This window comes from Cornus florida, unplaced genomic scaffold, assembly GCF_030987335.1.
Source record: "Cornus florida cultivar Cherokee Brave unplaced genomic scaffold, ASM3098733v1 CherokeeBrave_3.0.0_Hap2_Chr03, whole genome shotgun sequence".
Classification (NCBI taxonomy): domain Eukaryota; kingdom Viridiplantae; phylum Streptophyta; class Magnoliopsida; order Cornales; family Cornaceae; genus Cornus; species Cornus florida.
In genome coordinates, this window is record NW_026775573.1 from 34,319,140 (window position 1) to 34,391,228 (window position 72,089).

General features: G+C 36.2%; 2 protein-coding genes, 1 long non-coding RNA gene and 1 pseudogene across 5 annotated transcripts; 2 read left to right on the forward strand and 2 right to left on the reverse strand.

Moving 5' to 3' along the window:
- Positions 1–10,716: 10,716 nt before the first annotated feature.
- Positions 10,717–18,568, reverse strand: LOC132300224 (disease resistance protein RPV1-like; annotated as a pseudogene).
- A 2,644-nt stretch (positions 18,569–21,212) lies between these two features.
- On the forward strand, positions 21,213–22,369 carry LOC132300226 (uncharacterized). Its single transcript, XR_009480351.1, has 2 exons — positions 21,213–21,768; positions 22,094–22,369. It is a non-coding gene; the product is annotated as an uncharacterized LOC132300226 (long non-coding RNA).
- Positions 22,370–24,152: 1,783 nt separating this feature from the next.
- Positions 24,153–30,860, reverse strand: LOC132300225 (disease resistance protein RPV1-like). Of its 3 annotated transcripts, none has more exons than XM_059797230.1 (6): positions 30,671–30,860; positions 29,129–29,528; positions 26,909–28,010; positions 26,376–26,831; positions 25,299–26,219; positions 24,153–25,214 (listed from the first exon to the last, which is right to left on the reverse strand). In XM_059797230.1, the coding sequence occupies exons 1-6, from the start codon at positions 30,843–30,845 to the stop codon at positions 24,564–24,566; spliced, it is 3,705 nt and encodes a 1,234-aa protein (XP_059653213.1). In that variant the 5' UTR covers positions 30,846–30,860; the 3' UTR covers positions 24,153–24,563. The 3 variants fall into 3 exon arrangements, with proteins under 3 accessions (XP_059653213.1, XP_059653215.1, XP_059653214.1); XM_059797232.1 differs by having other exon boundaries at positions 29,129–29,684; positions 30,671–30,734; XM_059797231.1 differs by lacking the exon at positions 30,671–30,860 and having other exon boundaries at positions 29,129–30,399.
- Positions 30,861–35,272: 4,412 nt separating this feature from the next.
- On the forward strand, positions 35,273–36,771 carry LOC132301417 (uncharacterized). The gene is made up of 2 exons (XM_059798669.1): positions 35,273–35,877; positions 35,985–36,771. The coding sequence occupies exons 1-2, from the start codon at positions 35,273–35,275 to the stop codon at positions 36,769–36,771; spliced, it is 1,392 nt and encodes a 463-aa protein (XP_059654652.1).
- Positions 36,772–72,089: the final 35,318 nt, after the last annotated feature.

Here is a 72,089-nt window from a genome sequence, read left to right on the forward strand (position 1 = left end):
CCCTTATATTTTCAAAAAATAATAAAAAATAAATTTTAATAAACAAAAATACCCTTCTTTTCTTCCCTTTCCCTATCCCTTTCTCTCTTCACCAATCTCTCACTGCCACCATTTCATGAATTTGTTGAGGTGACCGATAAAAAGAGAGAGAAAATAAAAAAGGTGGAGCGAGAGAGAAGGGAAAGTGTGAGGGAAAAGGAACGAAAGAAGCATCGGTGGGATCCACAAACTTTGATTTTACGTTGAAGATCAATCCGTTAATTCTAAATGGCATTATCTAATAAACTCGCGAAACTTGCAGGCAATTTCTTCCTCTCACATGCAGTAGAAAAAGTGACCATTTCGCAAAACCTGACTTGACTGGAACAGTGTTGAACAACTTGACTTGACTGGAATAGTGTAAAGACTATCGTCAACTTTTGATGCCTCTGTGTTTTTTTTTTCTCTTTTTTTCATTTTTAACAATTCTTTTCACATTTTCTTTTCCAACACTAATGATTAATGCCACTTTTGTACCCATGTTTTTTGTTCATATAGATCATTTATATATAATAGTGTACAATTGCTACAACACGTTTAACTATAGTTTTAGGATCTAATTTACAGTTAATAAAAAATTATTATTTTAAAAATTATTAATTTTTTAATTACATATGAGGGAAATTTTTTATAATAAAAAAATTAATATTCTTTAATTTGATGTAAAGTGTCAAGATCTTCATCTACTAACACCATCACCTCTACTATCATCATATAAGATTTGATTAATCTTTTTTTTTTTAGTTGATGTTCACATACATGTCTTTACTGAAACTTAAACGTCTGACCTCGCTTTAAGAAGTAGGAATTTAATACAATTAGACACTAACTCATTGGTGATTAACATTTTTTCTTCTGTGTGCATGAATTAAAAAAATCCAAAGAAAATCATCAATGTAAAACTTGCATAGACACCTGCAGAATGTGAAAAGTTGATACTAAGAATATAAAAAGAAAGGGACCACCTACACCGTCACTGCCACAGCTGCCTCGATCCGGTACCACCATTACCATAACACCACCACCACCCAAGAGGTCACTGCCACCTATTTAAAAAGAAGAAGGTAGAGTTAGAAATATAAATTTAAGGTATAAATAGTAGTGAATCATTCTTTCTTTATTAAAAGATTTTCTTTTTGTTAATAAATTAGAAGATTTTCTTTATGTTAATAAATTAAAAGATATTTATGCTCCAATTAATGAGATATTATCTATCTAAATCTATATCTATTTTCATTTATTTTAATTTAATAATGCATTTTAAATTTTCTAAAATATATATATTTTTTCAATAAACATATAGAAATACAATTTTTTTTTTTTTCACATCCCTAACCAAATCAAGACTTGATAGGAAATGTGAACCGAGTTAATGAGGTTGATTACGTCAAGTGTTCTATGGATAGCTATTAAATACTATATTTTTAGGGCTTCTCTTTGAAAATTCATGATCATCCATATATGGGTGTAATATATGTTTATAAATGAAAAAGATATTAAAGATTTTTAGCAAAGTGAATCTATGGTAATTCGTTTTTTAGGTTATTCAAGAATTAAATATATTTTTAGGTACGCGTGTGTTGTAGAACTATTGTAGAAGTGTCACTTTTATCTCTATATGTAAGTATAATTATCCCAAATATATTGCAACTATTACCCTCTTTATTATCTTCTTTTGTTTATTATTATTATTATTATTATTTTTAACATAGGGTATTTCCATTTTTTCTTGCTCAAGGTTGTCCTTATTTTGAGCGATATTGAATCGTTAGGGTATTTTTCAACTTCGAGTAATTTCTTCTCAATTTTATATAGCAAAGTGTTGTATTTAAAAAAATTAATTTACTTTTTACATTATACAGTATAAAGAAACAGTCATTGGGGATTATACCTTTTCACGAAATCTAGAAGCACTATGTTAAGGGTCAGTTTACCGATCACTTATGTTTTATTATTATTATTATTATTATTATTTTTTTTTTTTTGGCTGCGGGTAGTGTATTGTGAAGAAGAAAAAAAAAAGGGAAAAACTCTAAATTGCCTTTTTATTTTTTTCTAGCCATTTGGTTTTTTAATTTTGTACCACTTTTTAGTTAAATATATTTTCATACTTTTGCTTCCGAATTTCATACAACTTATTTTATGTTAATGTTCTGATTATTATTGAACACACTCAACAACCCGTGAAACTTAAAGGTTTCCAATGCACCTATCTGGAAACTTTATTGGTTTATATGAGTAGTCTTGCACCTATCTGGAAGCTACATGAGTGAATAAAATTTTTGGTTAGAATATATGGATTTATTCTCTTGAACGAGGCTCACCCGGTGGATAGAACATCGCCGGCCTTCCGGTCAGTTAGGAGATCTTGAGACAACATGCGGGCATGTGGCTCTTTAGAACCTAACTCTGATATCAATTGTTGAATTATGGGTATCCAACCCAAAAGATTAACTTATTAAATGGAGTGACTCTTACCCCTTATAAGTTCCAAATTTTCTTTTTTTCTAACCGATGTGGACTAATTCAACTACCACTCCACATACGTACCTGCAATAAGATGGCTGAAACACAATTTTGATGCTACATTTAAAACTATTTTATGTTATCTAAATCATCTATTCTTTCTAAAAAGTTTATTTTTCTTCTTCCTAGCAGGCTAGCTCCTCTTTTGAAGTATGTGTTTTACTTTTAACAATCAACAAATCAAATTAAAATCATAAGTTACTTTTAAATTATATCTTTGTAACGGAAGAAAGCACAAACTGCCATTTTAAGATTAATTTAAAAAAAAAAAAAAAAAAAAAAGAACACAAAAAAGAACAAATTAAAGTAAACATGTATACAAAACATCCCAAATAGAATAAGATTCCATTTATACATAAATACAGAAAAGCACAACTACGTACAGTGAATAAATTTAAAACACCAAGTACTATTTTCTGATTACATTTATTCTTTTTTTTTTTTCACATCCCTAACCAAATCAAGACTTGATAGGAAATGTGAACCGTGTTAATGAGGTTGATCACCTCAAGTGTTCTATGGATAGCTATTAAATACTATATTTTTTTTTTCTATGATAAATCACATAGCTCAGTGGCTTCTCTTTGAAATATCATGATCATCCATATATGGGTGTAATATATGTTTATAAACGAAAAAGATATTAAAGATTTTTAGCAAAGTGAATCTATCGTAATTCGTTTTTTTAGGTCATTCAAGAATTAAATACATTTTTAGGTACGCGTGTATTATAGAACCATGGTAAAAGTGTCACTTTTATCTCTATATTTATTTCAAATTCTTACAAGAAATTAAGATTATATATTCTCTTTATTTAAATAAAATTCTTAGATGACCCATATTTAGACACCACGTTATGATTTGTCACTTATATTTTAATTAATAATAATAAAACAACACAATCCAGCTTATGAAAATAATGTTTGTATATGCTGACCCTAATTTTTTATACTAGGATTTCTTCATTTAATACACATGTTTGTAATTGTATGTTATTTGAATTATTTTTTTAGTGGTGATCATGATCTGATGAAGTTTAGTTACCTTGGTAGAGTTGGAAGAGATGAGGTTGAAATTAAATGTTGGAATTTATAAAATCAAATATACAAATCGCGATTGTGTTTTAATAGCCTGCGACAAGCACTTGCAAGATTGTATGAGTCCATCCAATTCATTGGGCATGAATACAATCAAAATTTTCATTGAGCCCAATTGCTAATTATGCGTGTATGTTCCTAACTGTGTGTTGATATCAATTTATGATCTAGTTGTTTGGGCTTGACTTCTCATTGGAATTGAACCTCAAATGATTCATTTATTTCTTGTATCTGGAGTGGCATGTCAATTAAGTATATAGAAATGAAATGTATCTCCAAATGAAATGGAGATACAAAATAGAAACATAATTTTTTTTTCATGTAATAAACTTGGAATATTGAGCAAAGGGTGTTCAATTGTAAAAGGGTTACCTGTAATAAGCAGAATCCCCCAAGGGCAAAGGGTGTTCAATTGAATTTGTTATGCTCTATGATGAAGAGAGAGAGGAGAGAAGCAAAAAGTAGTGAGAGACACGATGATAAAGGGAAAGGAGTAGCGAGAAAGAGAGAAGGGAAAGTGGTCAAATGATAAAAGGAGTGGAAAGAACCATTGGTGGGATCCACAGAGGAAGATTCCCGGCAAGTAAATGTGAAACCAAACATTCATAATATGATATTATTCCTGTGGGACACTTCTTGACCGAAAAATAAGTTGGCCTTATCGCATGATGAGCTGCGGTTGAAAATTGTATAATCTAAATTTTGTATTAAATTTTTCGTTATTTATGACACATCAAATGTTGTATGGATAAACTATTTAATTTTACCAATTTATTTATTTTTTAATCTAGACTAGTGAGAGTTATTTGCTTATTCATGGTAAATCACAAATTCATTTATTGGCTTCTTATTTCTTTTCTTTTTATTTTGTTTAAATTAAAGTGTCAGTTTTATGTTGAATTTTTTTTTCATGATTTTTTATTTTTTTATTTATTTTTATATATATGGACCATTAAGTGTTTTTCTTTCCCCTGGTAAGACCATTAAGGATTTTTTTTTTTTTTCGAAGTAAGACCATTAAGATAAGAAGGGTAATGTGATGTAATATCGGCTAGGATTTTTTTATACGCATTAAGGGCTCGTTTACTAAGGCTTTCATTTTCTTACTTTTACTTTCTTCAAAAATAAAATCATACTTTTCATTCCTAAAGTTGAAATATAAAGTAAAATTATGTTTATTAATTTGTTATGCTTTCAATATTTTTAAAGTAAGAAATTAAAAAGCAAGTTTAACAACTATAATTTTGATTTTGCTTTCTATTTGACAATCAATGTTATATATATATATATATAATCATCATCATCATTGCTGCAATCCTAGGGTTTCTTGATAGGTCAAATATCATGTCGTATCTCTCTGTTCTGGAAACTTGAAAGTTCATGAAGAATTGCCTTCCAATCCTAGGGTTCCACAAATTAAGCGTCTTCATTCTAGACTGAACCAGCAACAACCCTTCCTCGCAGCCGCAAATCACCCTTGCAGCGAATCCTCTCTACACCTCCCACGGCGTTTCCAACATTATTGAGTTGGTGGTTTCGGTATCCACCACCACAAAGTGGTCGTTCTCGGAAATTACGATCTTCTGTGAATGGAGCTTTCTGTTCACCTCCGATCTGAGAAGCCTCTGGGCAAATTCTCCACTGCAGATCAACGCACGCCATCACTCTCCTAATCTTCTTCTTCCTTTTCCTCAAGAGTGTGGTTCAATTAAGACTAAATCCAAGGAAATATGTGAACAAAGGGAGGAGGTGGGTGGAGGTGATGGCGGCGGCGATAGGCCGGTGGCCATGGTCGGGGGAGGCAGTGTGGAGATTGGTGATAATAAGTTTTTTTTTTTTTTTTCTTCTTCTGTGACTGGTTGATGGATTTGGGTATATTGTTGATGGTGTGTATGAGAGAGGAGAGATTGGTGCTTCAATCCAATTTTGAATACAGAGAAAGAGTGATTGGGGCTTGATCTGATATTGAATATAGAGAATCTGAAGCTACATCATCGTCTTCTTCGGCATCGTCGTCTTCGTCCAGATAGATAGAGAGCGATGCTGATAGAGAGAGAGTGTGGTGGCCGGGTGGTGTTTTCCATCGTCGTCGGTGGTTAGTGTCTTCCATTGTTGCCGGTTGGTGGGATGAGATGATGATGATAGAGAGGGAGAGGATGATGGGTGATGCTCAAAATGAGTGATGCTCGGCTGATGAGTCAGTGAATGCTACAGTAACAGAAAGTATTTTCTGTGTACAGTGGAGAAAATAGAGAAGTAACAAATCTTCACTTTCTCTTTCCTTCCTTAAATGTGAAAGTACTTTTTAAAAGCTGAAAAGTAAAATCATCTTAATAAACATAATTTGTACTTTTACTTTATATTTTTAGAAATTGAAAGTAAAAAACAAGAATGATTCCTGTTAGTAAACAGGCCCTAAGTGGGGGTGTGGATTTTAGGTATAGATGGCAACCGCGGGGCGCGGGGGGAACTGTTTAAAAACTCCACTCCCGTTCTCGTCCAAAACCGTAAAAATGGAGAGACTTTTCATCTCATTTCCGCAACCGTTTAACATTTTTACCTCGCAGGTACCAACCCGTCCCGTTTATGACCATAATTTATTTATTGTTAAAATAGATTTGCTTTTTTTTTTTTTTTTTTTTTTTTTTTTTCACCATTGCAACTTTTCTTTTAATCAAATTCATTTGTTACTTTAATATTGTTATATAGAATACGTAATATCTATACTGGGAAATATATATACTAATGAAATAAGGGTACGGAGTCAAGGAATTTAGGCCAAAATACCAAATGAAAGTAGATCGATTTTTTTTCATTCCCGAGGAAGTGCATATCTTACCCGGATCTTCTTCCATAATGGTACGAAACAATAGTCTCATTGGGGTAGATACACAAATCGCAAGTTTAGTAATGAGCATAACGGCCCTATTGTTCCGATGGAGAGAAGAACCTATGATTAGCTTTTCGGGAAATTTCCAAACGAACAATTTCAACGAAATCTTTCAATTTCTTATTTTACTATGTTCAACTCTATGTATTCCTCTATCCGTAGAGTACATTGAATGTACAGAAATGGCTATAACAGAGTTTCTCTTATTCGTATTAACAGCTACTCTAGGAGGATTAGGCTCGGAATTATTGGAAAAATTCCTTATGGAGGAGGAACAAGTTCTTTCTTTGACCTTCCCAAGAGCTTAGCCATTTGCAGCAAGCTCAAACTTCCTTCTTGCATGCGTGCCCCTCCCGAAACACATACTATAATAAGAGGTAGAAATTTATTGGTAGCATACTCGACCAAACGGGTAATTTTCTCCCCAACTACGGATCCCAAAGTAATATGCCTATCTAAATGGGGTAGGGCGACCTCCCCCACTCCACCCCATACCCACGCAGATTTTTATTACATCGTACCATTTATACCCAAATAAGTTAAACGTCAAAAACAGGATGGGGTGGGACGGGTAGCCGCGGGGCTGGTCAAATTGTCATCCCTAATTTTAGGTAACCAAGATGTCAATCAATTAAAGTGTAAGGACCCTATTACCTTTATATTTTCAAAAAATAATAAAAAATAAATTTTAATAAACAAAAATACCCTTCTTTTCTTCCCTTTCCCTATCCCTTTCTCTCTTCACCAACCTCTCACTGCCACCATTTCATGTACCCAAGGAAATAACTTATATAATAGGAAAAAGAGCTGTGATAGAGAAACCGAACGTTTTTACCGAAATAAACACCGAATCTTACGTGACTTTGTCTACGTCAAATAATTTCATAACCTAACCCCTTATCATCGATCTTTTTTCTCCTAGTTTTTCCTTTCTCTCTCTCTTCCTTTCCATTTCTCTCTCCTCTCTATGTCTGGTTCTTTACCAATTCTTCTTATACATCACCTCTTTTTTTTCATATCCAAAGTAGTCTAGAGACAAGATCTAAAATTTTTTATCTTCACTCTTTTTTCAAGATTGCCTACTTTTCTCTATTCTTAAATCTTCCAAAAATAAATCTTTCCAATCCCAAATGAAAAATATGCATAAGAATTTTTTTTTTGGGTAAGTAAATATCAACACAAGAGTTGCCATTACAAAACACATTAATCTCTTATGGAATAAAAAATTAAAAAAAAAAAAACTAACCCAGAGAAGAGAAACAAATGAATCTTCTCAAAGTTTCTATTTAATTTTTATGGATACAAAATCTGAAGGAGAGAAACAACAGCCAAACTTAACGTGGCTTCTCAAAGTTGTGCTTCTGTATTTGCAAAACATGAAGAAATTAAATTTTTTTTTTTAATTTTATCTTCAAGTTTACGAAATAAAAAAGAGAGACAAAACCAAAATCAAAGATAAGATTGAATATAGAAGAAAAATCGAGAATTAGAGGAAGAGAGGAAAGAGAAGGGAAGAGGTAGGAGTTATGTTTTTATAAAATAATCTGACGTGGCTTAGCCACGTTAAGTTTGACTTTTTATTCGATTGTTTGGTTCGGTTCTCTTATCATTTTTCTAGGAAAAAACAAAAGTGAGAGAATTACTCCTCGAGAATTTCTCCCGTAAAAAGAGTTTGGAGTAAACAATTAAAGAATTACAAATGTATCTTACCACAACAAATCCCTGTACAAGAACATTTTGCACAAACAAAGAATTGTCTTTGTTCTTATCCTTTTAAATGTGCTTGTCAGTTTCTTCTTTGATTTATTATTTCTCTAATAATAAGTCAGTAAAAGGTTTGTTGTCAAAATATATAGAGATAAATCGAATGCAAATTTATGCAAATGAAACAAATTCATAAAGAATTTTACAACTTATTGTTTCATTAACGTTAAAGAGACACTTTAATCTGATAATTGAACTAGCATGTGAACAGAATGAAGAATATATACCGAATATACCACATTCTTACGTTTTCTGTGATATATAAATCATATGTATGACTATGACTAGTAAAGCCATTCCATATAAGCTTTGATTATAATACTTTTTCCTTTTTTTCTTTTCTCTCTTTTTTTTTTTAATCAATTATATATATTTCTTTCGGGGCAATCAACCCAAACTTAAAATGTGAAACCAATACATTTGGGTCCTCTCAAATTTTTTATTTGGAAAATCTTGGTTGTAGACGAGCAATTAATATTTAGTCGCCAGATGCCCACAATCTTTTAGTTATGTATGTGAAAACTATAGTAAACTTTTCAGTGCTCTTTTTCTTTCTCATTTTTCAATTTTCTTTTGACATTTTTTTTTCCTTCCAAAACTAATGATTAATGCCAATTTTGTGGCCGATTGGCATTTAGTTTAATTTATTTATTTTTTCTATCTATCTAAATCTATATTTATATTCATTTATTTTATCTTAATAATGCAATCTTAAACACCACGTACTATTTTATGGCTCCTTCAATTGCTCTTTATCCTTAAGGAAGTCTAAGGATCTTGGATGGATCTAGTAAATCGAAGGAAAAAAAAAAAAAAAAAAAGTTCAAACACCATTTCAATGAGAGAGAGTACGATCTTTCATTAATATGGGACCAAAGCCGTAATACATGGGCAAGATGGGTCAATCGTAACGTTGACCCTTCCAAGGTCAAAGTCTTCTTTAAGGGATTTCCCCCACCCATTATTACTTGTAAGCTTCAGAGTCACAAAATAACTAGTGGTCCCACCAAATTTTGGTATCTCACTCCCGAGTATAAAATCAATACTCAAATTATCAACTTGATTTGATCAGGTTTCTTTTTCAGCCAAGTTCTTCTAAATTTTTATTGGTAATTCAAAACTTTTAATTTATAAATATCCCTATCAAGTTCTCCAAGTTTTCAATTCTCCAACAAAATTTCAAAATCTAAATATATTATAGAAAATATTGTTACCATGTATTGTTAGTATATATATTATAAGATATATTATTAGCCATGTATAGATCTACCATATAAGATTTAGATCTACCATATAAGATTTAAGTTTACTTACTCTCATCTCGTCACCTATATAAACCCTTAGGTTCCGTTCGCTATGACGAAAGAAAATTAAATGGAAGGAAGAGAAGAAAAGAAGGATGAGACATATCTCTTCTAAGGAAGATATTATGAACTTCCCTCCTTAGAAGAGAAGAAAAGAAAATAACATACCAAATTCCTTCCTTCCTTCCTTCCTTCCTTTCTTACTAGAGAAGGAAAGAGAGAATTTAAAATTTAAAATTATTTTTATCATTATACCCTTTAATATTTTTTTTCTTCTCATAAATAACCATCATCTTTTCTACTTATTTGAAAAGTACCATTAATTTCACTCTAATTTGTTGTTTGCTTTATATTGATATATATAATCATATTTCATCCTGAATAATAATAATATAAAAAAAAAAAAAAAAAGCAACCCACTATCTACATACTTCTTTCATAAATATTAAACAAAAAACAAAATCTTACATTCCAAAGACCATTATCACGTAGATGGATGCCAAAACAATGATGGTAGAGGAAGCATGCATGCATGCATGCGCCTGGCCTCCCCTCCCCTTATAAATTGCATAAAAATGGCAATGCCCGGTGCACAAGGCTAATAGTCTAGGGTTAATTAGATATACATCATCTTACCTCTGCATGCCAAGAGATTGTTCATTTCGAATCCGTGACCTTCAAATCCCATTGCGCCAAGTAATAATCTAAAATATAAGTAAAATAATATTTGTATCCATCAATTTTTAATTAGTAAGTTTTAAATTTTTTTATTTAATAAAAGTCTTGCTGATTTGCTAAAATAATTCAAATAACCTCTCTAATTAGTTATTGGCTAATCCAGTAATAATCAAAGACAATCAAAATACAAATTAATTAACCTGATTCACCTCTTTTTTTGTATCGTTACTGAAATCTCTCTCAAGAAAGGTGGAAGGCTTAATGATTTTTATTTTATTTAAAAAAAAAAATTTTGAGGTCCAAGAAAAAGAACATATATGGGTCCTATTGAACTTTAGCTTGGTAAACGAGTCTTTTTGAGAATTTTATAAGAGTGGGGGCAGTTAATTTCTCCATAGCAGTAGCGCTTTGGAGTATGTTGTGTTAATATACGTGGTCATCAATAGAAACACAAATGCAGTAACAGTAGATGTACAGGAGCCAGTAGCCACCCCTTCAGAGTCACCAAGTAATAAAGGTATTCCGATCACCGTCAACCGTATGGCGTAAATGGATGCCAAAACGATGATGGCAGAGGAAGTACGCGCCTGTCGTCAACTGATACAAATTACTCTTATTAACATTTTGACAAAAAAGATAGGTGTGGTATGGGGTACCCTTCTCTTCATCCTCAAACACAACATGAATTCCAAAGTCCTTTAGCTTATGAGACACCTGCAAAGAGACTGAACATTCACTTCATCGCCAGCTTCCAATTGATTCCCAAAATTCCAATGGCTTAACCATACCATCTCCTTCCCGTCATCTGGAATGCACATGAATGTTGGGCTGTATGCCCACTTCAGATCCTTTGTCCAATTACTCACTTTAATCATGAAAAACTCATACCAATTTGTAACCTTCGGATTACTAGTTTGTGCATAGACAACACATACATTGAAGCCTTGGATCTTGAAATTAGGAAATGAAGGTACCTTAAAACATATTGAAGATCCCATGCTCTTCATGCTGAACCAGCCTGGAACTTCACTACCAGGGAGAAAAGTGCTGAATATACTGAATTCATACAATCCCTACAGCATCGAAATCATAGTTTTTAACTCTTACGAATGTGTGCGAGCGCGCGCGTGTGTGTGTGTGTGAGAGAGAGAGAGAGAGCTCACCTGAAGGGGAACTTTTCTTCGGTCGACGTTAGGTTATTGACCAACAACACTTCAATATTTCTCAGGAATTCCAAGTTGGGCAAGCCCAAACTGCTGATCAGTACTTCATAAAAGTTTCCAATGGGTTGAACAACCCTTGAACCTCAGTTAGTTTGTCACAGTCAGTTATATACAAATACAGTGAATCCAACAGGTTTGGTAGATTTGTTATCATTTCCAATGACCTGCATTCGAATAAATCCAAACTCCTTAAACTCATTGGAAGCTCCGAAAGTAACTGAAGTGTTGTGCAGTTGTTTAGAGAGAGTGACCGGAGCATAGTGAGAAACTTGACACTCTCTGGTAGTATACAGATCGGATTGTTCCTTAGATCCAACCTCTGCAACAGGGATAGGCTGCCAATATCCTTTGGAATAGCATCATCTGATAGGTTGCAGCCAGCAAGACTCAAGACTGATAATGAGCGTGGTAAAGAACACAATGAAAAGCTGATCGATTCTGGACTTCTTCTTGGTCCCAATAGCCAATCCCGGAAGTATGAAGGCCATGATCTTACCCCAGTAGTCATGGAGGGTGATTGATTTATGCCAATCCCGTCTGCAAGAAGCATTTTCAAAGACTCCATCTGGCCCAGCTCTGTAGGAAACTTCTCGAGCTTTAAACAACGAGATAGAATGAGTATTTCAAGAGATTTTAGCTGGCCAATTTTCAATGGAAGTTTCCGAAGATTTTTGCAACCTTTTAGATTCAACAGAACTAGTCTCTCTAATTCCCCAATTGATCCATGAATCTCAATCAGATTTATACAATTTTTAAGAATTCATCTTTCAAGATTGGGGACTTGTGACAAGTCAGGTGTATTGGTAAGACCATGGGAATAACTGAGATCGAGGATTTTCAATGATGTGAGCAAAAAGTAAAAAAAATATTAGTATAACAAACTTGACAATCTAAGCATTTTACCAATGCACCACGCAATGGCCCATTTAGAAATTAGTTTATAAGAATATTAATATTAATCACCAAAGGAAAATAGTTTGTATCAAACCTTGTTTCCATTCCAAGCTTGTTTCAAGCTGCTATTGCGCATGTCAAGGGCAACCAAACTCTCCAGATGAAGGCCACTGGGTATAGAATCTAAAGGGAACCCATGCCAACACAACCATCTTAACTTCCTAGGGAATTCTTCATAGTCTCCTCTGAGCCTTGCATTATTTAGCTGGAGTAGTCTTAATCTAGGCATCCTTGAAAATGCATCAATGACCAGATCTACTTCATTTGATGTGGAATGCGATCTTGTTGAGGCAGAATTTATGGGGAGCCAAGAGAAGAAGCCTAGACGCTGCCGCTTCAATGAATTGTTTTTCGAAAGCAATGTTGATTTGTCCAGAAAATCTTCTAAAGAATGCCTTTTTGCATTATTTAAACCAAAGAATTTCTTGGTGGACCTATGTTCCTCAGACACATGCATGTTGAGGATGAGGCCTTCAATGGAATCTGTTCCCTGATTAGAGGACTCGAAAAGTTAGTACAACAACTTAAAAAACATTTACGGATACACATCTTGAGAAGCATATATCTTTGAAAAAAGAAGAAGAAGCATATATCTTACAGTTCTTTCATTTAACACATCAAAGGCGTCCTTATGATGCCACAATCTGCTACGTTTCCCTGGTTCCTTGGTTGATTCTTGGCGTATGATTTCTCTCCCCATGTCCTGAAGCATCTGATGCATTGTCAGCTTATTATTTCTATCAACAGTTATGAGACATCTATCAATGAGATTTTGAATCCCAACTTTTGTGTAGAAACCACACCCATCTAGTATTGTAATTGTGAATTCTTTATCCTTTCTAACAAAGAAACAAGCAATATCGAGGAATAAATTTCTGTCATGGTCATCTTGTAAAGAATCAAAGCTTATTTTTAGTTTCTTTAGGATCTGACTGTCAGGAATAGCTTCCAATTTTTTTTAATGCGCTTTCCCACACGTCTACATGTCTGCCACAGAGAGAAGAACCCAACACTTGAAGAGCTAAAGGAAGCCCTCTGCAGTAGTGTACGACCCTTTTTGAGTGCTCCAAGTAAACTTCAATGGGATGGTCTTGTCCAAAGGCATGCCAACATAAGAGCTGAAACGATTCATCGTCGTTTAATTCCTTAACTTTGTATACCTTACAAAGTTCATATGCCTTCACCAATTGCTCATGTCTAGTTGTTATGATAATTTTACTTCCTGGATAAAACCAATCTCGTATGATGAGTACTGAATTTAATTGGTCTAATTGATCCACATCATCAAGAACAATTAAAACTCTTTTACAGCAAATAGCATCTCTAATCTTGATGATTCCTTCATCAACACTGCTAATTTTTTCTTTTCTCCCCTTTAGAATATCTAAAAGAAGTCGATTATGTAAACTAACCAAACCATTGGGTTGTTCAGATATTTCTCTAATATTTGCAAGAAAGCTGCTACATTCAAATGTGTCGAAGTTTAGGTTATACACTGTCTTGGCAATGGTGGTCTTCCCAATTCCCCCCATTCCATAGATTGTCACTATGCCAACATCCGTCGATCCATCTTGTATCCATGAATTAATGTCTTTTACACGAGAATCTATTTCAATTGGGTATGGACCAACACTCAAGACCGTGCGTTTCAACTTGTTCCCAATCTCTTCAACAATTTTTTGAATAAAACGTGACTCTTGCCTACAAAATGCAATGAAAATGGATAAATTACATTCAAAAAGTCATCTATTAAAATGAAACAACAAATGATGATTATGAAAATAAAATAAAACAAATTACACGGTGTTCAATTTTGGACATCACGACTCATATACAAGCATAGAGACTGCTGAATATAATGATAATCTAGAATTGACAGAATTATGTAGGTTATACTCTCTTAAAATATATGAAAGAAGGAATAGAAGAAAAAAGATAAAAATGTTCACAAAATTCAGACTCCAATTCAAATAACCAAGTTCATGAAAAGGTACTGCTGTTGTTCACAATCCTAATGATATTTCCTTTCTTTAAAATTCATCTACTTATTTCCAGAATTTTTGCAACTACTAACTTTATTCTTTTGAAGTGATTTTATGTGATTTTAAACAACTTAAAGTTTAAGTTACTGAAGCACTTTTATCTCGAACCCAGCTATGCTTCTTTGTATCTTAATTCAAGAGATGTTTGTAATTTATTTTATATGGTACTGTGGCCTTCACATGCCTTGAGTTGTAAATAAAAATGATTAAACATTTTCGTTTTCCCTTTCATGTTCGATCCATCCTTTCTTTTTCCTTCTTTTCCATGCCTTCCAAATAGAAATATTATTATGATCAAATCTCTATATCAGTCGTATAATACATTTGCTCATATAATAAGCTTCTAGACTCAACATCCAGTATTTGGAAACCACTATACCACAAATAATGAAATAGGACAGTGATATAACATCGCATTTATATATATAATACACGCATATTAAATAGCAAGCCTTTTGCATCTACTTGAAGTCAAGCTTTCATATTTTATCAATACTTTGGCTAAAAGTATATATATAAATTCTAAAAAAAATTGTTAAATGATATACAGATAGTATTAATAATGTTTCAATATATTTCGACTAGTCTAAAACATTACCATTAAGAAAGAATGTTGATAGTGAGTAAAATTAGCATATATTGGCATGAATAAATTGAAAGTATTCAATCAACACTATTAACTCTTCAAGGAAATTACCCATCTATTATAACCATTCCTGCCAAATCTGCAACTTCTCTCAGAGCCGCCCTCCACCTCTTTATCTTGTCCAACCCCGCCTCTTTTCTTTCTTCTGTCTTTGCCTCAAATCGCTCTTCGTGTCTAGCAAATGCTTCTGCAAAACTCCCTGTCTGCGTTCTTACATGGGATGGATCCACATAATAGAAGATGGGCAGAATCATATGACCAACAGTCTTCTTGTGCTCAAGGATATTCAAAAGCTCATCAAGACACCATCTTGAAGATGCATACTCTTTTGAGAAGACTATTATTGAAATCCTCGACTTTTGGATTGCCTTATTTAGTTCTATGGCAATATTTTGTCCTTTATCCAGTCGATCATCATCCCTAAATGTGTGTATTCCTGCATGTAGTAGAGCTGTATAAAGGTGATCGGTAAAAGTATTCCGGGTGTCTCCACCTCTGAAACTCAAGAACATGTGATAAGAACATCGACTTGAGGAGGCTTCTTGGGCTCCCATAGCAACCATTGAACAATGCTCTAAGAAATCAATGAACAAGGGATATATGTAATCTGTCAGGCACAACCAGTAGTTGTGTAGTGTAAATAAAATAATAAACCAACAATATTATATTCTCAAATAAGTGAAGTCAATTAAAATCCCATATGCGAACCATAGTACATAAGGAAAATGCTAAAGGATATGCTTTAATGAATTACACACGTAACAGAAAATCCAGACACAAAATGTTGCAAAGTGGCTTCACAAAGGTTTTAGCAAAACTCAACTCTACCAAATTTCATCTCAATTATTTGTTGTATGCTACATGAATCCCATTTCACCATTTTCTTTTTATAGGGTTAATTATAACTTCATTTAAACTACATGATCTCATGTTAGTTTTGTCTTCTTATGACATTTTTATCTCTTAACTGACAAACATTCTCTCCCATAAAACATGACTAGGTAATAACTGTTATGTTGTGTTTGGGAGCACCAAATCGGCGCCTATTCAGTACTCCCAAACTTAGCTACAAAATTTCCTTTCAACTTTATAGACTAGGTTGATCACATAGTACACCATAAGCACTCTTCAACTTAACCAACATCATCTTCAATCTTCCCACCTATTAAAGAATTGAGCCTAGGTAATACAAATTCCTTTGGTATTTCTCGAGACCTTCGATCTTTATTACATCTCCATATATATATTTTCAGTTTTACTAAATTTATATATTCAATTTTAATCATACTTATTTGCATTCAATATTTTAAATTTATGCATGGTTAATTCACTTAAACTTTTAGAACAATTTGGATACTTGATCTGACAGTCTTATTTTTATTTTTATTTTTATTTTTATTTTTTCGGTAAGTATCTAACAGTCTTATTCAACATGGATCAACCATTAAGAACATAGAAACCAAACCCAGTGGCTAGTTTTATTCAAGTTACACTTCTATATGTAGTTTCAGCTTCTTCTTTTTCATGGATACATACAAATACAACAAAAAATTAAACAGAAACAGAAAACAAAAATTGATTAATGATACATGTAATAAACTAGAAATATTGAGCAATGGGTGTTTAATTGTAAAAGGGCTAGTAATTTGCAAAATACCCCAAGAAATGGACTCATCACTCCACTACAAGATTGAATTTGTAAAAGGGTTACCTGTAATTAGCAAAATATACGGCCGGCCCTGAGATTGAAAAAATTTCTAGAGGCCCTAGGCGAACTTTAATGTGAGGCCCTTTATACATAAAGTTTCACATGCACAAAAATAAATGTCTATTTTTTGAATCCGTAGGAAAATTTTCAAATTTAGCATCTGTTGGAGGACCTCTTTCAACTAATAAATCTCTCATTTTTTTTATCAATATTTTTCCAATTTCCTGGATCATTAATGTTCAAAGGAAGACTATCATTCTCATTCGTATATTCTTCATTTACCAAATCTTCAAGTTCATTCACATTTTCTTCGTTTTGATTCTCATTCGTATCTTCATTCATTAAATCTCCATGTTCATTAAGATTTTCTTAATTCCTATGTTCTTCATTCACCAAATCTTCAACTAAACTCTTTATTTGTGTATTGTCCCTAAAAAGCTTATGAATAGCGTCTTTTTGAGATTGAATTAATTTTTCTTCTCTCTTCTTTTTTTTTTTTTCTTTTTTCATGCCCAGATTCAAATTTTCTTGTAGACATAAATGACAAAAAAGAAAAAAAAAAAAAACAGAAATAGAAGTTATAGAATTAAAATATATATATATATATATTTGTTTTGCTGAAATAAAATGTAGATTACCTCAAAATGCAATGAATATGACACTATAATACCTTTTACTGTAATCAGCTTCTTCACACTAACACTCAAATCAAGCACCTCCAAGTTGCTCAAAGCACAAAAGTCTACAAAAAATGAAAATTTTGTTGTTTACATATTAATAAATTTTGTTACTTTATATTGTACTTTGTTTCATATACAATTGGGTGCCCATATTAATTGACAGATTTATGCTTTATGCGGTTAACATCCAATTTGTTATTAGCATGAAAAAAAAAAATGAATAATATATATATATTGAATAAGTGAAGAAATGACTTACCAGTCTGAAGTGATGAAAGCACGGTAAAAGATGGTAGGACCGTAGGATGCTGTAATTGTAACAATTATAATCCACTGGCCTTCAGCTTGTTCAAGACTCAAGTTGAACCCAAATTTACCAATTAGTCTTTCAAATCCTGCAAAGGGAGATCCTGTTTCAGTCATTATCTTCACTTTTGTTTGATAAGTCAGTCATTATCTTCACTTTATAACTAAAATTCATACAATATAAAAAAATTATATAAAAAAGATCATAAAAAATTTCACCAAATAGGATTTAGTTTGCAAAACAAGAATTACAGACCTTGATTAATTGATTTAGAAAAAAAACAATTAAAACAAAACCCATACATACAAGTTAGCAGTTGCAGAGAGAGAGAGGGGGGCAAGCTTGAGAGTTGAGAGACCGCGGGTGAAGCTTGCGAACTGCGAACCCTAACTGGAACAGCGGGCGATGGAAACTGAAAGATATGGGTTTTGATTTTTTGAACAATCTGAAATGATATGGCGATATGGGTTTTGAAATTTTGATTAACTGAAGTATATGGGTTTTGAACTTCTGATTCTTGTAGATTTTGTAGTTTGCAATTGCGAAGACAGAGAGAGGGCAAGTTTGGAGTTGAGAACGATGGAGGCGATTGGGGAGGCTGAAATGATTTGCCCTAAATTTCTGTTTTTTCTTACTGGTGGCCCATCATCCATGGGCCTATAAATTTTGAGGCCCCATAAATTTGAAGGCCCTAGTGGAGCCTTGGGTCAGGGCCGACCCTAAATTACCCCAAGAAATGGATTGATCACTCCACCAAAAGATATAATTTGTTCCGGTCAGTGCTGAAGAGAGAAGAGAGAAGCAAAAATGAGGAGTGAGAAAAAGAGAAGGAGAAGTGTCCAATGGGGGAGGAAAGGATAAGGAAAGAACCATTGGTGGGATCCACAGAGGAGGCTAACCTGCAAGTGAGCAACTCTACCTCAGTGAGGAATTTTGTCCAATACATCAATTGGTGGACCTCATTCATAATGAGCTCGGGTTGAAACTGTAGAATCTAACTTTTTTTATTAAGTTCTCATTATCAAGTGTTCTAAGAAAGAGTTTTACCTGTAATTGGCATAGGAGAGGAGAGGAGAGGACAGGAGAGAAAGAGTATTACTTGAGAAAGAAAATAAGAAAAGGAAGGTAAAGTAAAGTAAAGTAAAGTCAAATAAATGATACCAATAATTTACATTTATGTTTGGATAGATGGAAAAGGAAAAAGATAATGTGAGTATTCTGAATAAAATGGAAGAGATAAAAGAAAAGATTGAACAATGATCAAATAACTATAATACTCTTTATCTAAGATTTTGGAGGTGGTTCAATGTTATAATTTTGGAGGCTAATTTTTGCATTATGAAAGTATCACTAATCCACTTTCTTTTCCCTCTAAATTTTCTCATTTTTATACAATGTAAGGGATTTGGAGGGATAGCCAATCCTTTCTTTTCTCCTCAAATCCTTCCATCCAAACATAACATTTTTTATCCTTTCTTTTTTCTTTTCTTTTCTTTTCTTATCCCCCAAATAGATTCCTGAGCCAGTGTTTTCAAAAAAATATTCTGATTCTATGTGGATAGCTTTTTAATGCTACAATTTTTTTTTTCTTTTATGATACATAAAATAATTGAATATGCCTGATAGTAAACATTACTTATTATTTTCCTTTATTTTAAATTTGAATTGATGAGAATCATTTGTTTATTCTTAATAAATCACAGAACTTGTTGGTTTCTCTTTATTTTGATTAAGTTTAACCAAATTGAAGTGTCTATTTTGATGGAGTCGATGGACTAATGTGATTTTATGTTCACTAATTGCAGAGAAAGGAAAGGAGCAAAAAAGGAGGAGTGATAAAGAGAGAAGGGAAAGAGCCAAATGATAAAAGGGCTGGAGGGGAAAGGAAAGAACCATTGGCTGAATCCACTGAGGAAGCTTTCCTGCAACTGAATAGTTTGTGAACCCCGAGTTAATGACTTTGGTTGAATTTGCGCTTTAGAGTCTATATTAAAAAAAATTATTTTCTATGTCACCTCAAATGTTCAATGGATAGCTATTTAATGCTACAAACACTTTCTTTTCTTTACATTATTTTTTTTTTTATCTAGAACAGTGAGAGTTAATTGTTATTTATGATAAATCACAAAATGAAGCATTTTCTATTTATTTTGAACAAATTTGACAAAATTGAAGTGTCAATTTTGATATGCTACATGCTAGTATGATTGTATTTTAAAGTATATTATTATTATTTTTGTAAGATTATTAAGAAGTGCAAGGTGATGATGTGATGTCTTTCAGGATTTCTTATCCTTTAAATTTATTTATTTATTATTATTATTTTTTAAGGCGTCTTCTAATAGCTAGGATTTTTTTCATGTACGTTGTGGGGGTGGATTTCTTTTGTGGTTTATTCATGATCATTCATTTTGTGTGTGTAATACATGTCAATGAATACAAAAGAAAATTAAGATTTTTAACAAATTGAATCTATCATGAATGCGCTTATTGTGATATAAATACGTTTCCTCGATTGTACAATCCAGAGTTCAAGATACGAATTCATGGTGAGATATTTTGATGGACTATTTAAGATTTTTTTAAGTACGTCCATATAAGACTCGATAGAGTTATTACGATATTAATAAAGTTGTCTCCATTTATAATTGGATCTTTTTTCGATCCCAAATTTGTCGGAATTTAATCCACCCAAACGAAGAAATAAATAATAATATTTAACTTTTAATGTGAATGAGTAAAGGTGAAATTTACTAATTTAGGATCTATTTGGTTTGTAATTTTGAAAACAGTTCTCAGAAGGATAGGAAATATAAAACTATTTTTAAAGAACTATAAATGGAAAGTTCCTTAAAAATAGATCGTTTTATACTGAATTTTTAAAAAACTGAACCAAACATAATTTTTGTTCAATTTTTTAATTATGATCACACAATACACCATAAACATTCTTCAACTTAACCAACATCATCTTTAGTCTTCCCACAAATTAAAGAATTGAGGCTAGGTGAAAATTTTATTTTGGATACTTATGCATGGCTAATTTCTGTTATCTTAAACCTTGAGAACAAATTGGATATACTAAGACATCAACATGGAAGGGTCTAAGAACATAGAAACCAAACCCAGTGGCTAATTTTATTTAGCTTACATTTTTATATCTAATTTCAGCTTCTTCTTATTTTTTCATGGATACATACAAATTAAAGATACAAATAAATAAATAAATATATTATATTATATTATATTATATTCCAAAGGTATGGAGTTTAAAAGCTTGTAAGATTTGTTATATAGGTAGATACAGGTCAAATTGGGACAGGTCATGTTTGGAAATGAGTCCGTTTACTGTACCAACTCTGACCCAACTAAAAAATATATTACACATTGTTTGGCTGCTTTCATAACTCCAAGCAAATGAACAAGTCAGGCCTTTGTCCATATATGCTGAGCCCATAGCCCACTTAGCAACCTGATAAACCTAGACAAACAGAGGCGGTGGGGATTAGAACTGTGTGTTGGTTAGTTTGAAAAGAAGGAAAGGAATGGAGAACAGAAATGAGATGAAGAAAAGCATGTGGCTCAGAAAGGTGGAAATAAAGAAAATAGAGAAGAAGAACAGTAATCAGGAGTAAGTCCTGTGTACGGGCAAGAAAGATGAAGAAGAAAAAGGGTTGTTAGGTCGGAAAGGGGTTGGTGGGACTTGGAGGTTGATCAACTAGGGTTGGATGAGCTTGATGATTACAGAATTGCATTGGAAGGGTTCAGGAAGAATGTTCTGGCTCGGGCTGATGAGTTGGCGGCGGCGAGGGCTTGTTCATCTGATGAGATGTCCATTGCAGCGGCAGCGGCAGCGGCGAGTTCTTGTTCATCCGATGCGGCGGTGAGTGCCTGTTCATCCGATGCGGTGGTGAGTGCTTGTTCATATGTTGATTTTTTAGGAATGTTTTAGAATTTGACTTCACGGAGGGTTTTGAGTTGATTAATGATTAGGGTTTTTTTTGATTTGGGCAGGCTGATTTTGATATATAAATTGAATTGTATAAATTGATTTTGTATAAATTGATTTTGACATTGAATTGTATAGAGACAGTTTAATATGTTAATTTCTGAAAAACCAACTTTCTCTCATCTTTTCACTATTCCTTTATGTAATTGTAATCTCTCTGTATATGTGTATGTATATGTATATATGTATCTTATAATCTGTGAATGGGTTTTTGATTCGGTGATAGGGTTTTGGTGTGGAGGGCTCAGCAAGGGAAGTGCCAACTGGACCTGACCCTCTTCACCACCACAACAGTCCTTCCAGACCTTGATGGATCATCACCACCTCTCTGTGTGTCTGTGTGTGTTACATGTCTTTAATTTGACTGCTTAATTAATGGGGGTTTATATCATTTTCATTAGTTGTTCCACCTTTTTATTTATACATATTCTGTTATTGTACTAACTATATATATTGACTGCCATATATATCAATATATGGATTTGATTTTGTTGATTTTTAATTGAATTCTGTAATTCATTTGTCATAATTTGATTTGGTCATCACATCTCCAAGAAACACACACCACTGGTGTTGAAAATGCAAAGATGTGGAAAATTAACAGATAGACAAGAAAGTAACAGCACTGTTTTTGTTTGTAATTTACTGATAGAAGTAAGCATTTACAGAAAAGCTAGTTCTATGGTATATGATCATCTGTGTAACTGTGTTATTAATATTTTCACAAGAAGGATGGGTGTGGTATTGGCTACCCTTCTTCTCTTTCCCAAACACAACATTGACTCCAAATTCCTTTAGCTTAAAACTCCGACAGCTTCCATTAACTAGGATTCATCGGAAAAACACTGAAACATTCACTTCATCGCCAGTTTCCATTAATTGATTCACAAAATCCAAATGGCTTAACCATACCATCTCATTCCCGTCTTCTGGAACGCCCATGAATGCTGGGCTGTATGTATATCCATCCGCTTCAGATCCTTCGTTCTATTACTCACTTTAATCACGCATAAGTTATACCACTAAGCATTGATCGAATTATGTCTAACAGAATGTGCATAGACAACACATGCATTCAAGCCTTGGATCTTGAAATTAGGAAATGAAGGTACCTTAAAACATATTGAAGATCCCATGCTCTTCATGCTGAACCAGCCTGGAACTTCACTACCAGGGAGAAATGTGCTAAATATACCCAGTTCATAGAAATGTGTTAAAATCATAATTTTTTACTCTTACCGATATGAGAGAGACAGAGAGAGAACTCACCTGATGGGGAACTTTGCTTTCAGTTAACGCCATGTTATACAAAAAAGACACTTCAATATTTCTCAGGAATTCCAAGTTGGACAAGTCCAAATTGCCGATCATTGCTTCATCAAAGTTTCCAGTGGCTTCTAACTTGAACATTCTCTGAACCTCTGTTAGTTTCTCACAATTAACTGTCAATAAAAACAGCGAATTCAACAGGTTTGGTAGATTTGTTATCATTTCTAATGACCTGCACTCCAGGTAATCTCAATGACCTTAAACTCATTGGAAGCTCCGGAAGTAACTGGGGTTTTGGGCAGTTGTTTAGATCGAGTCTGTGGAGCATAGTGAGACCCTTATAAATTACAAAATACAGTGATTTTCTCTTTTTTTGGATTAAATTTGACAAAATTGAAGTGTCAGTTTTGGCCCGCTCATGTGATTTATGTTTAAGGTATTTTTATTCCTTTTTGAATTATTATTTCTCTACTTTTCATATCTTGTTTGAATTATTATTTCTCAAATAGTATTTTTTCAGTAAAAGAATTTGTTGCCCAAAAAATAAATATATTATTATACAAAGCAAATGCAAAACGTATGTAACGAGTATATCTCTTTTTTTTTTTTTTTTTGGCAAATGTAACAAATTCATAAAGGATTTTGTGGCTTGTTGATTAATTAACAGTGAAAGAGAGTTAGACGGTGACACATTTATCGTTGATTTCAATAGGTTTGGTGTACTTCTCATACCACTTCCGGTTACCTGCACCAAGCTCAATCCAAGTCCCGGCCATAGACTCATTGGAAGTTCTTAAGTAATTGGTGGCTTGTGCAATGCTCTATTACTAAGTGATTGCAGCTCAGAGACAGTGATCTAAAGTAACTTCTTGAGCTTTAGATAGCCAGCAAGAAACAAGAAAAATGAAAAATAAGTGTATCCGAAGTGATTGCAAACATCCGAAGTTTACTTTACATGTCAATCGGCAAGTGAATGCACACATTCGAAATTTACTTTACAATAAGTGTATCCGAAGTGATTGCACACATCCGAAGTTTACTTTATAGTCCAAGTGTATCCGAATGTCACCAGCTTAGAAGGTTACTCATAACATAAAAAATAAAAGAGGTACTTGTAGGAAGCTTTTAACAACTTTTTCTATTCGAAAAACAACTCTTTAATTCTCTAATGACTCATGAACATTAATCAAATTTATGCTGAAAGTAAGCCATTTTGCGCACCTGAATTCTGCCGTTAATATCAACCAGTTGGCTCAGGCCATTAAACTCGGGCATTCACTTCAGCTTAGAGTGTAAAGCAAGAAATCTACGTTATTAACATTTTGACAAGGAGTGCTTTGGAGTATGTATTTGTATATTAAAGGTCACTGTGAATCGAAAAAAAAAATGATATAGAGGTGTTACTGTCAGATCATCCTCAGCAATCATCATTGCTGCTCCTCCACATCGCCAGATAAGAAGTTATACCAAGTAGTCCAATCATAATTGCTGTCATCCGGTAAGCTTCGATGGAGGCTATAGTTGTAATGACAAAGGAAGTACAAACCTGTCCTCACCTGATACACCGACAAATCTACGTTATTAACATTTTGACAAGAAGGATAGGTGAGGTATGGGGTACCCTTCTCTTCTTCCTCAATCACAACATGGATTCCAAACTCCTTTAGCTTAAGGTTCGTTTCTTCTTCCTCAAAAAGCACTGAAATATTCACTTCATCGCCAGCTTCCATGAATTGATTCACAAAATTCCAATGGCTTAACCATACCATCTCCTTGAGGTCATCTGAAATGCCCATGAATGTTGGGCTGTATATCCACTTCAGATCCTTTGTCCTATTACTCACTTCAATCATGCAACACTCGGTCCAATAAGCATTTCTCCAATAAACATTTCTTGAATTACCAGAATGTCCATCAATTTGTGCATAGACAACACATACATTCAAGCCTTGGATCTTCATATTAGGAAATAAAGGTACCTTGAAACATATTGAAGATCCCATGCACTTTATGCTGAAGCAGCCTGGAACTTCACTACCAGGGAGAAAAGTGCTAAATATACCCAATTCATACAGTCCCTACAACATGAAAATGATCATTTTTAACTCTTACCGATATGTGTGTGTGTGAGAGAGAGAGAGAGACAGAGAGAGAGAGCTCACCTGGAGGGGACCTTTTATTTTAGTTCTAGTCATGTTATTCCACAGAGACACTTCAATATTTCTCAGGAATTCCATGTCGGACAAGCCCAAATTGCTGATCATTACTTCATCAAAGTTTCCAATGGGTTCTAACTTGAACAACCCCCGAACCTCAGTTAGATTGTCAGAGTAATTCATCAACAAATGCAGTGAACCCAACAGGTTTGGTAGATTTGTTATTGTTTCCAGTGACCTGCATCTTAATAAATACAATTCCCTTAAACTCATTGGAAGCTCCGGAAGAAACTGGAGTTTTGTGCACTTCTCTAGATCAAGAACCTCCAGCAGAGTGAGACACTTGATGCTCTCTGGAAGGCTACAGATTGGATTTTCACTTAGATCCAAGTCCTGCAACAGGGATAGGCAGCCAAGATCATTTGGAATAGCATCATTTGATAGGTTGCAGCCAACAAGACTCAAGCTTGATAATAAGCGTGGTAAAGAATACAATGAAAAGCTGATAGATTCGGGACTTCTTCTTGGTCCCAAAAGCCAATCCCGGAAGTGTGAAGGCCATGATCTAACCGCAGTAGTCATGGAGGGTGATTGACTTATGGCAACCCCATCAGCATGGAGTATTTTCAAAGATTCCATCTTGCTTAGCTCCGTAGGCAACTTCTCGAGCTTTAAACAACCAGAGAGAATGAGTATTTCAAGAGATTTTAGCTGGCCAATTTTCAATGGAAGCTTCCCAAGATTTTCACAACCTTTTAGATTCAAAAGAACTAGTCGCCCTAATTCCCCGATTGATTCATGAATCTCAATCAAATTTTTGCAATTTTTAAGAATCAATTTTTCAAGATTGGGGACTTGTGAGAAGTCAGGAGTATTGGTAAGACCATGGGAATGACTGAGATTGAGGATTTTCAACGATCTGAGTAACTGTATAAAAAAGTAGAAAATATTAGCATAACACACTTGACAACCAAAGCATTTTACCAAGGCACCACGCAATAGCCCATTTAGAAATTAATTTTATATGAATATAAATATCAATCACAAACGAAAAGAAAAATAGGAAAATAGTTTGTATCAGACCTTGTATCCAGTCCAAGCTTGTTTCAAGTTGCTATTGCGCATGTCAAGGGCAACCACACACTCCAGATGAAGGCCACTGGGTATAGATTCTAAAGGGAACCCACGCCAACACAACCATCTTAACTTACTAGGGAATTCTTCATAGTCTCCTCTAACCCTTGCATTATTCAGCTGCAGTAGTCTTAACCTCTGCATCCTTGAAAATGCATCAATTTGAAAATCTACTTCATTTGATATGGAATGCGATCTAATTGAGGAGGAATTTATAGGGAGCCCAGAGAAGAAGCCTAGACGACGCCGCTTCAATGAATTGTTTTCGGAAAGTAATGTAGGTTTGTCAAGAAAATCCTCTGAATGGTGTCTTTTTGCATTATTTAAACCAAAGAATTTCTCAATGGACCTATCTTCCTTAGACGCATTCAAGTTGAGGATGAGGCCTTCAATGGAATCTGTTCCCTGATAAGAGAACTTAAAAAGTAAGCACGCCAACTAAAAAATATACAAATAGACATCACGAGAAGCATATTTCTTACAGTTTTGTCATTTAATATGCTAAAGGCGTCCTTGTGATGCCACAATCTGCTGCGTTTCCCAGGCTCCTTGGGTGATTCTTGGCGTATGATTTCTCTCCCCATGTCCCGAAGCAACTGATGCATTGTCAGCTTGTTATATTCATCGATAGTTATGAGACATCTATCAATGAGATTGTGAATCCCAACTTTTGTGTAGAAACCACACTCATCTAGTATTGCAATTGTGAATTCTTTATCCTTTCTAACAAAGAAACAAGAAATGTCGAGGAATAAATTTCTCTCGTGGTCATCTTGTAAGGAATCAAAACTTATTTTAAGTTTTTTTAGGATCTGACTGTCAGGAATAACTTCCAATTTCTTTAATGTACCTTCCCACACATCTACAGGTCTGCCAGATAGAGAAGAACCCAACACTTGAAGAGCTAAAGGAAGCCCTCCACAGTAGCGTACAATCCTTTTTGAGTACTCCAAGTAAACTTCAATGGGATGGTCTTGTCCAAAGGCATGCCAACAGAAGAGCTGAAATGATTCATTCTCGTTTAGTTCCTTAACTTTGTGCATCTTATACCGTTCATGTGCCTTGAGTAGTTGCTCATGTCTAGTGGTTATGACAATTTTACTTCCTGGATAAAACCAATCTCGCATAATGAGTACTGCATTTAATTGGTCTAATTGATCTACATCATCAAGAACAACTAAAACTCTTTTACAGCAAAGAGCATCTCTAATCTTAATGATTCCTTCATCAACACAGCTAATTTTTTCTTTTCTCCCCTTTACAATATCTGAAAGAAGTCGTTTCTGTAAACTAACCAAACCATTGGGCTGTTCTGATATTTCTCTAATATTTGCAAGGAAGCTGCTACCTTCAAATCTGTCGAAGTTTAGGTTGTACACAGTTTTGGCAATGGTGGTCTTCCCAATTCCCCCCATTCCACAGATTGTCACTATGCCAACATCCGTTGATCCATCTTGTACCCACGAATTAATGTCTTTTACACGAGAATCTATTCCAATTGGGTATGGACCAACACTCAAAACTGTGCGATTCAACTTATTTCCAATCTCTCCAACAATTTTTTGAATAAAACGTGACTCTTGCCTGCAAAATGCAATGGAAATGGATAAAGTGCTATTTAAACGTCATCTATTATAATGAAACAACAAGTGATGATTATAAATATAAAATAAAACAAATTACATGGTGTTCAATTTTTGGCCATTACGACTCATATACAAGCATATAGACTGCTATATATTATGATAATCTCAAATTGACAGAATTACATAGGTTATACTATGTTAATGATATATAAGAGGAGGAGGAATATAAGAAAAAAGATAAGAATGTTCAAAAAATTCATACTCCAATTGAAATAACCAAGTTCATGAAAAGGAATTCATGTTTTTCACAATCCTAATGATATTTCCTTGTTTTAAAATTCATCTACTTCCTTGTTTTAAAATTCATCTACTTATTTTCCAGAATTTTTGCAACTACTGACTGTATTCTTTTGAAGTGCTTTTATATGATTTTAAACAACTTAAAATTTGAGTTACTGAAGAACTTTTAACTCAAACCCAGCTATACTTCTTTGTATCTTAATTCAAGATATGTATATAATTTATTTTATACATATTGTGGCCTTCACACACGCCTTGAGTTGTAAATAACAATGATTAAACATGTTGCTCGTTTTACCCTTTCATGTTCGATCCATCCTTTTTTTTCCCTTCTTTTTCATGCCATCCAACTAGAAATCTTCTTATGATCAAATCTATATATTAGTGGTATAATACATTTCACAAACTCATATAATAATTTTCTAGACTTAACATCCAGTATTTGGAAACCACTATACCACAAATTATGAAATAGGACAGTGATACAACATTGACTTTATATTACATATGCATATTGGATAGCAAGTCTTTTGCATCTACTTGAAGTCAAGCTTTCATATTTTATTAATACTTTGGCTAAAAGTATATATGTATATATATCATTTCAAAAAAAATGATAAATAATACATAGATAGTATTAATAGCGTTTCAATACATTTCGACTAGTTTAAAACATTGGCATTAAAAAATAATGTGAGAGTGGATAACATTAGCATCTAATGGAATGAATAATTTGAAAGTATAAATAAATAGTATTAACACTTTAAGAAAATTACACATCTCTTTTTTTGTTTTTTTGATAAGTAAGAAAATTACCCATCTCTTAAAACCATCCCTGCCATATCTGCAACTTCTTTCAGAGCTTCCTTCCACCTCTTTATCTTGTCCAACCCCGCCTCTTTTCTTTCTTCTGTCTCCATCTTAAATCGCTCTTCATGTATGGCAAATGCATCTGCAAAACTCCCTGTCTGCTTTCTTACATGGGACGGATCCACATGATAGAAGACTGGCAGAATCATATGACCAACAGTCTTGTTGTGCCCAAGGATATTCAAGAGCTCATCAAGACACCATCTTGAAGATGCATAGTTTTTTGAGAAGACAATTATTGAAATCCTCGACTCTTGGATTGCCTTATTTAGTTCTAGGGCGATATTTTGTCCTCTCTCCAGTGCATCATCGTCCCTAAATGTGCGTATTCCTGCATGTAGTAGAGCTGTATAAAGGTGATCAGTAAAGGTATTCCGCGTGTCATCACCTCTGAAACTCAAGAATGCATGATAAGAACATCGACTTGAGGAGGCATCTTGGGCTCCCATAGCAGCGATCAAACAACTCCCTTAGAGATCAATGAACAAGGGATATATGTAATCTGTGCAGGAACAACAAGTATTTGGGTATGGCTTCAACAAAAATAAATAAACAAACAATATTATATACTCAAATAAGCAAAGTCAATTAAATCCCATATGCGAACCATAGTACATAAGGAAAATGTTAAAGGATATGCTTTACTGAATTACACATGAGGCAATGGTTAAATGGAAACACACGTATCAAAAATCCAGACACGAAATGCTTCAAAGTGGCTTCACAAAGGATTTAGCACAACTCAACTCAACCAAATATCATCTCAATTATTTGCCGTATCTACATGACTCCCATTCCACCATTTGCTCTTTCTAGGATTAATTATAACTTCAATAAAACTACATGAACTCGTGTTAGTTTTATCTTCTTATGAACTCTTTATTTCTTAACTGACAAACATTCTCTCCCATAAAACATGACTAGGAACAACTGTTGTGTTTGGGAGCACCAAATTGGCTCCTATTTGTATTCGGTGCTCCCAAACTTAGCTAAAAATTTCCTTTCAACTTCAAAGACTGAGTTGATCACATAAAACATCATAATTTAAGCACTCGTCAACTTAACCAACATCATCCATCTTCAATCTTCCCACCTATTAAAGAATTGAGCCCAGGTAATAAAAACTCTTTTGGTATTTCTTGACCTACGGTTTTTATTACATCTCCTAAATTTATATATCAACTTTACTAAATTTATATATTCAATTTTAATCTTACTTATTTAAATTCCATACTTATTTTAAATTTAGTGTGGTTAATTCCTACTAGCTTAAACTTCCAGAAGAAATGGGATACTTGATTTGACACAGAGAGACAGAAATTTCAAGACATCAATATGTAGTTTCAGTTTTTTTCATGGATGCATACACTTGCAACAACAGATGAAACAGAAACAGAACATACACCATAATAAATAAAAAATTGATTAATGAACATACAAAATAAACTTGAAATGTAGAGCAATGGGTGTTCAATTGTAAAGGGTTACCTGTAATTAGCAAAATACACCAAGAAATGGATTGATCACTCCACTTAAAATTTGAATTTGTTCTTGTCACTGATGAGAGAGAGAGAGAGAGGGGGGGGAGAATCAAAAAGTGGAGCGAGAAAGAAGGGGAAGTGTCAAATGACAAAAGGGGAAGAAAAAGGAAAGAAAGAACCATTGGTGCGATCTACAGGGAAAGCGTCCTTGTAAGTGGAGCAACCTGAGTGGACTTTGATTAATCGGTCGATTTGTGACACGTGGTGTGACTCTATATTTTGAGATTTTTTAGTTATTTAATTTGTCTTATTATTTTGGAATATGTGATCGTCCTAGTCATCATAGGACCGACTAGAGTTCTTTAATCTTTCTTTTTCTTTTTTTTTTTCTTTTTTTCTTTTTTTTGACACCACTTTAATATTTCTTTGACCTCTATGTATAGGTATATATTCTTCCGAGACATGCTAGCTAGGCTGGCAATTATCAATAAACTTCATTAGTTGACCTAAATGCAGGGCAGAATTGGAATTTTTTTTAGTGGGGACAATTTTTTATTTATCTTGTAGTTGTGGTTTATGTTGGAAAATTTCAAGAGAGAGAGAGAGAGAGATTGATGGACATGTTAGACGACTTTTTCACAATAAAATATTCAAAAATCAGTTTTCAACTTGAATGACAATCTAAAAATTAAAAGGGCCATTTAATTACGATTCTTTTATATATATTCTGAATCTTTTAAAGTTTGATGGAAAAATTTAAAATTTTTAAGTGAGCAAAATAGGTATGCTTATGTAGTTGAATTTATGTTTATGATGTGGTGTCAAATAAATATATAATAAATGTCACTTCCCCGAAAAGATAGAATTTGTTCGGGTCACTGCTGAAGAGAGAAGAGAGATGCAAAACTGAGAAGTGAGAAAAAGAGGTGGACCTCATTCATAATGAGCTCCAACAAAATGAAGAATTATAAGTCGTGTGTGAACTTAAAAGAGGTGGACCTCATTCGTTGAAACTGTAGAATCTAACTTTTTTATTAAATTCTCATTATCAAATGTTCTACGAATGAGTTTTACGTGCAATTGCCATAACACTCTTTCTTTGGATACAAGGAAAAATAATAATAATAATAATAATAGTTAATAATAATGGTTATAAAAAAAATAAAAAAATAAAGAATAATAATAATTTATATTAATTTTTAAATAAATAGGAAAGAAAAGAAAGAAAATATTAATATTTTTATTTGGATGAGATGGAGGAAAAAAAAAAGAAAAAAAAAAAAGTTAGCGATCGAATAACTATCATATCCTTTATCTAAAATTTTAGAAGTTGTTCAGTGTTATAATTTTAAAGGTTAATTTTGGCATTTTGAAAGTATCACTAGCCTACCTTCCTTTTTCTTCAAATCTTCTCATTTTTTGAGGAATAAAATATGAGAAATTTGGAGACTAGTCAATCCTTTCTTTTTTTCATTAAATCCTTTCTTTTTTTTCATCAAATCCTTTTATCCAAACACAACATTCATTATTCTTTCTTTTCTTTCCGTATCCCCCCAAATCCTTCCATCCCAATGATGCCTCAATAGAATACTAAGACAGTGTGTTTTCAAAAAAATGTTCTAATTCTATGGATAGCTTTTTAATGCTATATAAAAAAATATAAAAAATTCTTTTATGATACATAAAATAAATGAATATGCATAAAGATTACTTATTATTTTTCTTTATTTTAAATTTGAATTGATGAGAATTATTTGTTTATTCTTAATAAATCACAGAACTTTTTGGTTTCTCTTTATTTTGATTAAGTTTAACCAAATTGAAGTGTCTATTTTGATGGACTAATGTGATTTTATGTTCACTAATTGCGGAGAAAGGAAAGGAGCAAAAAAGGAGGAGTGATAAAGCGAGAAGGGAAAGCGCCAAATTATAAAAGGGCTGGAGGGGAAAGGAAAGAACCATTGGTTGAATCCACTGAGGAAGCTTTCCTGCAACTGAATAGCTTGTGAACCCCGAGTTAATGACTTTGGTTGAAATTGTGCTTTAGAGTTTATATTAAAAATATTTTCTATGTCACCTCAAATGTTTAATGGATAGCTATTTAATGCTACAAACACTTTCTTTTCTTTACATTTCCTTTTATATATATATATATATATATATATATATATATATAACAGTGAGAGTTAATTGTTATTTATGATAAATCCCAGCATGAAGCATTTTCTATTTATTTTGAACAAATTTGACAGAATTGAAGTGTCAATTTTGATAGGCTACTTCCTAGTATGATTGTATTTTAAAGTATATTATTATTATTATTTTTGTAAGATTATTAAGAAGTGCAAGGTGATGATGTGATGTCTTTCGGACTTCTTATTCTTTAAATGTATTTATTTATTTATTATTATTATTATTTTTTAAGCCGTCTTCTAATAGCTAGGATTTTTTTGTGTACGTTGTGAGGGGGATTTCTTTTATTGTTTATTCATGATCATCCATTTTGTGTGTGTAATACATGATTATCATGAATGCGGTTATTGTGATATAAACTTGTTTCCTCGATTGTTTAATCCAGAGTTAAATACCAATTCATGGTGAGATATCTGGATGAACTATTTAATATTTTATTTTTAGTATGTTCATATAAGACTGGATAGACTTAGTACGATATTAATAAAGTTGCCTCCACAATTATGTTAGAGTTTTATAATTGAATCTTTCTTCGATTCCAAATTTTCGGAATTTAATCCACCCAAATGAAGAAATAAATAATTATATTTAATTTTTTAATCTGAATGAGTAAAGGTGAAATTTAAGGTTTGCTTGATTTGTAACTTTGAAATTTAAGAACATTGAAGCCAAACCCAGTGGCTAATTTTATTTAGCTTACATTTTTATATCTACTTTCAGCCTTTTTTTATTTTTTATTTTTATTGATACATACACTTGAAACATTGGGGCAGGCCATCTTTGGATATGAGTCAGTGCACTGTACTAACTCTGATCCAACTAAAAAATATAGACCCCCTTGACTTTCACTTCCTAGCAAAAAAACCCATTTATTAATTGTTTTAGCCAAAAAAAAAAAAAAAAAAACCCCACATGAGGAGGTATTCTAACTAACATCCATTTAAGTAATTTTTTAGGTAATTTTTTTAACCAAATTACCCCTCAATGTTCATTGAAATAGCCAAAGCCTATCTCCACTGGCTGCTCTCTCCACGAACTAGCCCTTCCCACCTCAATGTTCACTGTCAATCACGGACACGAGGCACAACGTGGCGACAACAGGGAAGAACTCTGGCTATGTACATGCAGTGAGTTGCAGACTGGATGGTGGAGAGCTCGGTTGTGGCGGTGCAGCAGCGGTGGCTAGTGCGGCTGTGGAGGGAAAAATTCCCCTCCAGTAAGAGTTGTCCACGTCATCACAATACAAATTTATACTTTTAATCATTTGATAGATTGTAGAAGCCCAATCCGGGTCGAGCCCAAATTAAGTCTCCTTTTAACCCAAGATTGTTGGTGCTAGACTTTCAGCCCATTAATCAAGCTCAGCAAGCCCAAGATGTATTCAGCCCAAACTATTTGGGAGTAAATGAGTCCTACCAAGCGAAAGATCCTACGTGAAAGGAAAATTCTACAAAAGGGAAAATTTGGCATGGAGATAATTGAAAAAATGCAGTAACTTAATTAGTAAAGAATTGTATATGGAATAAATTGGAGGACAAGCAAGGCAAGTGCTACCATAATTCTACCATCTTTTTGTATATAAATAGAGGCCTAAACTTCCAATAAAGATCATCGAGCAATATACGTTTTTCTCTGAGTAATTCTTGTTATTTATTAATTTATCTTGAGTGAGTGGTATTATTTCTTTTAATTTCTTTTATTAAGAGAAATTTTACAATTACACTTTGGTGCCGTCTTTGGGAACCGTAAAGAAATATACTCCCACAAGTGATTCAAATTGTTTATGTTACTATGATCTAGAATGTCAATCAGATGATCCGCAGCAGCAGCTGATCAACAGATGGAGTTAATGCAGAAGATGCGAGAAAAGTTCCTGCACCAATTTGAAACGCTTCGTCAAGCGAACGAGGCTAGCACAGCTCAGATTTCGTTGCTTCAGCAGAAGAACGATGCCCTCCAAACAGCTATGGTCCAGATAACACCGCAACCACCAACAGGTGATATAGCAGCACCTCCCCCCAACCAGAACATTCCTCCGGTTAACGAACCTCAAGCCAATAAGGTACGGCCTAACGAAGTTCGGCAAGAGCAGAGGACGAGAACCGAAGTGGTCACTTCGGGCAATCATCCTTATCGCATGCAGGACGAATAAGCCGAGTCTAGCCGTAAGCTTACGGTATGGTCTAATGGCATTCCGGATGGTGCTGGCGTCTAGGAAGCCTTTGATGAAAAAAGGCTCCTGAGGATTCAGACACCTGCCGAGATGGCCAGGGGGCATAAGAACTCTCTAGTGAAGACTTCGTTCACCGATAATAAATACTTTGTTGACAGACCTAAGAAATTCACTATGCTTTCTTTCACTTAGTTTGATGGCACAAAAGATCCTTCCCGTCTTCTCGATCACTACTCGCAAAAGATGGCTCTAGATAATCACAATGATGCGTTCATGTGTAAAGTCTTCCGGACCAGCCTAACGGGAGCTGCATTAGAGTGGTTCAAGAATAGGCCGCACAAGTTCGTTCCGAATTATGAAACTTTATGTGCTATGTTCCTAGCACAATATTGCGGAAACAAGAAACATAAGAAGTCTATTGCTAGTCTCTTTACTATAAGACAGAAGAGAGGAGAAACGTTACAGGATTTCCTGTCCAGGTTTAACATGGAGGCCTTAGAGATAGCAGATTGTCATCTTGAGACTGCTATAGAAACATTCAAGATCGGTATGATTCAGGGAACTAAGTTCCATACCTCCTTTGTCAAATATTCTCCTCTGGACATGCAAACTCTCAATGATATGGCACAAGTTTACATTCGATTGGAGGAGAATGTAACCTACCGGGCACAACATGCCACCCTTGTCACGGTAGAAAATAAGCCTCGAGAAAAAGTTTCGAGTTCAAAAAGTCAAAGAAGCCAGCATGCCTCAGCACCGGTCGCTCAGGTACCTGAGAAGAGGCAAAGGACAGGGAGAGGTTCACACTTCTTCGTACAACCCTGGCTTGACTATTCCAAGAAAACAAGGTAAGATTTACAGCCCCTCAGCCAATGAGGCAACCCTTAGAGCAAAGGGACAAAAATAAACACTGTGCCTACCATAGGGATTACGGGCATACAACCAACGATTGTAGGTCCCTTAGACGGCAAGTGGAAAACATGATAACCAAAGGTGAGTTACCAGATTACCTTACATCAAAAGAATACGTGAAGTCTAAGGAGGTCAATCCTCAGAAAATAGAGGGCAATCAAGTAAAAGTCATTCATGCAATACATAGGAGATCAGAGGATGACCAAGAGTCGGAAGAAGTGTACCGATCCAGACTGAAGGCAGCCCACAAGCTATGGAAGTTATCCTCGGTAAACACTATCGCTTTGGGCAATATCAGTATTGGGTTCGGCGATGGAGATTTATCCAGAATTCAACTTCCCCACGAGGATCCACTAGTCATCAGTCTTCCGGTGGCAAATTGCATGATCAAAAGAGTTTTGGTAGACTCGGGTAGCAGTGCTAATATTATCATAAAGGCGGTCTTTGAGCAACTGGAGATCCCATCATCATCAATTCGGCCCACTTCTAGTCCTTTGATGGGGTTCGATGGCACAAAGGTGGACCCCATTAGGGTAATTGATTTATCTGTTACTATGGCGAAAAGGACATTGAAGGAAAACTTTGTTCTGACAGAAATCCATCCTTCCTATAATCTCATTATAGGAAGAGGTTGGATCCACCGAATGAATGAGGTCCCGTCTACCCTTTATCAGGTGATGCGATGCTTGTCTCCGAACAGTAAAGAGGTTATTAATCTTTGGGGAGATCAGGTCGCTGCCAAAGAATGCTACATACTGACATTGAATGAGGCAAAAAAGAGGATCAAGCAGTACCAGCCAGATGCGACCCCCGAAGGTATTTCCAAATAGCAATTACAGAGCCCTCTGCCCAAGTATTTGAAAGCAGAGGAGGAAGCCAAAACTACAAAGCCTATCGAGGAATCTCTCGAAACCGTCGAAGTTGTCTTCGGCGATCCTCAACAATCACTTATATGAGCTCTTCTCCCACATCCAAGGAGAAGGGGATATTAATTGATGTCATCCGACGGAATGCAGATGTGTTTGCTTGGGATCATTCAGATATGCTTGGAATCATCCCTTCGATCTCATGCCATAGCTTGAAGGTGGATCCGGCATTCAAGCCGGTTAGGCAAAGACACAGAAGATTCGTTCCTGAGCACAATCGAATCATTGCTGAAGAAGTAAGCAAGTTGCTTCAAGCAGGTTTCATCCGAGAAGTGCATTACCCACAATGGCTCTCGAACGTAGTGGTAGTTTAAAAGAAGAATGGAAAATGGAGAGTTTGCATAGATTTTACTAATCTCAACAAGGCTTGCCCTAAGGATAGCTTCCCGTTGCCTAAGATAGATCAGATGGTTGATGCTACCACTGGTTATGAGAGACTCACATTCCTCGATGCGTATTCCGGATATAATCAAATCCCTATGGATCCATAGGACGAAGAAAAAACCGCCTTCATTACAGAGAAGGGCACTTACTGTTACAAAGCCATGCCCTTCAGGCTTAAGAATGCTGGGGCAACTTACCAATGTCTCGTTAACAAGATCTTCAACGAGATGTTAAGAAAAACGGTCAAAGCCTACATCGATGACATGGTGGTTAAAAGCGTGAAGAATGAGGATCATCCCAAGCACTTCCAGGAAGTCTTTGACACTTTGAGAAAGTATAACATGAAGTTGAATCCTTCCAAGTGTTCTTTTGCGGTCTCTTTAGGACAATTCCTCGGCCATATCGTCAACAAGAGAGGAATAGAAATAATCCCGGCTCAAGCTCAGGCCCTCATACAGAATCAGGAACCAAAAACTCGCAGGGAAGTACAAGTTCTAGCCGGCTGAATCGCAGCTCTTAGCCGCTTCATATCTTGTTTGTCAGATAAGTGTAAGCCATTTTTTGATGCCATAAGATCAAAGAATAAGGACTTATGGGGACCTCAACAGCAGGAAGCACTTAATCGGTTAAAGTATTACATGGCTAAACCACCAATGTTGTTTACTCCGAAGCCTGGTGAAGCCCTCATCATGTACTTCACAATCTCCAGTATAGCTACTAGTGCCATGCTAATCCGAGAAGAAGGAAAGAATCAGTACCCAATCTTTTACACAAGTAAGACGATGACAGATGGTGAAGCAAGATATAGCAAAGCAGAGAAGATCATACTAGCCTTGGTGTATGCAAAGAGAAAGCTTTAACACTATTTTGAGTCTCATAGCATCGTGGTCCTTACCAACTACCTTATGCAAGCTATTCTTTCCAAGCCAGATTTATCTGGAATAATTACTAAGTGGGCAATTGAACTGAGTTCCTTTGATATAGCATATGAACCAAAGGTGTCACACAAAGGACAGGCGTTAGTCGATTTTCTCTTGGAATATGAGGATAAACCTAAAGAGCCTGAGTTTTCTGAACCACAATGGGAGCTTCGGGTAGATGGTTCCTCAAATCTAACCAATATAGGGGCTGGAATCGTTATTACAATCCCTGAAGCCACCAAGCTACAACAGTCAATCCATTTGGATTTTCCTACCACTAACAACGAAACCGAGTATGAGGCCTTGCTCGCCGCGCTTTGGTTAGCGAACCTACTCCAGGTAAGGTGTCTAAAGGTTTTTAGTTACTCCCAACTTGTTGTGAATCAGGTGACAGGCAAGTATCAGCCCAAAGAAGAAAGAATGAAAGCATACAAGGAGGCTATAAAAAGTGCTACACGCAGATTCGATCAAATCCAATTCTACCAAGTACCTTGTTAAGAAAACTCCGAAACAGATCAACTGGCCACCGTGGCATTTTCCTCAGACGAAGATTTGGTCTGGATAGTGCCTATCGACAACCTGGAAGAACCTAGCATAAGCCTTCAGTTGGAGATAATGGTGATCCCGGACATTCCACGAGAACCATGCTAGATGGACCCGTTAGAAGCTTACCTCAAGTACGGAACTCTTCCGAACCAAAAAGTCGAGGCAAGGAAAGTAAGGTTCGCCGTAACTAAATACTCTATTATTAATAACCTACTATACGGAAAATTATTTTTCAAGTCTTTACCTGAAGTGCTTAAGCCCCACTGAGGTCCTTACGATATTAAAGCAAATTTATGACGAAAATTGTGGCAATCACTCCGGCGGCAGATCCCTCGCACATAAGGTCTTAACTCAAGGTTATTTCTGGCCCTACTTGGCTCGAAACGCCGAAAAATATGCTAGGAGATGCTACAAGTGTCAGCGACATAGCCCAATGAAGCATCATCCTACTGAAGATATGCACGCAATGGCAAATCCATGACCATTCCCACAATGGGGGATTGATATGGTTAGACCTTTACCCAAAGCTGTGGAGTAAAAGGAATACGTGTTACTAGCCATGGATTACTTCACAAAGTGGGTAGAGGCAGAGGCTTATATAAGTGTGACCCATGAGCAAATAAAGAGTTTTCTCTGGAAGAACATAATCTGCCGATTCGGAGTGCCGAAGGTTATTATGATGGACAACAGTAAGAACTTGGACAACAGAAGTACAAGAAAGTTTTTCGCCGAGCATGGAATTAGGCAGAAGTTGGTCGCGATTAGTCATCCACAAGGGAATGTGCAAGCTAAAGTAACTAATTGAACCATCTTCAACTGTATAAAGAAAAAGTTAGAGCAATTCAAGTCAAAGTGGCACGAGAATCTGCCTAAAATACTTTGGGTATATCGAACCACCCCACAACGACCAACGGGAGAAAGCCCCTTTGCAATGGCTTATGGGTCCGAAACTATCATCCCTACGGTATTTGCAATCCCAACTCTTTGAACACATTTGTTGCTCAAAGGAACAATGATAAACAGCTAGAGCATAGCCTTGACCTCTTGGAGGAGAAGAGGGATGCCACAGCAATTAGGCTCGCTTCATACCAACAACAGTTGCATAACAGTTATAACAAGCGAGTCAGGTTCAAAAGCTTTGTAGTAGGCGATTGGGTGCTGAAGTAAAAAATACCACATGTAAAGAAGTTACAACCCAATTAGACCGGACCCTACAGAGTTAAAGAAGTGGTATAGAAAGGAGTTTACCGATTAGCCGAAGCTAATGGGCAAACAATTGCACGCCCATGGAATGCAATACACCTTAAAAGGTATTATCAGTAGACAATATAATCAACTTGTCTTTATATAAATATGGCTACTTATGGCCCACATAATAAAGATTTTTATTAACTACATCTCTTTGTACCCTTTTTCTAAACTCCTAATGCGGAAGTAAATCGGATACACGAACGGTTGATTGATCCGTGCATCCAACGGTCACCATTATGTTAGATATTGATGTGGGATACTACTTATTACTACTTTCTTTTTCGTCATAAGGGGCAACACATATACCCTATTATTATACCCTACTATTGATATTGCGATACACATATACCCTACTATTGATATTACGACAAAAGAAACTATATTTTTAGCTTTTTAGTTGTACTTTTATCCCACATCGGTAAACTATTATTCTACAAATCCTTTTACATAGAGGCATACTTAAGCATTAACGTATATTACAAAGAGTACCCATTGAGGCATGTATTTAGGCCATATATCCAAAGGACACTCTTTGTAATATTTTCCCTCATGTTTTGAACACAAAGCCCAAATGTATTTGGCCCAAAGCATTTATTTTGTGGTGGTCCCACATCAATTAGACATAGCCTTAAGCTTTCCTTTATATAATGAACAGTGACAGTATTGGATATATGGCAAAGAAGGCCTGCTGGTAATCAATAGTACCAGCGGGCATTCTTTACAATAATTCTCTCTTTTTTAAGCCCAGACTATCTAGCCCAAAATACAAATTCTACTTTTGTCCCACATCGACTAGAAATAAGAAGAGTGTGTAGTTAATATATTCATGGCTCTCCATATCTAGCTGCCACAAGGAGAGTCTCTGTGGAGGATAGTCTCCCAGGAAAATGCATGGGAGACTTCCCAGTCACGGTAACTCTTTTTCGTGGCCTTATATCATTTTTGAATCTTCAGCCTATAGGCTTATCTTACATACGTGGTATCTTTTCCACCTTAGACCTCGAACCTCAAGAGTCCGATACAATACAGTTCCTCTTAGGCTCCTAGCCAAGAAACTACATGCCTCGGACCTCAAGGGTCCAGTACAATACAATTCCTCTCAGACTCATAGCCGAGGAACTACATGCCTCAGACCTCAAGAGTCCGGTACAATACAATTCTTCTCAGGCTCCTAGCTGAGGAACTACATGCCTCGGACCTCAAGGGTTCGGTACAATACAATTCCTCTCAGGCTCATAGCCAAGGAACTACATGCCTCGGACCTCAAGAGTCCGATACAATACAGTTCCTCTCAGGCTCCTAGCCGAGGAACTACATGCCTCGGATGTCAAGAGTCCGGTACAATACAGTTCCTCTCAGGCTCCTAGCCGAAGAACTACATGCCTCGGACCTCAAGAGTCCAGTGCAATACAATTCCTCTCAGGCTCCTAGCTGAGGAACTACATGCCTCGGACCTCAAGAGTCTGGTACAATACAGTTCCTCTCATGCTTATAGCCGAGGAACTATATGCCTCGGACCTCAAAAGTCCGGTACAATACAATACCTCTCAGGCTCCTAGCCGAGGAACTACATGCCTCAGACCTCAAGAGTCCAGTACAATGCAGTTCCTCTCAGGCTCATGGCCGAAGAACTTACCACCTCAGACGCTAAAAGTTCGAGGTTACGTCAGTAGGTCTGAACCCAAATGGGGGTAAATATTCTTTATGGCTGTCACACTTACAGGCCCCCATACTTGGCCCAATAGTGTACAACCCATTAAAAGTTTTGTCCCACATCGAAATAATACAAGGAAAAACAAGCATTGATATATTTATTTCACACAAGGTCAACGGCAAGAAGGGTTCCCTTGATGGTTAAATTGCTAAATGGTATAACCATCTTTAGTTAATAACTGAACTATCATAGGAGTTCCCTTCTTACTATCATCCCTGCTTTAGCTTCGGACCATGAGGAGTCAGAAGCTCCAAGAGAAAACAAATTTTTCTTAAAGACATGAAAGCTGCTTAGCACAAATATGCAATTCTGACGTACTAGAAAATATGCAGATTTTCTAAAAAATTAAATATCAAAGTTATCACAAACATTATTCACACAAGCAAAATAAGTACATCAACTCGAAGCAAGTACATAGATTCACTTCTTTTTGGGGTCAAAAGGAGTAGAATCGAAGGCATCCACCACATTCTGGCTTGAAGTTGGAGGTATTGAAGGGCTTAAAGCTGTTGGAACTGAAGAGCTTGACGCTGGAGGATCCCCTTGATGAGACTTCACCATCTCAGCGAACAATACATTAGCTTCTTGGGCCTTCAGACCCTCATCATATGGGAAGGACACCCCATATCAACGCCAAAAGTCTCAGGGTCCTTTTATTTATCGCCTGAGCCCTGATTAAAGCCGAATCAGAAGGCCTTTGTACTCGATAGGCATACTAAGGAGGATTAACGTTCCTGCATCTGCTTTCCAGCAGTTGTGCAAGTATTGACTATATCCCTCCACCGCAGGTTTTCCACCTCCAGCTCTTTCACCTTAGCCTCAACAGATGCAAGTTGGCCTTTATACACATCTCTTGCATCATAAGCTACCTTGACATCGAAAAGTGCATGAGAGAGCTTCTTCCCAGCAACCTTCAGTTCCTTCTCTATTTTCTAGATATAGATCAATTGAGCTTCAGCAATGGCGCACAGGGCCATGGTATGGTACATATTCTACACAATCAATAATAGTGTAAATAATATGAAAGGAAAGTTAAGTAAATATCAGTAGAAGGAAAATACAAACCTCTATAGCGCGAACGAGGGCAGAAGAAAGCAGCTGGTCCAGCCCCATATTTCTAATGATTTCTTCATCTTTGGGTAGCCACATCCCTTGAGCTACCGTCAAAGCAACAGAGGGATTAGTGACTATCGAGTCTCCGGAATGAAGAACTGACTTATCAGCTCTTGAGAAGATGGGTCTCCAAGATTCTCCAGCCTTTGCTAGGACATAAACCCTAACTTCTTCCTCAGGGTCAACTCATTAGCCTTCTTCCCTTTGCTTTTGGAGACATTCTTGTCCTTTCTGGTCGAAAGAGGATTCTGCCTTGTCTTTTTTAGAGGAGGTTCATCAATTTCTTTCTCATATTCAGTGGAGCGGATAACAGCAAGGGGCTGATCCTCTGTTGCCTTCTTCTTAAGAGCTTCAGCTCTTTTCTTCTTCTCGTCAGTCAGAGGCAAGTTATTAAAGGAAGGAAGTGCTAAGTCCATGAGATCAGCAGCTGTAGCACTGGAGGCGACTTCTTTAAGGTTGGATGAAGAGAGCAAGTCTTCAATAGATGGAGGATCACTCCAAACTTATTCTTTGAGAAAAGTGAGTCTGTTCTTAGCTGCAGAGGAGGGGAAGGTTGTTGAAAAAACACCAAGAAATTCATAAGTGTGACGAAAAATTAAAACTTGACATGGGAAGCAGCCAGAACACTTGGCATGAAGGGAGGGAAAACATTCTATACCTAACTTCTTAAATTTGTGAGGGATTAGGAGTTTATTCGATTGAGACACAGACCAGTTCCCTTTAACTATAATCATCCTCTCTTTTCATTTCTTCTCGGAGGAAGGGAGGTCCGTACATATCCTCTATTAAAGAGAAGAAGTAAAATAAAAATGGTCAGGCTCGGTTCCATACCTGGAAATGGTGTAGGTAATCAACAGGTCAGCAAGAGTCAAGTCAAGACTCTTTAGTCTTCGGCGAACAAGAAGAGCCGAGACTATTCGAAGAAAGTTATGGTTTACTTGAAGAGGGGCAAGACCTAGCTTGTTAAAAACCAAGTGATAGAAGCGGTGGAGAGGAAAACAAAGAACATTAAGGTGCCCAACCGATAGAAATAATTCATTCTCTCCGACACCCTCGCCAGAACTGAAATCAGCCTTTTTTGGGTATTCAACAATTTCTACCCCTTCAGGGATTTCAAATTCCTCCATTACAGACTCAATGGTGAACTTGAGACGCCGAATAGACAAAATCATCCTTTTCTCCTCTTTGGTGAAAATGTAATGACCTTGTGGGCGGGTGTGTCATGGGCGGGTGCGAAAGACACTGTCAGGCTACCACACTGGCGAGCTACGGGTGCACAAGTCCCACATTGCTTAGGAGAGTAAAAGGTGAAGTGCTTATATGTAAGTGCGTCATCTTCAATTGGTATGAGGCCTTTTGGGGTAAAGCTCAAGAGCAAAACCGTGAGGGTTGAGGCTCAAAGTGGACAATATCATACCATGTGGTGGAGTGAGTCGTTACAAATGGTATCAGAGCCTGACCCAGCCGAAAGTGTGCCGACTGGGACGTCGGCCCTCCGAAGGGGGGTGGATTGTGATGACCTTATAGGCGGGTGTGTCATGGGCGGGTGCGAGAGACACTGTCAGGCTACCACACTGGCAAGCTATAGGTGCACAAGTCCCACATCGCCTGGGAGAGGAAAATGTGAAGTGCTTATATGTAAGTGTGTCATCTCCAATTAGTATGAGGCTTTTTGGGGTGAAGCCCAAGAGCAAAATCATGCTGACTGGGACGTCGGACCTCCAAGGGGGGTGGATTGTGATGACCCTGTGGGCGGGTATGTTGTGGGTGGGTGCAAGAGACACTGGCAGGATACTACACTGGTGAGCCACGGGTGCATAGTCCCACATCGCCTGGGTAGAGGAAAGGTAAAGTGCTTATATGTAAGTGTATCACTCCAATTAGTATGAGGCATTTTAGGGTAAAGTCCAAGAGTAAAATCGTGCGAGCTCAGGCCCAAAGCGGAAAATATCATACCATGTGGTAGAGTGGGTTGTTACAAATGGTATCAGAGCCTGACCCAGCTGGAAGTGTGACGACTGCGACGTCGGGCCTCCAAGGGGAGTGGATTGTAATGACGTTGTGGGTGGGTGGGTGTACCGTGGGCGGGTGCGAGAAACACTATCAGGCTACCACACTGGCGAGCTACGGGTGCACAAGTCCCACATCACCTGGGAGAGGAAAAGGTGAAGTGCTTGTATGTAAGTGTGTCATCTCCAATTGGTATAAGGCCTATTGGGGTAAAGCTCAAGAGTAAAACTGTGCGGGCTTAGGCCCAAAGCGGATAATATCATACCATGTGGTGGAGTGGGTCATTACAGAAAACACTATCTGACACGGAAGTAGATACTTCAGCTTGAGGTACGGAATCCTCCGTATGACTGACTGAATCGTTCACAAATACAAGGGGGTCAGAAACCCTAGGGGGAGGAACCCTAATGAGAATAGGGTACGACGAAGGTGTGGACTTGGAATCTACAATTTCTATATGGTCGTGTGATGTCTGTATATAATTGTGTGGTGTGTGATTTAAATGAAAAAGAAAATGAGAAAAAGAAATTATAAAAGAAGTGGGACCCACATCACTTTTTAAGTGAATTGTGAGACCAAAATTGGTCTCTGCCTTTCTCTCTCTCCCGACAGACGCTCTCTGCTTCTCCTTCTTTTCTTTTTTTCTTTTCTTTTCATTTTAAGCTTCCATTGTTGATTGCTCCTTCATCTTTTGTCGGATTGAGGTGCCGTTTGAGGCAAAACGAAGCTTGTGTCGAGCTCTACGCATACATACCAACAATTCCAGATTTGGTGCACCCTTTGAACTTCGAAATTTAGGACCCATTTTCTAAGGTTTGCTCATTTTTGAGGTAGGGGCATCTTAATCCACTCTAGTCTTGTTTTATTGTGAATTTTACCTCCATGTTGTATTAAATATGCTTAATTTAGAGTTAATTATATCTATGATGGTATTAATGATGTCTAGAGGGTTTTCACGATCTTGAATATGGTTGGTTCATATGCAAATTATATTTAGTTGTTGATTTCCTATGTTTACTATGTGCTAGAATGCTGAAATTGATGTATGAGGGTATGCTTATTTAAATTGCGCCAAATTTCCCAATTCATGATGTTGAGCTCATATATATATATATATATATGCACATGCTTAAATGTATTTTGTTGTATCTTAATGTGTTAATAATTACTTGGGAGACGTTGAACATGTTGAATGTTTAATTTTATGATGGAAAATTTTAAATGCCATGACATTGAATGTATGGAACATATATACATGCACATACCATTGGGTTTGCATGAAATGGGAGAAATTGTTCTTGAAATATATATGGGGAATTTCAGGGAAGTGTTTTTGATAAAATGGTTTTATGCGAAACCTGGTCGCTGCGGGGTTACCAACGGGCCGGAGGTTAATATAGCCTAGAGGGGACTAGGGAGTCGCCCTAGCGTGGTTGAGCTAGCTGGGCCCCATAATTACGCCGCGGGGTTACCAAGGGTCAGAGACACTAGCCAATCCTCATCTCGTGTCGTGGCAGGGTTACCAAAGGGCGGGCTGTATTAACGTTTGAAAGTGATGGTTTTGAGAATGAAAATGGGGAGTGTCATTGACATGCATTGCATTTCATTGCATTGCATTGCATTGTTTATAATTGGAATTGAATTGTATGTTGTATTTGATCCCCTACATTGTATGATCCCTATCTCCCATTGGCCTATGCTTTGCTTGAATTCACAAGGACACAAGATTTGTGTCTTAAGTGTCACCTACTGAGCATATAGCTCACCCTACTATTTTTACATTTTTTTTCAGGTCTTGGAAAAGAATCGGTGGACGACAACCCACCTCAAGCTTGAGCGATACTAGAAGCTCACTTTTGTATCTTTTGTATATTTCCCATTATTTTTGCAAAGCACTAAAAGTATAAAGGTGTATATGTATATTTTGCAAAACTTTGTCATGTAATGTAACTAAGGTATTTGATGGTATTTTGGATGGGAATTTGATAGCATGTAACCTTGTTGACGAATGGGAAGGATAATTTTAGTTAAAGTAATATCGGTGTTATTTGATTATGTATGATCATATACTGTTGCCGTGAATTCGGAAATTTGTTGCATGACAGGTTAGAAAAAAAAAAAAAAATGCATTTAAACAGGTTGCGGTAGGTCATTTTTTAGGGGAGGTTATGCCGAATTTTTTGTAAAATTCTTGGCATCAGCTAGGGTCGTTACAAATTTGGTATCAGAGCAAAGGTTCGAAAACCTTTAGGACGACGGGTAGAGGCCTACATAGAGTCGCATGGAATGTTGTTTGTGTTGCTTACTTGACTACTTGCTACGTGGTATCTTATTTAAATGAGTATGCTTAACTGCCTATGTGCTTACTTGCTTACTTGTTTATGTTAAAATGTTTCTTACATAGTCTTGCATGCTAAGTGTTGTACGGTATTAATTCTTGTTGAGTCGTCCACAGTGGACCTTAGTGTCATGTTTCTGAATCGTTTTCTCGTTTTATAGCACGATGTCACGGCGTGAGGAACCTAGAGAAGTTGGCCCTAGGCCAACAAGGGGCGATGTTGGAGAGAGCTCTAGCTCCAATCCGGCGGAGCCAGTTGATGAGAACATGCTTCTTAGGGACTTGATTCCCCCAAGAGCTGTTCCCCCAAGAAGAGAGAATGTTGAAACACCCGTACCCGTAGAAGTGGGTGAAGGTTCTGTGGCACTGGAGTTTAATCGTTTGTTGCAAAATGTCGTGAGGGCAACGATTGCTGCTCAGTCGCAGTCGGCACCACAACCTACAGTTCAAGTTGAGGAGATGCCAGCTCAGAAGCGTCTCAAGATCATTAAGGGGTTTTCTCAGCTGATGCCGGTTATGTTTGAAGGCGGTGCGGATCCAATTGTAGCCGACAACTATATGGATCAAGTTGAAACTCAGTTAACCTCAATGGATGTGACAGAGGATCACTTGAAGATCATCCTAGCAACTTACAAGTTTGCTATGGATGCCAAGGTTTGGTGGAAGTCGATCACTAACCAGTATAAGATTGAAGAGATGAGCTGGGACAGGTTCAAGGAACTGTTTTATGAGAAATACTTTCCGCTTTCCAAAAGATGGGAGTTACAAGACCAGTTTCATAACCTTATTCAAGGGAGCATGTCAGTGGCGGAATACGAGAACAAGTTCACCTCACTCTCCCGTTTTACTCCAGAAGTGGTGAGAGATGAAGCTAACAAGACTCGGAAGTTTGTCTCGGGTCTTAATGATCGAATGAGGCCGTTGATCACGGCATAGTTTATTAAGGTTTACTCTGAAGCAGTGGAAAGGGCTTTGATCCTGGAGGCTGACAATAGAGAGAAGGATGCAAGAAGAGAGCAATTGAAGCAAAAGAGGGGTGCAGGGCCATCCTCAGAGGGATCTTCTTGGAAAAGGAACAGGGGCAGTCCATCTCAGTTTCAGGGGCAACAGTCTACAAGATCTGCTCCTACCACTCCAATGCCAGCTGGATCTGACAGGAGTGCAGTTGTTTGTTATCAGTGTCAGCAGCCCGGACATTACAAGTCCAGTTGTCCGATGAGATCGTCTTTAGTTTCGTCAGCTCCGAAGGCTTGTTATGGGTGTGGCCAGCAGGGTCACTTGATTCGTGATTGTCTGAGTCAGAGAGCAGGCACCATTAGTGGCAGAGGGTCACAGCAGAGGCCGTCACAATCGGCTACAGTTCAGTCAGGTTTCAGACCACCACCACCACAGCCTACTATGTCTTTACAGGGTTCACGATCAGTTAGGAGGGATACTCTTACTATGTCAGTGTAGCAGTCAGGTGTTCAGGTTGGCAGTCCTTAGGCACAGGTACTACAAAGACGTGTTTTTGCACTGGCACAGACCGATGCATCTTCTAGACCGTCAGTTCTTCGAGGTATATTTCCAGTGTTTGGTTGTTGGGCCCGTGTTTTGTTTGACTTTGGTGCATCTCATTCTTTCATTTCATCATCATTTGCACTTGCATCGGGGTTAGAAGTTAGTTTCTTGGAACGGGCGTTGAGTGTTGATATGCCAGTTGGGGTTTCAGTGTCTTTGAACCGAATTGTGCCGGAGTGTCCCATTGTGATAGTCGGGCGGACTTTCGTGTTTGACCTTATCCTCCTGGAGATGACTAGCTTTGATGTCATCCTCGGGATGGATTGGTTAGCTTTCTTCCCTACCACGATTGACTGTTTCAGATGGAGAGTTATGGTTTGCACTCCCGAGGGAGACTGTTTCTTTTTCGTGGGAGATCGGAGTGATTCCCACATTTCATCGTTTTATGGAGTTCGTGGACGAAGTCATGGTGATTACTTTTTGGCTAGCCTTATAGCCGAAGAAGATGATGTCGTGGGAGAAGTTTATCCGGCGATTGTTTGTGACTTCTTGGATGTTTTTCCAGAAGATTTGACAGAGTTGCCTCCACACCGAGAAGTGGAGTTCACTATTGATTTAATACATGGGACTGCGCCGATTTCTATGGCACCGTATTGTATGGCACCAGTTGAATTGGGAGAATTGAAGAGGCAGCTTGATGATTTGAGGATGAAAGGTTTCATCCGACCGAGTGTGTCACCGTGGGGCGCACCGGTCTTGTTTGCTAAGAAGAAAGATGGATCTTTGAGGTTGTGCATTGATTACCGGAAGTTGAATCGTGCCACCATCAAGAACAAGTATCCTTTGCCAAGGATAGATGATTTATTTGATCAGTTGAGGGGAGCCAGCTGTTTCTCAAAGATTGACTTGAGGTCTGGCTATTATCAGTTGCGGGTTAGGGATGAGGATATCCCGAAGACAGCATTCCGTACACGGTATGGACACTATGAGTTCCTTGTTATGCCTTTTGGCTTGACTAATGCGCCAGCGACATTCATGGACTTGATGAACTGCGTTTTTCACGATTACTTGGACCAGTTTGTGGTAGTTTTCGTGGATGACATTCTTGTGTACTTACAGACTCGGGAAGATCACGAGGTTCATTTGAGTATTGTTTTACAGATTTTGCGGGAGCACCGATTGTATGCCAAATACGAGAAATGTGAGTTTTGGCTTTAGGAGGTGAATTTTTTGGGGCATGTTGTTTCAGAAGGTGGAGTATCAGTTGATCCATCAAAGGTTGAAGCAGTTTTGACTTGGGAGCGACCCAAGAATGTGTTTGAGATCCGCAGTTTCCTTGGTTTAGCGGGTTACTATCGGAGATTTGTGAAGGATTTCTCCCGTTTGGCAGCTCCTATGACCCGTTTGACCCGGAAAGGGGTCAAGTTTGTCTGGAATGAGGCCTGTAATTCATCTTTTCAGGAGTTGAAGACGAGATTGACTACAGCTCCAGTGTTGGTGATACCTGAGCATGGCTTAGGTTATGTGATCTATTGTGATGCTTCACGTGACGGGTTGGGATGTGTGTTGATACAGGATGGTAGAGAAGTGGCTTATGGGTCTCAACAGTTGAAGACTCACGAGCTTAACTACCCTACTCATGATCTGGAGTTAGCGGCAGTTGTATTTGCCTTGAAGTGTTGGAGACACTATTTGTATGGTGAGAGATTCGAGGTATTTTCAGATCACAAAAGTCTCAAGTACCTTTTCTCCCAAAAGGACTTGAACAACAGACAGAGGCGATGGGTCAAATTCTTGGAGGACTACAATTTTGACTTGCAGTGTCATCCGGCCAAGGCGAATGTGGTAGCGGATGCCTTAAGTCAGAAATCTCGTGGAACTTTGGCCAGTTTAGCTATTCGGAAGTGGAAGATGCTTGAAGATCTGGCAGAGATGGGATTACAGTGTTGTGATGATGATGCTTGCAGTGAGTCGGCATTCTTATTTAGTCTTGTGGCTCAGCCTACTCTTGTTGTACGAGTGATTGAGTCACAGAGACAGGACCCGGACTTAGATGCCATCCACGCTTTGATCTCTAGTGGTGAGACAGTGAAAGATTGGGCCTTGCATGCAGATGGGGGTCTACGGTTCATGGGTTTGTTGGTGGTTCCCACAGTATGTCGTGAGGATGTCCTACGGGAGTTTCACACTTCCCGTTTTGCAGTTTATCCAGGTGGTACTAAAATGTATCACAATTTGAGACGTCAGTATTGGTGGAGCGGGATGAAGAATGATGTTGCACAGTTTGTGGCTAGATGCCTTACCTGTCAGCAGGTGAAAGCCGAGCATCAGAGGCCAGCAGGTTTATTGCAACCATTACCTGTGGCGCAATGGAAATGGGAGCATATTGCTATGGATTTTGTGACAGGTTTTCCAAGGTCAAGAAGGGGCAATGAGGCCGTATGGGTCATCATTGACAGATTGACCAAGATGGCTCACTTTTTGCTTATTAAGGAAACAGATGATGCAGAGAAGCTTGGTGTTCTTTATATGAAGGAGATTGTAAGGTTGCATGGAGTTCCTATAACCATTGTCTCAGATAGGGATGCTAAGTTCACTTCGAAGTTCTGGGAAGGACTTCAAGTAGCGTTTGGTTCAGCGTTGCATCTTAGTACGGCATTCCATCCACAGACAGACGGTCAGTCACAGCGTACTATCCAGATTTTGGAGGATATTCTTCGGGCATGTGTATTTGATTTGGGAGGTAGTTGGGAGGATCACCTTCCACTTATTGAGTTTGCCTACAACAACAGTTATCAGGTGAGCATCCAGATGGCTCCATTTGAGGCGTTGTATGGTAGACCTTGTAGGTCTCCTGTTTGTTGGACTGAGGTAGGCGAGACAGCCGCCTTAGGACTCGACATTGTACTCGAGACTACTGAGAAGATTAAGTTGATAAGATAGTGGTTACTTACAGCTCAGAGTCGACAGAAGAGCTATGCGGATAAGCGGAGACGACCGTTATCCTTTGAGGTGGGAGACCACGTTTTTTTACGGGTTTCTCCACGGAAGGGATTGATGAGATTTGGGAAGAGTGGCAAGTTATCGCCACGATTTATTGGACCATTCGAGATTTTGGATCGGGTAGGAGAGGTTGCCTACAGGCTTGCTTTGCCACCACAGTTGGATAGGATCCACAATGTTTTTCATGTATCGATGTTACGGAAGTACGAACTTGATCCATCTCACATTTTGAGTTGGGTAGATGTGGATATTGATGAGGATGTTTCCTACGAGGAAGGACCAGTTCAAATTCTTGACACACAGCAGAAGGTGTTGAGGAATAAGACAATACCAATGGTGAAAGTTCTTTGGAGACACCACGGAGTTGAGGAGGCTACTTGGGAGCTTGAACAGGAGGTTCGCTCCAAGTATCCAGCGTTGTTTTCTTCCTCAGGTATGTCTTGATTTCGAGGACGAAATTTTTTTTAAAGTTGGGGAGAATGTGATGTCTGTATATAATTGTGTGGTGTGTGATTTAAATGAAAAAGAAAATGAGAAAAATAAATTATAAAAGAAGTGGGACCCACATCACTTTTTAAGTGAATTGTGAGACCAAAATTGGTCTCTGCCTTTCTCTCTCTCTCCCGACAGACGCTCTTTGCTTCTCCTTCTTTTCTTTTTTTCTTTTCTTTTCACTTTAAGCTTCCATTGTTGATTGCTCCTTCATCTTTTGTCGGATTGAGGTGCCGTTTGAGGCAAAACGAAGCTTGTGTCGAGCTCTACGCATACATACCAACAATTCCAGATTTGGTGCACCCTTTGAACTTCGAAATTTAGGACCCATTTTCTAGGGTTTGCTCATTTTTGAGGTAGGGGCATCTTAATCCACTCTAGTCTTGTTCTATTGTGAATTTTACCTCCATGTTATATTAAATATGCTTAATTTAGAGTTAATTATATCTATGATGGTATTAATGATGTCTAGAGGGTTTTCACGATCTTGAATATGGTTGGTTCATGTGCAAATTATATTTAGTTGTTGATTTCCTATGTTTACTATGTGCTAGCATGCTGAAATTGATGTATGAGGGTATGCTTATTTAAATTGCGCCAAATTTCCCAATTCATGATGTTGAGCTCATATATATATATATATATATGCACATGCTTAAATGTATTTTGTTGTATCTTAATGTGTTAATAATTACTTGGGAGATGTTGAACATGTTGAATGTTTAATTTTATGATGGAAAATTTTAAATGCCATGACATTGAATGTATGGAACATATATACATGCACATACCATTGGGTTTGCATGAAATGGGAGAAATTGTTCTTGAAATATATATGGGGAATTTCAGGGAAGTGTTTTTGATAAAATAGTTTTATGCGAAACCCGGTCGCTGCGGGGTTACCAACGGGCCGGAGGTTAATATAGCCTAGAGGGGACTAGGGAGTCGCCCTAGCGTGGTTGAGCTAGCTGGGCCCCATAATGACGCCGCGGGGTTACCAAGGGTCAGGGACACTAGCCAATCCTCCTCTCGTGTCGCGGCGGGGTTACCAAAGGGCGGGCTGTATTAACGTTTGAAAGTGATGGTTTTGAGAATGAAAATGGGGAGTGTCATTGACATGCATTGCATTGTTTATAATTGGAATTGAATTGTATGTTGTATTTGATCCCCTACATTGTATGATCCCTATCTCCCATTGGCTTATGCTTTGCTTGAATTCACAAGGACACAAGATTTGTGTCTTAAGTGTCACCTACTGAGCATATAGCTCACCTTACTATTTTTACATTTTTTTTCAGGTCTTGGAAAAGAATCGGTGGACGACAACCCACCTCAAGCTTGAGCGATACTAGAAGCTCACTTTTGTGTCTTTTGTATATTTCCCATTATTTTTGCAAAGCACTAAAAGTATAAAGGTGTATATGTATATTTTGCAAAACCTTGTCATGTAATGTAACTAAGGTATTTGATGGTATTTTGGATGGGAATTTGATAGCATGCAACCTTGTTGACGAATGGGAAGGATAATTTTAGTTAAAGTAATTATCGGTGTTATTTGATTGTGTATAATCATATACTGTTGCCGTGAATTCGGAAATTTGTTGCATGACAGGTTAGAAAAAAAAAATGCATTGAAACAGGTTGCGGTAGGTCATTTTTTAGGGGAGGTTATGCCAAATTTTTTGTAAAATTCTTGGCATCAGCTAGGGTCGTTACAGGTCGTGAGTGGGTGAGGTGCTTATGATACGAGATCAAAGAAGTAGAAGAAAAACTAACCTAGTTTCACGATGAAATGAAGAACTCAATGAACGCAGTGAGAGCAAAAGTAAGTCTTGAAGAAGCTCTAGGGAGAGAATGGCAATAGATACTCATTGAACTGCTTCTTGTAAAATTGGCAACCGTACAACTTCAATTTCTTTTTAGTTAAGAGCTGTAATCCAATTAAAAAGGGAATTGGGGGCAAAGTGTGGAGGGAAAAATTCCCCTCCAGTAAGAGTTGTCCACGTCATCATAATACAAATTTATACTTTCGATCCTTTGATAGATTGCGGAAGCCCAATCCGGGTCAAGCCCAAATTAAGTCTCCCTTTAACCAAAGATCGCTGGTGTTAGACTTTTTGTGATGTTTTCATTTTTCGCCATTTTTCATTTTTCTAGAATTTTTATCGTTACGAGGGCATTTTCGTCTTTTATCGTTCGCGTATCGGACACCGTGGAGTGTGTCGATTATGTCCTAGAGTTGTTTGGGGCATTTCATTGAGTTCAGGGCTCTTTGAAAATGTACGGGTGGTCATTTTGCCATTTTTCTGTTTTTCAGGCCGGACGGTTCCGTGTGGGACCCGTTACTGGAATTGTTGCATCCGAGGATTTTGGTTAGATTCATTTGCATCATATTTATTTTATTTAATGTGTTTTAAATGATTGTGAATTAAATGTATATATATATGTGTGTGTGTGTGTGTGTGTGTGTGTGTGTATGTGTGTGGTGTGAAAATAAAAATAAAAGAAAAAGGTGGGACCCACATATATTTTTGTTAAAAGTGAACCAAGAGGTATTTAGGCCTCTTTCTCTCATCTGCTGGTTTCTCTCTCTCACCCTTTTCCTTGCTTTTTCTTTTTCTATCAAGGCTACAAACCTTGATTTCTCCCTTAATACTTGGTATTTTTGAGTGTCGTTTGCGGCAAATTGAACTCACAGCGAGATCTACGAGTTGATCGGAGCAATTTCTTGTTTGGTGCACTCTAGAAAATTTGAGATCTAGGGCATAAATTTGGGGGTTTTGCATAATCTTGAGGTAGGGGTTTCTAATTCCCAATTTCTTGTTCCTTGATGAATTTTCTTTCAATATTTGTTATCAAGCATGCTCTATTTGAATTGATTGCTTTGAAAATGATATAATTGTTGTATTTGAAATTTATACTTACATGTGTTAATGAAATTATGTGAAAAACTTGCTTTAGTGTTAATTTCCAAGCGTAAGTGTTAATTTTCATGCCTAGTATTTATTATCTTGATAGAAATGACTATGAGGATGCAAGCTAAATTATATTGTAGAAATTCCTTTATTTCCTTGTAAATGGCAAAGCGTGTGACATACATTCATAACCTTGGGCATGAAAAAGGGCAAAATTATTTGAAATGAAATAGAAAAGGGTTTTTTTTTTTTTTGGGAGAATTTGGATAAAATAGTTTTTGAGAAAACCCGGTCGCCGCAGAGTCACCAAAGGGTCGGTGTGTTAATGTAACCTAGACAAAATTAGGGGAAATACTCTAGCGTGATTGAGCTATCTGGGCCCTAAATGACGCCGCGGGGGTACCAAAGGTCAGGGACAGTAGCCAATCCTTCTCTCATGTCACTGCGGAGTTACCAAAGGACGGGTTATATTAACAGTTTGTGAAGCGATGGATGTTTTCTGAAAATGGGGAGTGGCATGCATGACATTGCATTCATAGCATGACATTTGCTTGTTTTTGAACTTGGAATTAATATTGTATTTTCCCCGGTTTAGCATGACCCCGCTCACTTCATTGTTTGGATTCATGGAGCCACAAGAGGTGTGTCTTAGGCACCACCTACTAAGCAAATTGCTCACCCTATACATTTTTCAGGACTCGGGAAGGAAGTAGTAGATGCAGACCCTTCACAAGCATGAGGAAGACTAGGAGTTTATTTTTGTGCCTTTTGTACATTTGCCATTCTTTTGTAAAGTCTCAAAACTGTAATGAATTGTATTCATTTTGCAAACCAGGGCCATGTATTGTAATTATAACCCTTAATGGTATTTTGATGAAATATTGAGGCTATGTAATTATTTTGGATGAATGGTAAATAAAGTGTATTTTGACCTATTTTATGGATGCTATTTTATTGTATTATGACTCATACTATTGCTGTGAATTCAGAAAATTGGTTGCAAAACAGGTCCGGTGTGAACTTGGTTGGTAGCAAACACAGTCAGAGGCCATTCCAGTGAGTTCAGGGTTTAGGGACCTAGTTTCGGCCGGCTAACCCTCACCATCAGCCGACCGAAACCCCAAGTTCGGCCGACCGAACCCCCTTCACCAGCCGACCGACAGGCTATTTTGGAAAGTCCCGAGAGCATGCAAGTTTCACAATTATTTCAGCCGGTCAACCCTGTAGGTCAGCCGACCGATCCTGCCCTGCCAGCCGGCCGACCCAAGGTCATCAACCGGCTGACCCTTCCCTTTTAAACCTGTACACTTGTTCACCTAGTAGTATTGTGTTCTTGGACTATTTTAGACCCTGGACTGACTAATATGTCATGTATGGACATAAGAAATGGATGATATGACTTAGATGACTTCGGGTTCGGGTGAGGACTCGGTTAACGATTCGGACCCATGGGTTCGGGTCGTTACACTTCCAGCCCATTAATCAAGCTCAGCTGGCCCAGGATGTATTCAACCCAAACTATTTGGGAGTAAATGAGTCCTACTAAGCGAAGGACCCTACATGAAAGGAAAATTCTACAAAAGGAAAAATCTAACATGGAGATAATTGAAAAAAAAGCAGTAACTTAATTAGTAAAGACTTGTATATGGAATAAATTGGAGGACAAGTACGAGTCCTACCATAATTCTACAATATTTTTGTATGTAAATAGAGGCTTAGACTTCCAATAAAGATTATCGAGCAATATACACTTTTCTCTGAGTAATTCTTGTTATTTATTAATTTATCTTGAGTGAGTGGTATTATTTCTTTTAATTTTTTTTATTGAGAGAAATTTTGCACCTATAGCGGTTATGGAAGGCTTCGCTGAAAAGATGAAATTCACGATGCAACAATTCAAATTCCTTGTTCGGATAGGTCAAATATTATAAAAATAACAATCCTTGTTTTCATACTTTTGAGATGTGTGCTACATGATTACATGCGTTTCGAGATTTTTTTCAGGCTTTTTAGTTTTTGAGAAGTATTCATTAATTAATTTTTGGTTTTATTTTTCACTATATTTTATTAATTTACTTTGTATAGTTTGCCTTATTTCATTTTCTAAGATCTTCAGGCAACATATTTCAAAATATAAACATGTCTCTGTTTCTTTCTTTTTTGAGTTATGAAGCTAGCAATCCTAATATTTCATAGTAACACCCCCAAGTATCTATAACATAGCTTAAATTTCAATTATATATATATATATATATATATATATATATATATATATAATATGAAAAAACAAAAGCAAAACCCTAATATATATATATAATATGAAAAAACAAAAGCAAAACCCTAATAATATATATATATATATATATATATATATATATATATATATTATTAGGGTTTTGCTTTTGTTTTTTCATATTTCGGTTTTATAATTTAGTCTATCCTGTTATGCCTATTATCCTAAGCATCATCTCCTCAACACTTAATTCAGTTTATGTAACCATCCTATAACATATAAGAGCCAAACTGGCTCAATTAAATATCCAGATTTGGTAATTATGACACCAAGAGAAAAGGGAGCTCGGCGGTGAGGGGAACAGCCGACAAGCTTGAACTGAATCGGCAGTGCTTGCGGTGCTGCACCGACTGGCAAGGAGAAGTTGCTGACTGCGGAGGTGAGCTTGTGGCTTCGCTCTGAACGGTGAGGTCGGACGATGGTGAGGACGGGCTGGTTCGTGGAGAGAGCGGCCGGTGGAGACGGGCTTTGGCTATTTCTGCAACAGTGAACATTGAGGGGTATTTGGGGTATTTTGGTTTAAAAAATTATCTGAAAAATTAGTTGGACGGATGTCAGTTAGAATACTCCCTGATTGATAGTTGAGGGGGGTATTTTGCAGTTCTCCCAAAAATATATTACACGTTGTTTGGTTGCTTTCATAACTGCAAGCAAATGAACAAGTGAGGCCTTTGTCCATATATGCTGAGCCCATAGCCCACGGCGGTGGCGATTAGAACTGTGTGTGTTGGTTAATTTGAGAAGAAGGGAAGGAATGGAGAACAGAAATGAGATGAAGAAGCATGTGGCTCAGAAAGGTGGAAATAAAGAAAATAGAGAAGAAGAACAGTAATCAGGAGGAAGTCCTGTGTACGAGCAAGAAAGATGAAGAAGAAAAAGGGTTATTAGGTCGGGATAGGGGTTGGTGGGACTTGGAGGTTGATCAACTAGGGTTGGATGAGCTTGAAGATTACAGAATTGCATTGGAAGGGTTGAGGAAGAATGTTCTAGCGCGGGCTGATGAGATGGAGGCGGCGAGTTCTTCTTCATCCGATGCGGCGGCAGCGGCCAGTTCTTGTTCAGCGGCAAGTTCTTGTTCATCCGATGCTGCGGCGAGTTCTTGTTCATCCGATGCTACGGCGAGTTCTTGTTCATCCGATGCGGCCGCGAGTGCTTGTTCATCCGTTGCGGCGGTGAGTGCTTGTTCATATGTTGATTTTTTAGGAATGTTTTAGAATTTGACTTCACGGAGGGTTTTGAGTTGATTAATGATTAGGGTTTTTTATTTTTATTTTTATTTTTATTTTTATTTTTTATTTGTGCAGGCTGATTTTGATATATAAATTGAATTGTATAAATTGATTTTGATATTGAATTGTATAGAGATCCTGTCCGTTTAATATGTTAATTTCTGAAAAACCCAACTTTCTCTCATCTTTTCACTATTCCGTTCTGTAATCGTAATCTCTCTCTGTATATATGTGTATATATGTGTATATATGTATCTGATAATCTGTGAATGGGTTTTTGATTTGGTAATAGAGTTTTGGTGTGGAGGGATCAGTAAAGGAAGTGCCAACTGGACCTGACCCTCTTCACCACCACAACAGTCCTTCCAGACCTTGATGGATCATCATCACCTCTATGTGTGTCTGTGTGTGTGCAGAGTATGGACTTAACTTTTACCTGTCTTTAATTTGACTCTGCTTAATATATTTAGAACTGTTGATTAAATGGGGGGTTTTATATCATTTTCCTTAGTTGTTTCACCTTTCTATTTATACATATTCTGTTATTGTACGAGATATATATATGGACTGCCATATATATTAGTATATGGATTTGATTTTGTTGATTTTTAATTGAATTCTGTAATTCATTTGTCATAATTTGATTTGGTCATCAGATCTCCAAGAAACACACACCACTGGTGCTGAAAATGCAAAGAAGGTGGAAAATTAATAGATAGAGAAGAAAGTAACTGTTTATGTTTGTAATTTACTGATAAAAGTAAACATTTACAGATGTTTGTAATTTACTGATAAAAGCAAACATTTACAGAAAAATGGGATATGATCATCTCACCCCTTGAATTGCAAAAAAAAATAAGTGACAAAATGTGTCATTCGTTTTAGCTCTTTCATGTTTAGTCCATCTTTTCTTTATCCTTTTATTTCAAACCTTTTGAATAGAAATCTTCTTATCGTCAAATCTCTATATCTGTGGTCTACTATATTCAATAAACTGATATTCGTAGTAAAATCTAAACAGACTCATATAATAAGTTTCTACACTCAACATCAAGTATTTGGAAACCACCATACCAGATATTCTCAAATAGGACGGTAATATAACATCCCAATTATATATCATATGCATATTGGATAGCACGTCTTCTGCATAAACTTGAATTATTCTATCAGCTTTAGTTGGGGTCAAACTCTCAGGTTTTATCGATAATTTGGCTAAAAATATATATATACATTCATAATTTTTTTTGATAAATGATATATAGATAGTATTAATAATGTTTCAATACATTTCAATTTCAACTAGTTTAAAACATTAGCATTAAGAAATAATGTGGATAGTGGGTAAAATTAGCATCTAATGGCATGAATAAATTGAAAGTATTGAATCAACACCATTAACTCTTCAAGGAAATTACCCATCTATTATAATCTTAGACTTCTCTTAGAGCTTCCTTCCACCTCTTTATCTTGTTCAACCCTGCCTCTTTTCTTTCTTCTGTCTTTGCCTTAAATCGTTCTTCATGTATAGTAAATGCTTCAGCAAAACTCACTGTCTGCTTTCTTACATGGGATGGATCCACATGATAGAAGACACCATCTTGAAGATGCATAGTCTTCTGAGAAGACTATTATTGAAATCTTCGACTAATGGATTGCCTTATTTAGTTCTACGGCAATATTCTGACCTCTCTCCAGTCGATCAAATCCCTAAATGTGCGTATTCGTGCATGTAGTAGAGCTATATAAAGGTGATCAGTAAAAGTATTTCCAGTGTCTTCGCCTCTGAAACTCAAAAACACATGATCCGACTTGAAGTGGCTTCTTGGGCTCCCATAGCAGCCATTGAACAACAAGAGATCAATGAACAAGTATTTGTGTACGGTGTCAATAAAAAAATAAACCAACAATATTATGTATTCAAATAAGCGAAGTCAATTAAATCCCATATGTGAACCAAAGTACATTAGGAAAATGGTAAATGATATGCTTTAATGAACAAAACACTTGTGGCAAGGGTAAAAGGGAAACACACATAACAAAAAATCCAGACACAAATGCTTCAAAGTGGCTTCACAAAGGTTTTAGCGTGACTCAATTGAACAAAATTTCATCACAATTATTTGCAGTAAGCTACGTGAATCTCATTTCACCATTTGTGACACACTATCATAACTTCCTTACTACATGAACTTGTATTAGTTTTATCTTGTTTCCTCTACCATTGCCTCACTAGCACAGCTGTTGGTGTTTGCTGCACATTATTAAAACTGATATTTATTTTTCAATTTCTAATTTATCTCCGATTGATGTTATTTCTTTTCTAACTTTGTCCTTCTTTGTCTTGACATACATCCATCTCAACATACACATTTCAATAGTGCACATTTTATGAACATTTAATTTCTTAAAACTGACAAACATTCTCTCCTATAAACCATAGCTAGGCAATAACTGTTATGTTGTGTTTGTGAAACTTTGAAGTAAATTTCCTCCGATTCCAATTCCAATTCCAATGCGCTGATTGGGTTTTCCCAAACATCATCTTCAATCAATACACAATAAGTACTCTTCAACTTAACCAACATCGTATTGGATCTTCCCACCAATTAAAGAATTGAGCCTAGGTGAAAAAAATTTCTTTTGGTATTTCTTGACCTTGATCTATATTACATGCTTGAAGCCTTTGATGCACTACTTGATAGTCATGAGAGGTTGCCAGTTATGCTGAATCTGAAAATCAGAGGCATGGTGGGTGATGCAACTTGTACTGTCTGTCGTGAAGCTGAAGAATCTACTTGCCATGTTCTGTTTGAATGTCCAGTTGCACGGTTGGTGTGGCGACTTGCCATGTTCTGTTTGAATGTCCAGTTGCACGGTCGGTGTGGCGACTTAGTCGTCTTCGATTAAATTTTGAAACTTTGGTATCAAAGGTGGGACTGGTTGAGAAAACTTTGGAATGCTGAACATGAATGTGATGAGTTATTTAGCCTTGCCTCCTTTGTGGTTTGGCAGAAATGGAAAAGCAGGAACCAGTTGGTGTATAATGGAGTTTTTTATGGTCCAGTGGCCGTAATGGAGAAAGCGGTTTTCTTCTATCATGAATTTGTCCAAGCAAACAAGCCTGATGTTGTTTTGCCTTCTATGAAGATTAATGATTATCCTAAAAAATGGAGTGTACGTACTGTTGGTAGATTTAAACTGAATGTGGATGCCTCTTTTGAGGTATCCTCAAACCATTGTGGTGGTGGTGTGGTGGTTTTGAGGGACCATTATGGTCAATCCTATGAGAGTTGCATCTTTTTTCTTGGTTACTTGCAGCATTTTCTGCTGATTGTAATTCTCTTTCCAATTAATGTTATTTCTCTGTTTTGACAACAAAAAGAAAAACAAAAAAAAATCTATATTATATCTCCATATATATTTTCAATTTTACTAAAATTATATATTTCAATTTAAATCATACTTATTTTAAATTTATGCATCCCTAATTTTTACTAGCTTTAACTTTTAGAATAAATGGATACTCTATTTGACAGAGAAAACAGAAATATCATTATACCAAGACATCAACATGGGTCAACCATTAAGACAATAGATGCATGCAATTATAACAACAAATTATATAGAAACAGAACATGAAGAGGAGAGAGAATCAAATAGGGTGGAGCGAGAAAGAAGGGAAAGTGTGAGGAAAAGGGAAGGGGAAGAGCCTTCGGGGGGATCCACGTAGGAAGCTTCCCTCCAAGTGAAGAAAAAGTCGACTTCAGTGGACTTTGACTGATCCGTCAATTTGAAAGGCATAATCCAATGCAAAATGAAAATTGTGAAGAGAGTGTGTGAACTGAGTTTCTTTTTCATTTATTTTCACGGAGTAATGCGCACTTTGAATTGAGTTCACGTGTCTCAATACAGAATGAGCTCGGGTTGAATGTTGAAATTGTAGTGTCCTTTTGGTAATTATTGTTGATTTGTACTCTTACTTTGATTCGAAATAAAAGTAGTGTTTATGTCGTTACAATTATTTATTTATTTATTTAACATATAAGAATTTTTAAAGCAAAAATACAAAAACATATTTGGTAAAAAATGTTGAAAGTTTAAAAAATTGTAAGACCAGTTAAAAATATCATTTTAAAAAATAACTTAAATAGTATTTTTGTTATGGTGTGGAAACAATAAAAAATATCATTTTTATACTTTCAATTTTGGCTAGAGCCAGGATTTGAAAATAGGGAGGGCTAAAGAAAAAATTCAAGCTGAGAATTTAGTGGTAAAAAAAAAAAAAAAAATTCAAACAAAGAAAATGAAAACACCAAAAACAATACCACATCATGTCAAACAGTCCCTAGGTCTTCTTCAATCTTCTAGTTCTAATTTGTTTGTAGGCTTGTTTTCTGGGTTGGACCATTTATCATTTATGTTTTTATTATGGATTGAGCAGCTTAGGCTGGGTTGGGCTGGACTATGGCTAATGGAAATAGTAGTACTAATTTATTATTATTATTTTTTTTTTGGACCTGGGTTGTAGCCCAGGTTAGCCCACAGGGAGCTCCGCCCTTGATTTTGGCTTCTTTTTTTAAAAAACACTTCAGTACTATTCAAATGATAACAAACGTTATCAAACATGTTTCGTGTTTTTGCTTTATTACAGTACACTAGCAAAAGTAAAAAAAAAAATGAAGTAAAAGCATTAACTGCACAGACCTGTACAATCCAAATTTATGTTTTTTTTGTGAATCTGCACAGCTGAGAGTTACTGTTATTTGTTTATTGATGATAAATTACAAAATTTAGTGATTTTCTCTTTATTTGGATTAAATTTGACAAAATTGAAGTGTCAGTTTTGGCCCCCTCATCTGATTTTATGTTAAGGTATTTTTATTCCTTTTTCCCTTTTCGTAAATGTTAAGTTAAAAGGCCAAAGGGCAATGTGAGACATGATACCTCTCCTTCTATTTTTTTCCTTTCTTTCTCTTTTTTGTCATTTTCATTGTTTTTATTTTTTTTGTCTTTTTCCTTTATTTATTTTTTGGAAGGCACCTTCTAAGGTCTAGGATTTTTTCACGACAAAAAATCCACAATACTTAGAATTGCACAAACTCTAGTTGACGAGTTCTCTTCATGAGTTTTGACGAAAAATCAACAATACATGAATTGCACGGACTCTAATTGGCGAGTTCTCTTCATGAATTCAATTACTAAGTCTTTATTCTTACCTTCTTACATCTTGTCTCTCTTCTTCTCAGTATCTTGTTTGAATTATTATTTATTAGATAGCAAGTTTTGTTTTGTTTTTAGTAAATCAGTAAAAGAATTTGTTGCCCAAAAAATAAATAAATACTATACAAAGTGTTTGGCTCTTCAGAAAAGCGTAGTTCCACTTTCCAGGTGAGTGGAAAGTAGAGTCGTGGGTTGTGGGCGTGCCAGGAACTAATCGTTCCAAAATGGATATCCAAACAATATTCCAGTTGAAAGTTGTAGGGATCAGGTGATTGTATGAATGACTGGAATGACCACCTTCAAAGGTTCTTTTTGCCTTGAAAAAGGACTTCGGGAGTATTCTATACCTAGTGGAAATAAATGCGGTATTGAAAGTGCATGACTAATTAGACATAGGAAAAATAAGTGCATGCGGTATAGACTAATTGCTGGAAAGTAGGAAAAATAAGTGCTGGATTTAAATTAGACATAATGTAAATACATTACTGGAATATAAAGATACATGAAATGAAATAAGCAAAGATGCTGTATTGTTATGTGTGTTAAACATGATTTGCATGTTATGCATAAGTGCTCTATTTATAGAGCCTTCTTGTAGCATTTGGAAATGTGGTAATTTTAACAGCTTCTAGTTGGCCTTTCCTTGGACTACCAAGTATCCCATGATCTTTCAACCTTCTCTCAATGATATCACGTGCAAAATCATGTTCTCCCATGATTTATAACTGATAAATAGTGGTCTTGGCAGTTGAATGTATGTCTGCAAACCTTTACCCACGTTCTGAAACTGCCCAAATGGAAAGGCAGCAGTTGAAAACTTCCACTTGGAAGGTCCGAATCGTGCCACGTGTCCCATGTCTTCCTTAATCTTCTCATAGTGTTGACACGTGTAAGAACATGATGTCCCATATATTACAGCTTTGAATGAGTGGTTTTGGTGGTTCAATTCCAATTGAAGGCTTCTAGTATCGTTCTGAAACTTCCAAATTGAATAGGCGACGATCTCCTAACTGCCTATAACTACCTCTAACTTGCAGGTAACTGTTTTCTTCTCTGCCTGTCACGTGTTCACTTGGAAAGTCACACGTCTTTCCAACTATAAGTAACTGCTTTCCTCTTTGGCTGACACATGTCCCATTTAGCAGCAACTTTCCAACTATAGAAAATTGTTTCCTTCTCTGCCTGCCACCTATCTACTTAGAAAGTCACACGTCTTTCTAACTCCAAGTAACTATTTTCCTCTTTGGCTGACACGTGTCGCATTCAGCAGTAACTTTCCAACTGTAGAAAGCTGCTTCCTTTTCTGCCTGTCACGTGTCCACTTAGAAAGCCACACGTCTTTCCAACTGCAAGTAATTACTTCCCTCTTTGGCTTTCACGTGTCCCTGTGTAATTACTTGTACCAAATGGCTTCATCAAAGCTATATGTTATTTCATGATTGCACTATATTTGCATATCACCCTTCCAATTGGAAACGCTCACCTTTCCATTGGGATCGGCCACGACAACCTTTCCAATTGGAAGATATTTATGATATTAACACAAAGCAAATGCAAAACTTATCTAACAATGAGTTTTTTTTTTTTTTTTTTTTTTTTTTTTTTACAAATGTAACAAATTCATAAAGGATTTTGTAGCTTGTTGATTAATTAACAGTGAAAGAGAGTTAGAAGGTGACACATTTATATATTTAAGGGTTCATAATCTCATCGTTGAATTAGCATGGAGAGAATAAAGAATATATGCCAAATATACTACATTCATTCATTTTCTGTGATATATAAATCATATTGTCAAATATATATTGTTCGGCTTTCAAAAACTCAAGGTTCCACTTTCCAAGTGAATGGAAAGTAGAGTTGTGGATTGCGAGTGTGCCAGGAACTGCTGTCATTCCAAAGTGGATATTCAAACATTATTCCAGTTGGAGATTGTACGGATCGGGCCATTGTATGAAGGACTGGAATGACCACCTTCAGAGGCTTTTTTTCCCTCGGGTTCGTTCTATAGCTAGTGGAAAGAAAAACGGTATTGAAAGTGTAGGACTTTGAAATAAAGCTGTGGACTACTTACTGGAAAGTAGGAAAGATAATTGCTAGACTTGAATTAAACATAATATAAGTGCATTACAAAAATGTAAAGATACATGTGTTGCCCAAGTATTGACTCTAGAGGGTGGGTGAATAGAGTCTATAGCAAACAATGGCCAATTTTCTGATTTACAAATTCTACTTAAAACCTTCTAACAATTATGTAATAATCAATATATAGGCATAAGCAATTAATAACATAAATGTAAAGGAGATAAGGGAAGAGAGATTTGTAAACATTCACACGGCGATTTTAGCGAGGTTCGGAAACTCCTACTCCTCGGCTCAAGATCCATCTTGAGACTTCTTAATCCACTATGGCACCTCTTTACGAGTGGAGAGCAAACCTTGATTAGAAGCAACTCCTTGCTTCTCCTTTCTAAGAGACAAGCTCTCTTAGTCTTCCTTTAGGTCACACTAACCCTTACAAATATGAAGCTAGCTTGCTTCTTATTCCTTGGGCCACACCAGCCCTTACAAATTGAAGATCAAATTTGTTGCATACAAATGTATCTCTCAAAGATTGATATGCAAATAGTAGCTCACAACTTTTAGCTAACTCTAGAGTATATATATGAATAGATTGAAGCTCAATACTCTTCTAATGATATGGGATGTATGAATAGAAGAACAAAAACTCTTTGGATGCTAGAAGATGTCTCTTAAGTGTAGCAACATTAAACCCGAAGTCCCCTTACTCTATTTATAGAGTTTCAGCAGCTAATTCAAAAATATAGCTGTTGTGCACACTGCCCGAGAGGAAATAGCCGTTCAGATTTGAATCTGGGCAGGTTCGGTCGACCGAAATGAAATACCATTGTGTTTCGGTCGTTCGAAATGGTTAAGGTTGGCCATCATTCTTTGTTTTCGTAGGCCGAAGTAATTTTCCCTTTGTTTTGGTTGACCGAAACTCCTTCCTCCTTTATTCCAAACCATTCTGTGAGAATCGGATGAGCTAATGCATTTGGCTTCTTAGTTTTGATCGTCTGAAACTCCTAGAGTAACTTTTCATTTTCTTAGTTCGGTAGACCGAACTGAGTTGGTCCTGTATTTCGGTAGACCGAAATAGAATTGCTGCTTCTGAATTTTGTTTTAAGTTAACAGATGAAACAGTCTATGCACAGGACATCTGCACATACCTTACATTTAAGTAAATGTCTTTACAGTATTTATATGTCCATTTACTTTAAGTTTACAATGTAAATAAGGAAGTACCCCCCATTTGGATTCAATAAAAAATACTAGAAAATTGAAATCCAACTAAATCAAAATGTAGAAATTCAGTTTTAGTACAAATTTGGATTTTCGACAGTTTTGGTAAAAATGAATCCTTATATAGACCAATGTAGACTTGGTCAAAAATTCTGATAAAATCAGTTTAGGCAAGTTGAAGTATAAAGAGTTATTACCGGAAAAAATTATTTTGAAATAATCATTATTTTAAAAATTCATTTTTCACACTTAGCCAAAAACATAGTTTTTCATGACGCGCATTCTGGGGTCCTAATGTCCGTTACCAACTCATGGTAATGAAGGCTTCTCATGCCTTAATTGTTGACCAATATGAATTATATAATTGATGTGTATGGTCTTAACATTTCTAGTATAAGTGATGAGTTCTTTCAAAACTTATGCAAGCTTGAACTAACTCACTTTTTAGCAAAGACTCCATATGCCAATTGTATATGAATGAAATGCACAGTCTATTGCTAATGGATATAGGAGCATATGAATGATGATATGATATGCATGGTCCTATAGAGATGAGCTTCAAATGGATTCATAAATACTTTGACATTGAATCATAAACACCACCATCCTATCTACCCATTTCTTCAATCTTTGTTCATGATCGTGTAGGCTTTCAGGTAGACTTGATTTCTTCATTTCTTTGAGTTGCTTTCTTACTCATTGTAGTCCAAGCTATCTTTGGATGAACTTTGCATTTGGTTCCTTGCAACTTCATGTTCCTTTTGTCTCATTTGCTTTCCATAGATATGATCTTGAGTAATGGAATACTTGGAATGATCTTTCGTGCTTCATTGAGGTCATCCTTTGAATGTGAATAATCTATAACACTCAATGTAAACATTGGTCTTTAAACACCATTAATGGTTTGTTATCATCAAACCTCTAGATTGTCCTTGGATGGAATCCTTAAGATCAACAATCTCCCTATTTTTAATGATGACAAAACATTGATGTGTTCATAAGCAAGTGGAGTAACATTTGAAAAATGCTCCCTCTATCAAAGTGCATTCAATGAACATAATGTTATAAACTAGCATGCTTATACATTCTTCATGAATTATAGACATTTATATGCATATAAGATCATTTAAGATCTAAGAGATTTCTATAAATCTCCCCTTATCAACATGCTTCCATTAAAAGATATTTATCATTCATTTGACATCTAAGCACAATGAGATAATGATATATATATAATATTAAGCATTTGAATCACATCACACATATTTCTCCCCCTTTGTCATCTCAAAAAGGTGGGAGGCCTAGACAACTTCATTTAGCATTTATAATTAAGCATAGTGAAGTGATGGCATCAGAAATTGGCAATATAGTGATAATGACTATAATATACTTTGGAGTGCAACATATAAACAATTATATCATAAGATACCAATTTCCTTGATAGCATGAGTTCAATAGATCATAAATGTTCATGACATATATAAAAGTATACATAAAGTATAAACCAAAGATGAAACATAAACTCAAATAGGCAAAAGTATACAAAAGTATACATAGTAAAGTATAACAAAAATAAAAATGAAGCATGGACTAGAATAAACCAAAAGGCAAAAACCTTGGAAGGTAAATCTAGGAATTTTAGTGCTTTAATCCTAATATATTTTTCCCATTTGATATTTTCAAGGATGAGGGAAAATTAATCAAAATCATGAAAACTCATAAGTGTGAATATAATGACCAACAAGTCATTTTGTAGCATGCTTGACAATTTTCAAAATAAGTCAATTAAGCATAACAAGTTATGCAATATTCCTTCATAAGAGATTATTAATAATCTCCCCCTATGAGTACACTTCCATTTATCATATATCAAGTATTGTGGATATGCTAGATAATGGAATAAAACAATGATATATGGAATGAGCCATTGATGCCAAAGATCTTCTTTTTATAAGCATATAGTTGAATGATCAAAATCTTACAAGGCAAGAGACACACAAGGCATATATGCAAGTGGTGGTATTACACTTAGTCATATGCAATAGATTTCCAATTGTGTAAAAGCATATTTTCTTTGACATTTTATGATTAGAAATAATTGGCTACATGATTGTACATGTAGATGAGCTCAATATTTCTCTTGTTCATATTTCTCAAGATGTGATGTCAAAGTATCTCATGAAGTTCTAGATTGCAAAAAGCAATAATGTAGAGATTAAGGTCTTGATACCAAAATATATTCTTTAAGAGATGTGGTGAGATTGACTATATGACTTTTCATGTGGGTGAGCTTAATATCTCTTTTAGACATATTTTTTAAGAAGTGATCAAGATATATCATATGAAGTTCTAGAGAGCTAAAAATGGATACATCAAATAAATTGGTACTTGTGATATCTCATTAGTTATCTAGGCTAAAACATAATGTTATTTGAATATTATAATTCCAAGACTAAAGTGTCAAATAGATATATGAAATTTAATTTTCATGACACTTGAGGAGTTTCACTCCTAAGAAGAATTCAAGTTTATTCATCATGCTAATTTTAATTCAATTTGCATGCTAGTGGTAAACTTTTTTGTATAAAACATAAATGTTGATATAAAGATAATACTATCCATGTAAGTGCAATCAACACAATGCCATCAATGGTTTTGAACATAATGAGAAAGATACATATAAACTTTGTCAAAAACCAGTATTCATGAGAAAATCACTTGTGTTTTTCAAGATGAGTTCTAGGAGCTTGTTTAAAAGTGCGTAAGGCAATTGATAATTTTAAACATGTTGTTCAAAATTTTTGTATTTCAAGTCCGGGTGATTTTTCTTCAAAAAACTTTTTAGATATGAAGTTAATAAATCATGCATTTGATAAAAATCATTTCATGCAAAAACATGTAGTATTCTTATTGCTCTAATTCAAAGTCATATGTGCACTAAGACATATATACAAGGCATTTTATTGGTTGAACTCTTGAGAATATATTCTAACTTAATTACTAATAATGACCTACAATGCATATCATGATGTAGATTTGAAAGCCCTATATGAATTGGTGCTGTACACACATCGGTCGACCGAAATAACTCCATCGGTCTGTCGGTTTACATCTCTGAAGCAATTTTAATTTTCTTATTTCGGTCGGTTGGATTGGAGTTTCGGTCTGCTGAAATAGTTATTTTGGTCGTCCGATTTTCACTTCGGTCGACCGGTTTGTGCAGGAATGTAAATCCAGTACAGTATCTTTTTCCAAATTTGATCCTAATCATCTTCTAGTTCAAATGATTTCATTTTATATGCTAGGGATGCCAAGAGAATGTAAATGAAACATCAAAAATCACAAAGGCACATAAATGACTTTCTAGATATAGCTACTTAGAATAAATTCAAATTAAGTAGCTTTTAACCTCTTTGGGTGACTTTCTTTGATGCCATCCAATTCTAAGTATCTTTCACAATTTTAGTCTTGATTAACAATAGATGCATGCTAGCATGTTTAAGTCACATAGTCCAAGACAAGCTACTTTAACATAGACATTTTTTGCAACAAGTAGCATTTATGTCAAGATCACCGACCATATTAATTATGCGATGATTAGATATAAAATTACTATAGTCTTTATCACATAATACAATTAAGTCACATTCAGGCTTATTAAATAAAAGCACATTTGTAATGAGGAAGGGGATATTTACCGAAGTAATTGATTGCACTAGCTTTGGCATGGTTTCTCAATATAGTGCACCCTTCATCCTTCTGAAGTTAAAAGGAATTCATGACTTGATTTCTTTTCAAGTGCTTTCACCATTCATATTTGTGTATCCACTCTTTCTCAAGTGAAATGGATTTTGAATCTACAAAACATACTCAAGTGGCAATCTTTGGTACCACATTTTTTTAGGGTCCTTGTGAGTTAGCACACAATGACAAGGTTCCATTTGGAAACCAATTCAATACAAAGTACAAACGTGGCACTCACCTTAATTAACATACTTCAAATTAAATCATCAATTTAAGTGTCTCTAGCATGCTAATTCATTTGTCAATCAAATAAGTGGATATGCTTATGATTACATTTAACTCGATGAGTCCATATGAAATGAATAATAGTTGAGTGGAATGCATAATTTCATATATGGATCACAAAGTGATTCTATATGGATTATCCATGATGAAATTCAAGACTTGACAAAGATGAACATGATTTTTCATAAGTAGTCAAACATGAATAAAGTTCCCATTTTAGAAATCCTTAAGGATTCAACAATTAGAAGGAAGATGCATTTATTTCCAAATCAAATTTTCATTTTCAAGGAGTGTTAGCTCATTAAAAAGTTAGTTCCTTCACAAGATTTACACTTTTTAGCGAAATTTCTCTATTTCTAAGTGTAGTTCTTTAAATACAATTCCAAGTAATTCATTTAAATATAATGCATGAATAAAATCATTTTCAATCAATAAACCATACATTAAAAACAGTTTTCATAAATAATGAGCACTTGGAGAATGAAGATAAGAATTCCATAATAAATAGCATATTATTATAGTCTTCATTTTTAGCATAATTCATTCAGGAACTCTTCATGTATAATGACCAAAAACTTAAGGATTTGATTTCATTTAGCAATAATTTATTGATCATAAATGATTCTAACATACCAAAAGAGTCAAGCAATAAAAAGTTTCTATGAGGTATACCAATGACCATGTTTTTGTAGTTGTTCCAATTGTAATGCTTCTTTTGCTTTGAAAGTGAAGAATTTGGAACATTTCTCACATCCCATGTTGAACAACCATTATGAAGAAGCCATTTCTCCTATAATGAATGTTGAACAACCATTATGAAGAAGCCATTTCTCCTATAATGAATCTTAACCTTGGAGTTGCTCAAGGTGCAAAGCTTCCTTGGTAATCCTTTAATGAAGAGGATGTCATCAAGCAATCCTACAAGACAAATTCAAGTATTCTTCTTTTGGTACCCAAAT

What these genes read in the sequence shown, in the direction of transcription:
- LOC132300225 (XM_059797230.1), bottom strand. Translation starts at nt 30,845, where the DNA reads ATGGTTCTTTCTTTCCTTTTTCTTCCCCTTTTGTCATTTGACACTTCC. An exon ending in GTGTATTTTGCTAATTACAG is followed by an intron (nt 29,529 to 30,670) that starts GTAACCCTTTAC and finishes ACCTTTATACAG; the next exon opens with CTCTACTACATGCAGGAATA. An exon ending in AAGCTTGGACTGGATACAAG is followed by an intron (nt 26,220 to 26,375) that starts GTCTGATACAAA and finishes TTTTTTATACAG; the next exon opens with TTACTCAGATCGTTGAAAAT.
- LOC132301417 (XM_059798669.1), top strand. Translation starts at nt 35,273, where the DNA reads ATGGCTCTAGATAATCACAATGATGCGTTCATGTGTAAAGTCTTCCGG. An exon ending in GACTATTCCAAGAAAACAAG is followed by an intron (nt 35,878 to 35,984) that starts GTAAGATTTACA and finishes CAACGATTGTAG; the next exon opens with GTCCCTTAGACGGCAAGTGG.